At 36.1% G+C, this 72,089-nt stretch overlaps 1 long non-coding RNA gene across 1 annotated transcript; it reads right to left on the reverse strand.

Moving 5' to 3' along the window:
• Positions 1-29,950: 29,950 nt before the first annotated feature.
• Positions 29,951-49,042, reverse strand: LOC105500014 (uncharacterized). The gene is made up of 3 exons (XR_011624234.1): positions 48,838-49,042; positions 34,871-34,985; positions 29,951-30,671 (listed from the first exon to the last, which is right to left on the reverse strand). It is a non-coding gene; the product is annotated as an uncharacterized lncRNA (long non-coding RNA).
• Between the last annotated feature and the right edge of the window lie 23,047 nt (positions 49,043-72,089).

Here is a 72,089-nt window from a genome sequence, read left to right on the forward strand (position 1 = left end):
AAGTTCACTATCACCAAGGGGATGGTCCAAGCCATTCATGAGGGATCTGCCGATCCAAGTATGTCCCACTAGACCCCACCTCCAATATTGAGGATTACATTTCCGCATGAGATTTGGGTGGGGACATATATCCAAACTATATCAGTTTATTATTATTAGATCTTACCCTGTTGTTCAATCACATGTATGAACAGCTATTTATTCTTCATCAAACCTATGCATAGAAATAAACAATTTTCCCTGGGTCTTTAGGTCTTCATTTCTGAAGTTTCCTGTGTCACATAACACTATGATTAAATCAATTTCTTTCATCGTTGTACCTTTCATCTGTTAACCTGTCTTTTGTAATAGGAGTGTTGCTCTTAACGCTTATGATGGGCAAGGTGCTTGACTCATGGAATCTCTTTGTGGTGAAAAGAGAAAAAAATAAGCAAATGTATTTACAAAAGCCATCAGGGGATATAATGATCTGCAAGTAACAAGGTGACTGCTTTTACACTGGATGATCAAGGAGAGTGACCCTGAAGAATCGTCATTTAAGCTAAGATCTGAATGATAAAAAGGGATTCAGACAAGAAGTTAACAAATAAAAAACTCTGATTTTATCCTAGATGTAATAGGATTCCACTCTAGAGATTTTTAAAATAATATAATTTCCATTTTAGAACCATCATTGCAGCTATTGCATTGACACTTTGTTACATGGGGGCAGGAGTAGGATAAGAGAGACCTATCTGAAGGCTCTTGCTCTAGACTGTGTGAAATCTTGGAATAGGATAGTAACACAAGGTATGGAGAAAAGTGAGGGAAATTTATATATAATATATGAGTAAAATTTATAGTGCTTGCTAATTAATTAGATATAGGGATGAGACCAAAAAATGATTTTTTTTAAAGCTCAATAATTTTTATTTGAGCAAGTGGGAGGAAGAGTGTGATACTGACTACACAGGAAAGACCTAGAGCTCATTGTGCAGTATGAGGTATTTATTAATAAACAGTACTTCTGTTTTGACCAGTTATGTTTGACATGTCTATTTCATATCCAAGTAGGGATACCAACCAGGCAAATGCATATATTATGTTAGAGTTTCAGGAGAGGTCAGGTCTAGAGAATGAATTTTACAATCGCATAACTATTTAGAGCAAGAAACAAGAGCATGGTTACCAACAAAGCAGGGCAAGTTGAACAGAGATTATTCATAGGGCACACCGACATCAGAAATTGACCAAGGAAAGGGAAGACAAGAATCTGAGTCCTAGTTGTGCAATCTTCCACCTCTATGACTTACTCAAATTAGCGTCACCATTCCTCAATCTTCTCATTTCAAAATGGGGATAAATCGTAATAAAAACTACCAAGGCTGGTTGGAGAATTAATGGGAATAATTCCAAGTGAAACACATAACAACATCCCCAACACACAGTCAGGTTCAACAATTGTCTGCCATAGTTTATTTGCGAAAATATCCATAGTTTTAATAGAAAAAAAAGCGGAAGCAGCCAAAATTATTTTTTAAGTAATACAATAACTTTCAATAATCAGTGAAAAGAAAGCTATATGCAAGTTGAGGAAAAGAAAAGAACAAACAGAAATAATTCTAAGTTGGTATTAAATTAGTAGTTACATATAGAAAGCTATTCAAAGAAATAAAATTAGATTGCAGGTTCTAACCAAAGATTTTTTGTTTTGTTTTGTTTTGTGTTTTTAATTATAAGGGAGTAAATCCAGAAACTTTTAAGTGAGAAAGAACATCAGAATGTAACTGGATGGTATCATAAAGGCTTCTAATCTTCGGACAATTGAAATGTTAAAATCTGCCAAGAGCAGGTCTCTACATTAATTACTATACTTCCATGTAACATTTAGCCAATAGTAAGTGTTTGCCATGGAGTTCTAAAATTCAGAGAGGAGGGTTATTTTGTGATTTCTATTAAATTCTCCTTTACATTAAAGCAACTCTCCATTCATAACTTAATTTTTAATACTTTCCGGGTTATAGGAAATAAAGCACTGATTGCCTTAAATAAAGAAAGAAATCTTACTACATTTTTATTATTTCATTATTTCACTGAAGGAAGAAAAAAGTACTCATAAATAAATACATTTTTTTTCTAAATCTACATGTCTCAAGGAACTAAAAAATCAGGACTTGGGATATTCTAAATGGTCTTAATGAAGCAAGTATTATTAATTGCTTTTTGAATCAATATTTCAACAAAATAATGATAAGATAGAGTTGAATTCTCTTGCTTCTTTGCTTTGTCTAAATCTCTTAGAAAAACACTGTTTTTTCTCCCTTCATTCACAAATAAAATAATATCCCCCAGGACAGGCGCAGTGGCTCACGCCTGTAATCCCAGCACTTTGGGAGGCCAAGTCAAAAGATTGAGACCATCCTGGCCAACCTGGTGAAACCCTGTCTACCCTAAAAATACAAAAATTAGCTGGGCGTGGTGGCATGCTTCTGTGGTCTCAGCTACTTAGGAGGCTGAGGCAGGACAATCACCTGAACCCGAGAGGCACAGGTTGCTGTGGGCCAAGATCGTGACACTGCATTACATTCTCGCGACAGAGTGAGACTCCATCTCAAAAAAAGAAACAAACAAAAGTCTCCCACTGCCAAGAGTGACACAGAATTGAAGAAAAGACAAAAAAAAAAAAAAAAAAACCCTGTATCTGTATAGTCACTTATGTGCAGCTGCTGAATTCTCCAAACAACAGCTGGGCAATTATGACTATCACCCTTGTATTCTAGAACACAATCTGAAAAGCATTTGTATTTAAGTTAAAGATTCAGTGCTTCTGCTATGTGTTAGTTCTCTCTTCCCTTCATCATCCCTTCCCCCTTTTTCTCCCCACCTGACCCACTGCTTCCCTATTTCTCAATACAAAATTTTATCAAACCTGTTCAGCATATTTTTCCTGTAGGGGAAACAATGCTAAAGTTTATTGCCTGTACAGTTATTTTAGCAACTTAGAAATACCTATCAGCTCAGAATTTTCTATCAAAAGTAAATTTTGAAGGCAGTTAATTCAAATCTTAATGTGTTTCTGAAAACATTGGTGATTCAATTCTCAGTCTGTATTTTCAAGTTTCTTCCTTACATATTTCTTATAAATATTAAAGTAAGGGACATAGGATTTTGAATTTCACATCATTGCAGATAACCAGGGAAATTGCAAACTGCATTAAGAATTATTTGGAAACTCTATATGATGATCTATGAATTTATTCATATGCATTTTATACTCCTCTCATTTGAAAGAAATTTTTCGTCTGTACCATTCTATCCTTTGATCTTGAAGCTACATTCTTACAGATTAAATGGGATAGACCCCTTCTTTTGTGTTCACCTTTCTTATCGTTATACTCCATCAAAATGAGAAAGCCATAAAATGCTCCATATTCTAGTCAAAGCATAGAAAGCTTTGTGTCTGGGGTGTGGGGATTGACTCCTATAGCACAGTGATAGTCTCATTCTCCTCCTGGCACTGGCCAGTCATGTCATTCATTTACCCCTGTTTCCAAATACTTTTCCATTTCTTCTCAACAGCAAAAGGAGAGGGGAGATGAGGGGAGGAGAAGGGAAGACACGGGAGGGGAGGGGAGGAGAGGGGAGGGGAGGGGAGGGGAACAGAGGGAAAAAGGAAAGACATAGGCTGCATGCTTTTGAATAGAATGAACAAAGAGAAAGAATAAAGAAGTTACAGACATTTATCGGAATACCACATATCATTGAATCTTTATAACAACTATATGGCCTCCTTATTTCCATGTTACATATCCAGAGTTCAGGAAATTGATTGCCAGAGGGTTTGTGCAATATACCAAAAGTCACATATTCAGAAAGTAGGAAACAGAAGGACCAGGCCTTAAGGTCAGATCTGACAGATTCCAAAGACCAAACATTTTCAGTTTGTCTTCCTTGAGATGTTTTCATTGCAAATGGAACAGTAGAGAATTCTCTCTTATTTGCCCAACTGTATAGGCATGTTTGGATGACATTACTACCCACCAGGGGAGCTGCAAACAGCATTAATTTGGGGTAACATTGATCAAAAAATGCCACAGAAGTTTGTCTGGCACTGTCTCCTCAACATTTTGTCTGGCACTGTCTCCTCAACATTCTCCATCCCACTCCAACAGTCTAAGGGAATTACCGTGGTAAGAACTACTAATTGTCAGCCATTGGTGAGAGCTGAGGGGGAATGAAAGAGTTGAACTAGAGTCAAAATAAGTGTGCAGTGGGAAAATCCTGCAGACACAGTGTGAACTGTGCAGGAGTGCCCATTGGGAAAGCAAGTGCTTGAATTACTGCCACAGTGAGGTCATCAATAGTGGTCAACTGGCCTCAGCCAAAGAACTTGGGAAGACAACATAGGTAAAATGACATGTGTTCTTTGATCTAATCCTGTCTCACCCCTCGCAGACTGGATTAATAGAAATGTAGACCATTCTCCATTATTTGAAAGCCCAAACTTGTGCAGGGTGAAGGTATGATTGAAGTTTTCAACTGAACTGCACTGACATTTTGATAGCTGAAAATGATCACAAAGTATTAAAAACTCCAACAAATGTTAAGGAGACAGAAAGAAAGATTGACTATCACAGTTGGAAACAGCTAATGGAGAAAAAATTTAAACCTCATATTTGTATTCATGAAACTTCTGCTTCTACAGGAAATTATTATACTATTATTTGAATCCTCAGAACTAACCAGTGAAATGGATACCATGTTTTTGCCACTTTTCAGGCTGGGTAATTAACATCCAGAGAGGTAGAAGAATTTGCCAAATTAACAGTTAGTAAGTGACAGAACCCTGGCCCCAGAATCTGCTGCAAACAATTATTCTATGCTGCTCTAAAACAGGTTAACAACACACACCACAAACAGTTTTCCAGTTTAAACTGTGTTTAGATTAACTGTGCTCAATTATATATTCTTATACAATGACCAGACACAATATCTACAAAGACCTTTTTATCTTACTGGAAAATATGTGTGATGTAAAAAAGAAGAAATGCATAATATCACACGTATTTTTTGCATACTGTGAATATAACATACACACACACAAATGAATTCACAGAACTATATCATCTTCTCAACATTTTTGACAGTGGGAGGTAGGGCAGGAGATAGCAGTTATCAGTGACTTTTTCCGGCTCTTTTATACTATGTTTTATAATTTCCCTAAAATAATTTTGCATAATTTTATAATTGTAAAAACTAAGAGATCTGGGAAAAAAACCTATTCTGCTAGTCTGCCATACATTTTTGTGCATATTGTATAAGAAGTGTCATACTGTATTTAGCTTATTTTGAGATTGGCCCAAGTAGTCAAAAAGTTTTAAAGCTTAGATGTTTATAAAACAAGTAATTTAATCCAGTAAGAAAGATTTTTAAAAATGTCTGAGTAATTTTCAATTGTTTGAGATTTAAAACTTCCATTTCACCTCTTAAAACCTAATGCCACTTTTAGACATTGCCACGATGCCAACTTCTTACATATGTTTATCTTAATCGGTTATTTCAATTATTCATAAAATTTTCAGTGAAGAATCTTGCTCTATAGAGTTCTGTGAGAGTTAAAGGAGGTGTAAATTCTATCAGCAGCTTTTTCTAAAGTGACAAAACATGAAAGCCAAACTTACAAAATCCCCAATACTACAAGATAGAATTGTAGCCTTCAGTTGAGCATGAAGTGAACACACGTTTCACATTTCACACACTGAATTACATGAAATCCATTCACACATGTCACAACCACACAGTAAAGCTACTGGGGCCTCTTGCAGCTGTCTGGAAGCCACTGAAAAGCGATTACAAGTCAGAAAGCAGTGAGAGGCACTGAAAGTCCTTTTGTTTTAATGCCACATTCCTTTCCAGGGTCCCTCAGATTTGTTCTCCATTATACAGTATTTTCGATAAAGATCCCCCTGCATGTAATACCCCTCTGAGGTCAGAAAAGGAATACAGTAAGAACCATTTGGACAATCGTCTTATTGCAAATTCCCCATGCAATTCTGCTGACAGGTCAGAACGTCTGGCAAAATCATTTTAATTAGACCAAATCTACCCTGCAAAGCATGCTTCAGGAAGACAACAGACCTTGAGATCCGTGGGTGTTCAGACGGCACTAGGAAGGGGAGTGCTCAAAAAAAGTATTCCAAGAATAGAGAGAATTGAAACCCACCTGGCTTCAAACTACTGGGCTCAAGTGATCCACCTGCCTCAGCACCCTGAGTAGCTGGGACTACAGGCGTGGGCCTCTGTTCTCTCCTTTCCCTGAGCATGTTTGAAGGATTTGACATCATAGTATTAATGGATAGAGAAGGTTCGAAAAATTATCAAGTCCTAAATTAAGGAGGTAATAGTATTATTATATACTGTGACCTCCTCTGTCCTGGATCCGGTGTGAAACAGTAACTAGAGGTTAACTTTAAGCTTGTGCCAAGGAGTAGTTTTATTAAAACAGTAGTTTTCTGAAATATGCTTCTTCGGGGAATTTTCTCTCCACAACCTGTACTCCATTTCCTTTGACCTCTATGCAGTCTTTGCTCCTTGCAGTTTTATGGTCTCATTAATGACACTATTTATTTATTTTTCCTTCTCCTAAGGAATTCCTAATTTAATTATATGACTTTCTGCATGACCTTTGTATTTAAAGATAGGAAGTATAAAGACTAACTACAGAAATTCGCTGTGCTACATTTAAATTAATCCAATATAATTTGGTCTTAGGGAACTCAGTTACTAACAGATAACACATCATATATTTTCTCTTCTCTGTGGTGTATAGCTTTTGTTAAATTTCAGGTTGGAAAAATGATTCAGGAAAACAAAATTCAGAGAATAATGCTTATTAAGAGGAGACATCAGAAAGATTTGGGGAACAGAATATATTAAATAAGAGAAAAGAGTGAAGTAGCTCATAGTTTGTGAGTAGAGAAAATGAGAGCATTGTGAAATCCTTATTCTACAAAGTGTGAAAGCAAATGCTACCTCATCCTACATGTGATTAAGCGTAAGAATTAACTGGATTGAAATTTTGTACAGTATACTGGAATTTAGAGGAAAAATGGGAAGTAACTCACAGGATGAAAAGTTGATAGTAAAATTGTTACAACAGGGCATGTTAAGTGTATATTACTATATTTTTCAGACACTAAAACTCTAGTATTGCAAACCAAATAATAAAAATTAATGTGTGTGCATCTTACAGTCTTCAACAGTTCAATAGTCTGTCATAAGAAAGACAAAGAAAAGCTGGTTTGCCCAGTATGATGACAACTTTTTCTAGATGATTAAAGAAACAAATACCCACTAAACATAAAACATTTCTGAGAACAGCTGGCTAACTTTATAGCTCTCTGTAACTCACATCTTTTAACAACAAGATTTAGTGTCTGAAGACTTATAAAAAACGATGAATAGGCAAAATATACAACAGTGAACACGAGCTAGTCTTGTAGCAGATCAGGCCATTCATCCATAAAGCACTTTATGACCCATGTAAACAATTTAGACTCATCCAGGATCTTAGAGTTTAGCTAAATGCAACTAACTGAAATCTCTGACTCTCCAGTACTCTGACTCTGGAACTTTAAAGGTTCAGTATAATGTCTGGCTAGTATTTTAACCTTAACATTAAATCTTAAATTATTACCTGTTGAACATTCTCATCCTCCACCTATTTCCTAGTTTCTTGAAATTCTTTGTTTTCTAGCCATCTTTTCACCAGGGAAGTAAACCAAATTAAAGGTTTTCATTTCTATTTGGCCCCTGTAAAAGTAATTCTGAGATGGGGCTATATTAAATTTTCGGATGGATGACTTCTGAAAGCTTTATGTGCTCATTCCCCTCTGATTTTAGAACCAATTCCTCCCCCCACACATTTTTTTCTCTTTTCGTGTAGGACAGACAATTTGACATAGATTCTGCATAATAAGGGGCACATTCTACATCCCATGATCAATTTAACTATCAGCCCAATGTTTATCTACACTTTTTAAGAATTTCAACATTGAAAGTCCCAGAGGGAAAACAAATGTCATTATCTAGCGTTAAAAACTACATAACCAAACAAAGCAGGAATATCAATGGCAAAAGATGGCTTAGCATTTAGTTTATGAAGGATTAGATGATTTTGCCATAAAGAGATATTTTTTAATGTTCACCTGAAAAATAAGATGCTGAGGAAAAGAGTAAGGTGAGTGACGACAGAGTTATTGCCTGGACACTGGAAAGTATGGGAATAGAAATTTAAGTGCAAAATACCTCCAGACCACCCACCACCCACTCCATCCACTAACAATAAAGCAGCCTCTGAGGAGGGCACAAAGCCCATGGACAGCTAGGAGCTAAGAAGAGAATTCTGTTGCAGTGACCCAGACGTGAACTTAGAGAAGATAAAAGAAGAGCTGCAATAACTACATTCAATCACTGCAACTCCAGAGAACATTAGTTAACAGAAAGTATCATCAACATCAGGTTTTCTGAAGAGTTTTATAACCATGTCCCTATAAACATAGGATGATCTTCAGACTGAATGTTGGTCTCTGGCTGGTTAGCTGGTGAATGCCATATGATTGTATAAACTGAACAAGGAGACAAAAATGGATGAAGGAATAGATGGAAACGGAGTCTAACTGTGAAAGGAAAGTATGAAAAAAGAGTGAGAATACAAGAAATAGGAGAGAAATAAGGATGAAAGAAAATGATACAGTCTGGGTAGAAAAAATTGACAACTTTTTCACAAAGCAAGTTAAGAAAAAACGTCTTTAGTTAGCTGTAAATATTAATATAATTTAATCTCAAACATTTAGTGGAAAAATATCTAAAAACAATCTCTCTTATTTTCATCTGTTCTCATTCCTATCTTCTGCTCTCAGTCTGCAGTTCTACTGGTTGGGAAATTTCACAATTTTTATTTATATTGCTTTAATATCTTAACAAGAAACACAGTAGAAAATCAGGCTTTTTTTTTTTTTTTTTTTTTACCCAAAAGTATGTTTGAGATGAAACCACATGCATTTCCTAATGCAACAAGAACTCCATATACATTTGAAAGGAATTGCTTCAGAGCTTGTTGGTTTTCTTAGGCAAAAACAGAAGGAGGCCGTAACATGTTGGTGTTATTTTCCATAAGCTTAGCAGGTTTTAACTGATGGTTTCAACTGTCTGCATCACCAAAAGTGGTGTGAGCAGGTCTGAGCTCAGGGGCTCAGTGGTTTGTCCTGGGACCTAAAAAAGTAAGTGACTGACTGTCATCAACTGTCGACTTTCCACACTTGAATGCTGTCAACGAAAGACATGGCTGAAACTCATCCAATCAAAACATCCCTGAGCTGCTTGTTAAAGTCCAAATTCTTGGTCCCATTCAAGAATTAATGGCTCTGAATCTAGAGTGAAGGACATTTTACTTTCTAGCAAAGGTGATTCTAAATTCAGGCTTGTTTGAGAACCACTGTAAAAAGGAGCAATTCTTAGACTATAAATCATGTATGATTTTGGTTTTCCATTTTGAGTGACATATGACAAAAAAAAGAAATATTATGTATGCCTTGGGACCTGTTGCAACAGACTTATAAAACTTACACTAAGAGATGTTTTAAATTTGTGTATCAGTCATTTGATCACCTTCAAGAAATTTATACAGAAGCCAAATAGTATCCTATGGGAACAGGTAGACTTGAGAAAAAAACTGCAACACTGTTTGCTTATTGAGGGAACCAAGAATCAAATGTTCACTCTAGCCACCTGTGAACAATTCATGTTTGACACGTGACACAGAAAGTGGCTAACAGCTCTGTAGCTCTGTAGATTTATGGTGATAGAGATAGCAATTCATTTCCTTCGCTTTTTGTCCAATCGAAGTTAAATTCTCAATTATTACTTTATGACCTTTGAAATAGAAGCTAGTTGAATGCTATTAATAGAAAATGCTTTCTTTGGTGGTGTAATATGCAGACATAGGAGACGAAGAACTTAAGAAATAAGAGGTGCTTTTATTGTGATGTCTCATATGGCATAAAAAAATAAAAAATAAAATCTTGGATAATCTAAGAATTGATTAAAATGTTTTCTAAATTCTTCCAGAGCTACCAGCTACCCTCTAAAGCTTTTTAGATTGGCACCACAGGAGTTAATTGGCTTAATTCTTTTCAAAGTTCATCACTTGTAATTAATAGACTAAAAGACTGGGAATGTAAAGATTTTTAGGTCTAAAGTTTATAATCCCTTGAATTTTAAATGTACTTGACCTCTTTCGTCTCCTTCCCTATAAACATCACGTTCATGCAGATATGGAAGATAACTTGCCACTCACATTGACTAGCTCTGAATCCCAGTATATAGTTGAGATTTTTTTATCCTTAGACATTTTCAGCCTCTTTGTCCCAGAGTTTGTTAATTCCTATGTATCACTACACTACCAGCACCCTCTTCAACAAAATATTAATCCTCATCTGTTTTGCTGTGGTCTCCGAAGACAACAAAGATTGGCTAAGGCCATCTATTGTAATAGTCTCATAAAACATTTGCTACAGGTAACACTAACATAGTGACTGAGAGTCTGAGGTACAAAGATTTCTCTACATTTTTACAATATAAATAATCTGATGATATACATTCACATTTTATTAGAAAATAAAATGTAAGGCTAAGTAGTAATTTTTAAAACACAGACAATCTAACATAAATATCAGGTAAAATGTAATACATTAATATTAATATATTTCACAGTAAAATTTATATAAACTAGTTTTAGATTACCCTTTTAATAATAAGTAAAATATAATGTTAAAATAATAAATGTAATATAAAGAAGTAAGGGCATGTGCTTATCGAGCTTGTGCTATGTGCCAAACACTATTTTACAGCTTTATATCTATCAACTTATTTTATACTAAATTTGTAACAAGAACACTTGTTTAGACAGGTTAAGGAATTTACCCAAAGTTCTTATGCTTCTTGGTAGTGAAATTCAAATTTAGTTCTGCTTGACCATAAAATGTATCTTCTTAATATTATAAAAACACCTCGCTTCCTCAACTTTGAATGATTTTGGTAAACTGTATTATTGGGTTAGAACGTTGTTTACCAAGGATTAATGCTGGCTTCTATCTATCTGTGGTAAAGGGAAAAGATCCTGTATTAGTGGTCAGAAGACCTACCTTGTTCATGTCATTTGTTCTGTTTTATGATCTGAAAGTCACTTGAGGCCTCTCAGCTTTAGATTCCTGTTATAAGATGATGAAGGTGGTCAAGGGGTGGTATTATCTAGCCTCACTTGCCTTATCTATGATGCTGTTGTGAAGGTTGAATGTCCATCCAAAGACGTGTACATACAAATGCAAACTAACTTGTTATAACCACCATTATTCTACATGGCAAAACAAGCTTAGCTGCTGATTTAATATTTCATAGAAGAAGAGACAGATCTGAGTGAACTATACCTAGAAATCTGAATGTTGTCATGGCATAGAATGCTGTCTGATGCCAGAAAAACTAGCATGAAAGAAATTTTTACACTGAGAAGAAACCACCCTAAACATTTTTGAGATTTAAGATTTTTGGATTATTTAGTACTAGAACACAAAGCATTAAAAAAATATAACTTTCATTTATTATTGGGAATAAAATTAAACAGTTCTCATTCTGTTTGCAAAATTTTGTGTATATCGCTACAGATCCATTCAGCCAAGTTTGCATTCTGGTACCATGTAATTGAGGAGGTCTGTGTCTAATTTAAAATTGTGCTTTGATTATTGCTATATAAAATTTAGCCCAGGCTACCATGTTGGCCATAAAGTACACTCTCTGTACACACACATACATACACACCCTAATCTGACATCAAATGCATCCTTGAAATCTGGTGAGTTGGATTTGTTATCAAAAATGTCTCCAAGGGATGAGACCAGCATTTTTTATTAGAGCTATTAGGTTAAGCTATTTACCAGCAAATATCTCCAAAAAGTCAACTTTTCAGATTTTATATAAAAGAAAATATCTGCTTTGGCTCATCTGTGACAAGTTACCAGTCAGTATGATTACATGCTCAGAAAGAACATAGCAAAAGAATCTCCAATATTATCCTTGCTGTTCTCAGGAAACATCTTTACTTTGTCTTTGCTATTGTCAAGAATCTCCAATATCAAAATTTTTAAAGTTCCCAGATCCTCTTACATGCTACTGTTAGGAGTGTAAACTCTTAAACTCCTTGTGAAAAAACAATTGGCAGTATGTATTAGGAGCTTTTAAAAAATATTAATTCCCTTTGACCTGTTGATAAAAGACCATGAGATCCATGGAGAAAAAAGAAAGGCTTTATTTTCTATAAAAACAATCCATTGATTGGGGAGGCACAACTTCCAATACAAGTGAAAGTCTGCTTTCCTGAGAACAAAGGCTTAAATAGGAAAAGCTCCCAATCAGGTCTGTTTATGCAAATAAAGGACTCAAATTTGTTTCATTCTGATTGGTCAAAATAGCCAAGCTCTGATTGGGTGGTTTCCAAGACCCAAACCAGAAGAATCTGTCAGATGTTTATTTCAAATGGCACTGGGGTGAGATTGGGGTTCCTTGCTACAGTTAATCTTGGCAGCAACAACAGGAACTGTTTTGGCCTGTTGTAGGAAGGGACATCCTGTGATATTTTTAAAATATCTTTCCAAGAACACAGTGTGTGACCGGTCCCTCACTGAGCCATGGCTGCCTGATTCTGTTTTAACTTTGATCACCTCATTTAGCCATGGGGAGTCCATTTTGTCTGTTGGCCAGGGACATACCTTAACAGACCCAGTAATGAAACTTCTCAAAAAGTAGCTTACGAAAATAATCTATATTAAGAAAAAAGATAAAAAGGAAAAGAAAGGGAGAAAAGGAGGAAAAGCGAGAGGGAGAAATAAGGTTATACTGGTCATAGTACAAAGGGTTTAGGCGGTTTGGGGATTGTTTTGCATTATTTACAATATAAAAACTGAAAAAAAAATAAATATTCACAGGAGGAGATAACTGTGTAATCTATGGCATAGACACTCAGAAGACTTGGTAGGCAATCACTAAAATATATTTACAAAAAATTCATTATAATATGAAGAAATGTTTTCTGTAATATTAAATTTTAAAAACTAGATGTCAAATTAAATCAAATATGAAGAATCTATCCATAAAACAGGAATTAGAAAAGTATAATTAGTTCTCATTACTTTTGTGGATTAGCTGGAGTGATTTTTTTTCTAGTTCTCTTGATTGTTCAAATAATCCATAATAATGATGAATTGCTTGATTAACAATTGTGCATGAAGATTGACACCTAATTTTTTTCTAAATGCTAGAAATTTTTCAATTTCTAAATGTAGGCTACTACTTCTATCACCTTTACAGGTTTAAGAAAAAAACAGATTTTTTTTCCTAATTTTAATTCTGAAATGTAGATGTTGTCTAAAACAGTGAAGTTTATTTCTTCATCTAATAATAATTTCTTCAGTAAAGAATAAATGAAAATACAGAAAAGTAGGAGAAAGAAGAAAAAAAAATCAATGGTACCCACAGTGAGAGATAGCTATTGTTGATATATTAATGTATCCTGTTTTTTTTTTCTGTGTACTTTTCCTTTTACTTGTTTTACATAGTTATAGTATAGATGAACTTTTATATTTTGTGTTTTTCTCCATGAAATTGTTTTTAAAGTTACCTAAAATCAGTAACACAATAGACAAATAACCTAAAATTAACATAATTCCTAGAACTGAAATAGAAAAAAATACCAAGAAAAGAACTTAAGTAATACTGAATCCAATGAAAGTTGCTCCCTGAAGAATATGAAATTACTAATAGGAGGAAGATAATCTTTTAGAACACGTTTTGACACACAATGGAGTATTTCATGTCTTAACAAAGTCAACAAATTCACAAGAAAACAAGTAATTACATGATAAGAAGACTGGAATATGTTTCTACTGTCTGTGGAATCCTCAATAGACAGTTCTGGGCCTGGTATTTTTCTTATATCCACTTTATCCCAAGTTTGTGGTGTGGATATGAAAGCGTGTTGTAAGAAGTAAACCCCCACTCTCCCCGCCACAAAAAAAAAAAAAAGAAAAAGGAGAAGAGGAGGAAGAGGAAGAGGAGGAAGAGAAAGAAGAAAAGAAGAAGCAAAGGAAGAGAGGGAAGGGGAAAAGAAGAAAAGGAAGCAAACAAGTTGGTTTTCTAAATGGTGCAACAGAACAAACTTAGTTTTCTGTAACAAAGTTTGCTGAGTGAATTTCAAACTCTGCTAGACACAATAATCACCTGGAAAACTTGTTAAAATACAGATCCCTGAGCCTTGTCACCAACAATGAATGCTCAGTTGTCGTGAGGTAAGCCTAAAAATCATTTTTTAGCAAAAGAAACTACCATCAGAGTGAACAGGCAACCTACAGAATGGGAGAAAATTTTTGCAATCTACTCATCTGACAAAGGGCTAATATCCAGAACCTACAAAGAACTCAAACAAATTTACAAGAAAAAAACAAACAACCCCATCAAAAAGTGGGCAAAGGATATGAACAGACATTTCTCAAAAGAAGACATTCATACAGCCAACAGACACATGAAAAAATGCTCATCATCACTGGCCATCAGAGAAATGCAAATCAAAACCACAATGAGATACCATCTCACACCAGTTAGAATGGCGATCATTAAAAAGTCAGGAAACAACAGGTGCTGGAGAGGATGTGGAGAAATAGGAACGCTTTTACACTGTTGGTGGGATTGTAAACTAGTTCAACCATTATGGAAAACAGTATGGCGATTCCTCAAGGATCTAGAACTAGATGTACCATATGACCCAGCCATCCCATTACTGGGTATATACCCAAAGGATTATAAATTATGCTGCTATAAAGACACATGCACACGTATGTTTATTGCAGCACTATTCACAATAGCAAAGACTTGGAATCAACCCAAATGTCCATCAGTGACAGATTGGATTAAGAAAATGTGGCACATATACACCATGGAATACTATGCAGCCATCAAAAAGGATGAGTTTGTGTCCTTTGTAGGGACATGGATGCAGCTGGAAACCATCATTCTTAGCAAACTATCACAAGAACAGAAAACCAAACACCGCATGTTCTCACTCATAGGTGGGAACTGAACAATGAGATCACTTGGACTCGGGAAAGGGAACATCACACACCGGGGCCTATCATGGGGAGGGGGAGGGGGGAGGGATTGCATTGGGAGTTATACCTGATGTAAATGACGAGTTGATGGGTGCTGACGAGTTGATGGGTGCAGCACACCAACATGGCACAAGTATACATATGTAAAAAACCTGCACATTATGCACATGTACCCTAGAACTTAAAGTATAATAATAATAAATAAATTTTTTTTAAAAATCATTTTTTACGAGCACTTGGGTTGCTATCCAAGGCAGTCCATTGGTACTCTGAAAATTAATTTAACAAATTGAGGTCAATCCTTTCACACCCGACTAAATTAGAGTCCAGAGACCTAGGCAGGAAAAACAAAACAAAACAAAAGAAAACAAAACACTGAGATCACAAATGCCCACTTCAAGAATGATTTTGAGACTAATTTTACTAGTACCTGCTGCTGCTCGCCAACCCTGGCATAATGTCTCAAATGCCAATGAGATTTCTTTCAAAACAACTCATCTATCTTTTCTCTTTCCCTGTAAAACCTTTACCTTCTTCTTTGTTCTTCAGACATTTCAAAAGCCACCACAGTCTGTGCATATGTCCCGAATTACAATTTTATTTTTTGTATATTTCCAAACAAAACCTTTTGCTTGGAGATTTGCCTTTATATTTTTATTTGATATTGACATTATGAAGACTAGTTTTTGAAAAATACTCAAGATTGAAGAATAATTTCCTTTCAAATAAAATGTATCTTCTAAGGATATAAAGCATGTTTAAGGGGGGATAACCAGTCTGATCAAAGTATCTAAAATGAAAATTGAGGAAGAAGAAAAATATCTAAATGAAATGTTTAGCTAAAGTGGCATAAACAATGGCAGATATTAACCCGGAGAAGAAGGAGGAAGAATAGAAGGAAAAGAAGAGAAGGAGAAAGGGTTGATAAGTGTAGAAATTACAATAAGAATGCAAGATAGAGAACCAGAATAATTGTTACAGCTTCACATACTTACGTGCTTGCTTCTCAGAGAGTATGGATAATAAGCTCAGGACACTTAAAATTGTAACATGTTAATAATAACATACACATGTACCACCCAGATATGTTTTGAGAGGCTTAAGTCACATCATTAGAATACGGCCCCAACATTTCACACGGTGTACAAACAATAAATATTTGGTAGAAAAAGTGGAGCATTGGTATTGTGTGTCATCTATCTGTCTATCTATCTGTCTATTGGTCAGTATCTCTGAGAGAGAAAAACATGGATGAATGAAGACAGAGACAAAGAAAAAGGCAGGGACAGTGGAAGGAAAAGAGAGAGATGGAGAGACAGGGACAGAAAGGAGAGAGAGAGACAGCATCCATGCACAAAAATAATTAGTCATCAACGGTGATATAGTCAGGAAAATATAAATCACCAAATGTGACAAAAGAGATGTTAGAAAAACTTCAATATAGCAACATGTATAGGCAAAACTGAAAGGTTCATTTAAAATTGTATTCTTAATATGTTAATCACAGTTACCTATGTTGGCATTAATTGATTTGAGAGTAAGGGATGATTGTAATAAAGTGATTTTCATACTTTAATTTGTATAATTTACAATGATAATATATTTATTTCACTGGTTCTGTAGTAATAAAAAAAGCAAGTAATAATATGATAGTACAGACAAGAGTATGTAAATCACTCCTGATCTCTCATCCCAATATAAATGAACCCAATAAACATTTTGGTGCCTTTCCCTGTTTCAAGTATATCATTTGATGTAATTTTCATTCATTAGATTTTACCATATTATTTATACATTTTCATAAATCTTTTAATGCCTGCATACCATTATACCATGTATATATGCTCAATAATTAACAGATCTCTTATTCATTTTGATATTTTATAAATTATTAACTTTCTTTCCTAACAACTTGCTCTTTTACAAGGTTGAGGAAATCACCAGTGTGAATTGTACTATGGACTTAATTCTTGCAAAGGAAATGAAAAAATGACCATAATATCTTAGAATTTAAAACAGTGATGAGCCAGTACTAAATGCAATATGACTTATGTTAAGGTTTTATAAGATTTAATGTTAAAATCAAAAAGTTATTAATATGAGCCCATTTCCACAGATTCTGAAAGGAAGCATGACGTGGTAGGGACAGAAAGTTGACAAAATAAAAATAAAATAATATCAATTTAATCACGAACATCCACCAGAAAAGCAATTTGAAATACCGCAAATATTCTAAAAAATGTTTCTGGTTTTGTTTTGTTTGGCTTGGTTTGGTTCCGTGTGGTGGATGGTTATGGACGGTATAGGAAGAAATGAATCTACCCTAGAATAAATAAATACAAGAGTAGCACAAATCTTAAGACTAGTGTCAACAAAGTCAAAGACAAATAGAAAATAGTTTGTTAAAGTGAGGGATAATTAACAGAAATTTTTTTATCTACATGTTAAGATGCTGAAGATAAAAAGAAAGAAAGGTTTGGCCCCATTGCTTGGGGCAGATGGTTAAATACTAACAAAAAGCAGAATTATTTTTTTCCAGACAGGCTATCAAGGGAATAATTGTTGCAACGGAAAGTGTAGAACAGACACGGTTAAAAGGAAATTGGAGCCCAAGATACGGAAAATGATAATAGGTAAACACCCAACCTTTTAATGAGGTTGAGTCTCTAGACCCATACAAATTACTTCTTAGGATATGGAGAAAACTTTGAAAATGTGATTGCTATTCTATTTCTGGTTATCTTTGAGGAATCGAGTGAAAGAGTCCCATGGGCGAGTGTTACATAGTTCAAAGGAAAGATTTCTGGTCTACAAATTGGCTTAATATAGAATCCCTACAAAGTTCCAGAATTATTCTTGAGCATTTAGAAAAAGATGTGGTTAGGGGATTCTACGTGTGTACTAAACATAAAAAAATGAAATTGGAAAAAATAAGGTTACTGTACTGGCATAAAAAAACAATGTTCCAGACACGGCAGAATATATTTTAAAATGGGGATCTGATAGTATCTCCAACAATATCCTTGCTTTACAGGGTGAGGGAACATGGCTAAGATGAAAGCAGAATTGGTCATAGTTTCAACCTTACTCAAGAAGTCCACATATAGCAAAGCCTCTAATTATGTGCCACGTGATTCTATTATTAATCATGCCTTCATCAACATTTATATTAAGTGGCATAAAAGGAAACTTGGAAAGTAAGTTTACCAAATTCATAGGTGACAAAAATCCTGGTGGGATACCTAATTAATTTACTTATCAAAGACTAATTCAAAAAGATCAACAGGCTGGAATAATGGGACTATATTTTTCAAAGGAAATATAATATGCATAGAATCTTATACTGGATTTATAAAATTATTTGTCTAATTAATAGATGAAAGACAAAAAGTTAGAAAAACTTCATTTAAGAGCAGTTATGGTATAAAATAATCAGAGGAATTAGTTGACCATTGATTCACCATCTAAACAAGTGAAAGAAGTATTAGGAGGCCAATTTTAGCAACAGCACAAACTGTGCTCTCTAGTACAGTTTTACCTGCAATTAAGTTGATATTTTTATTCCTGGTTTATACCTGTATCAATGTATTGATTGAATCAGAAATCATCAGGGGTGGAGGGAAGGCTGGGCAGGCAAGGGCAGGCATTTTGATGAAACCCAAACAAGTGGTCTATATACATAATTACAATTTTCCTCTTATGATTCTCATTTACAGATGAGAAACGTGAGGATTAGAGAGTTTACATACCTAATGGAGTCAACTAATAAGTAAAAGGAAAATTTGAACCTGAATCTGATGGACTCTAAAACCCCATGACTATACTTCTACTCCAACCCTCCTGGATGAGGGAGGAAAGGGCCTTCTCACACCTAGTATAACTTGTTTGAAGAGAAACGTTGGCTAAGTAAAGGCTGGCCAAAGAAAGCAGGGAGGGGTGGGGCAAGTGCAATGGGCATTTGAAAACTAGGAATATGAGTAATGGCAAAAGAGAGTGAAAAAGTTGACTCTGAAAGAAGGAGGCACAGAAATGACAAAGAAACTGACATTCATTATTTCAAGTGATGGAAGAGATATTAGATGTATTCAGTGTATAAAAGGAAAGCTGACTTCTGCCGGAGAATGAACAAAAATTAGGGAAGGCAGATTTTCATAAACGTTTAAACAAACGTAACAATTAACACTGTTCAAAAATGTATCCAGCATTTTTGAATTCCTATCTCAAACAGTGGCTAGACTGTCAACTTTTGTGAATCTACAAAAGAAACATCTGTCCTAGATTTATTAATTCATTTGTTAGAATTGAATTAAATTCATCTAATTGAAGAATTGATGAAGAGGGAGTCACATTCTTCTAAGTACTAGAGATGAGAGCAAGAGATGAAAGACATTTATAAAATAAGAACAAATTCTAATTCTAATTTATTTATAAAATAAAAAAAGAAGTATTGAACAAAAGACAAGCCTCTTCTCTCATGAAGATTCCACTCTGGAAAGGGAAGAAAAGTAAACAACAAACAAATAATGAATAAGTTAATTTGTGATATTGATAAATGCTACAAAACGATGATGTGATTGATAAAGTATAATCAAAAGTGGGAAAATATTTTAGATAGTTTTTCAAGAAAGAGTTCTCTGAGATGACAGTTAACAACTAAGTTGAGTACTTAATGACAAAACAGAGCCACAAAATCTATGAAAAAAGAATTTCAGTTGGAGCAATACCAAGGACAAAGGCCCTTAGGTTTGAGTGAGCTTGTTGTATAGAATGAAATTTATGATGGATAGAGAATTAAGAGCTTTAACTGAGAGAATAAGGGCATGTCTACTCTAACATTATTGATTTTAAAATATGTCACTTCCTATTTTTTAAAAAATAGATGCAGCAGAATTCACTGTTACAGATGTAAAAATGTTCAACATCAACTGTCAATGGAAGAGTAACGCATTTTGTGTCTTTTTAATTATTATTTTTAATTGACAAAAATTGTATATATTTATGGAGTATAATGTGATATCTTTAAATATGTATATATTATGGAATAGCTATTTAATAAATCAAGTGAATTAACATATGCATTACCTCACATACTTATCTTTTTTTTTCGTGGTGAGAACACTCAAAATCTACTCTCTTACCAGTTTTCAAGAGTACAATACATTATTATTAACTATCGTCCCCATAATATCCAGTGGATCTCTTCAACTTATTACTCCTGCCTAACTAAAATTTTTTATCCTTTGACCAATATCTCCACAAACCTCCCTCCTTCCACCCAGACCTCAGTCTTTTGGTAGCAACCATTCTACTCTCTGCTTCTCGGTGTTGAACTTTTTAGGTTCCAAATGTAAGTGCGAACATGTGGCATTTTTCTTTCTGTGTATGGCAATTTTTAAGGTCTACTGAGAAATAGCTTGTCACTTATAAACCAAGATAGAATATTAGCCTCACCTTTCTGATGATTTTCCTTAAGTAAGAGAAAATCTGATATGCATGTATTGATTATGATGATAAACATTTTGTCCAAAATTTATTTTCAAAGCAGATAGAAACAGTGCTTGATTACTGCTCCCAGCCTAGGCTCACTCACTGGGGGAACACAATACAGAGAATCGGGAGCCCTCAGTTCTTGTTCTCACTCGTCACAGGGTGTGATGTTACTCAGGTTGCAATGTCTCAGAGCCCCAAGTTTCTTTATTTGTAAAAAGAGAGGATTATAACATGCATCTAACAGACTTGACGTAACTGAAGAACATAATGTGGACAATGATACAAAGATGATCTGAAAATGTTTTATTATTAGATGAGACAGATATCTTAATATAAACTTTAGTATATGCTTTATTAAATGAAAAATAAATATTTGCCATTTTCTACAATTTATAGAGGATTTGAAGCCTCAAGCATTCTTCTAACAAAGAAGAAACAGAGTCCAAAGCAAATTAGAACGTAAGTGAAATACTGAAAAGAAAGCAGTAGTGAATGACAGTTGTCTAGAGGAATAAGAAATAGAGAAAAGTGGAGCTTTGGGACAATACAGTAGCAAAGAAACTGTAATTTAGAATTTTGTAAAATATGAAAAAGGAACTGCACCACAGCAATAGATCTCTTAACAACTTTTCAATGTTTACTAAAAGGCAAAAATGATCTGGATACAGTAAACTTTGGGTATAACTCTGCCAAAGTTTCCTTTTTGTCTGTAGAGACAGAAAATTTATGAATTTCTATAGTTTACTGCATATTTATTCCTCATGAAATGATAATACATAATATTGCAGATAGAGACTGGGACCCTTTTTGTCTCACTAAGAAAAAAAAAAAGAAAAAGCCTGGGCAACATGGTGCGACCACATCACTACAAAATTAGCTAGACGTGGTGGCATGCACTTGTGGTCCCAGCTACTTGGGAGGCTGAGGCAGGGGAATCACTTAAGCCCAGGAGTTTGAGGCTGCTGTGAGCTATGATGATGTTGCTGCACTCTGCCTTGGGCAACAAGAAAGACCCTGTTTTAAAAATGAAAAATTGAAAAAGATTTACTTCAGAAAGAACAGAATGGCTATGTAGTTTATGAAGATATTGTATCATCTTCCAGGCTCTACATGTACAAAAAAGTAAAAATTATAACTTGAGAAATGCCAGGAGACAGACAAATGCATAAACCAGTAAAAGATCCATACTTTAGAGGGTAACAGAGACTTAAGAAAGTTAAAGGCAAGCAAGACTTGCAAATGCAATGAGTTCCCAAAGGCTGGTTAGTGAAGACTTATGACCTACTTTAGGTAGCTCATGTTTATCTGATACTAGAGTCTTCACACACTACGTGCCCCCTAAACATGTATCTTAAACCTTAGGTGGGAAATTAGTTCAGAAAAGACTTCTCTACCCCAAATTTTCTATCCCCCCTTCACCCTCATCACCCCTACCCATCTGAAATTGCCTTAAATTCTATCATTTGTGTGTCTTTCCTTGGCTCAAACTTTATATACTTTTAAAAATACACAAATAGGAAAAATAGCATCTTCTGGACATTCTGCCCTGCGAAATTTTTGTGAAATAAATGAAAACAAGATAGAGGGCAGTTTTGGGAGGAGGTTGGAGGAAAGTTCAGGTACTCATGGGAGACTAGTGTTGAGAGCATACGCAACCAGTACCAGGGTTGAAGAAAAAGTGAGTCTGAGTAAAGCTGCATTTAGCATTCTTTATGAGCTTTTTGAGGCTCGGACATGACAGTGAGACAGCATAAAGAAAGGATACTGTAAGGAGGTTTAGGTATGTCAAAGCATAACTTCTTCAATGTCATAATTATTCTCCAGGCAGGATCACAACAGCCTCATACCATAAAGAAATAAACAATTACAAAATTGGTATGAAATTCGCATCATTTAGCATTGACAACAGATATTTAAAAATTGAACTTGAGCAATGAAAGAATTAAACAATGGATGATAAATCATGTACCTTTAAAGGTAGGAAAAAATGATTCTATATGCTACCTCATTAATTTATAAGCTATGGTTTAGGAGCCAGAGGAGAGAGTATCAGTGCAGGTTTCTTTTCCTTCTGTTCTAAGCCAATTTTTGAAAATTATTACAGTTGACCCTTGAACGATGCAGGTGTTAGGGCCGCCAACCCCACACACAGCCAAAAATCTGAGTATAACTTTTGATTCCACCAAACGAAACCACTAATAGTCTACTGTTGACCAGAAGCCTTACCAATAACATAAACAGTCAACACATATTTTGTATGTTATATGTATTATGTATACTGTATTACTACTATAACCTATAGAAAAGAAAATATTATTAAGGAAATCACAAGAAAGAGTAAATATATTTACTATTCATTACTTGAAAGTGGAGCATCATAAAGGTCTTCATCCTTGTTGTCTTCACATTGAGTAGGCTAACAAGGAGGAAGAAGAAGAAGAGCTGGTCTTGCTGACTCAGGTGTGGCAGAGGTGGGAGAGGTGGAGGAGGTGAAGGGAGAGGCAGAAGAAGTGGGCACACTTAACATAACTTTTATTGAAACATATTTGTATATAAGTGAACCTACACAGTTCATATCCATGTTGTCTGAGGGTCAACAGTACTTTTAAAATAAAAGGAGAGGAGAAAAAGTAAGAGTAAACAAAATGTCAAGTTAGGGGTGGGTGGGTAGAGACGGGGAGGGCCTGGGAAGAGGGAAACTAAATGTAAGGTTAGAAGCAGCAGCCTCAGTGGGGAGAGGAGACATGTGCAGAAACCAGTGGAGAGAACTGTTTCACAGATTAAATGCAGGCACCAAGGGTGACAGTGATTCTAGAAACTTCCACGGTAGCATTCCAAACTTCTCCCTGAATATCTGTGCTTTTCCCTACTCCTACCTTCATTTACTGGCTCTAGGGCCTTTTTCCCTATGCAACAGAATGTGAGTTCATAATAGTGAAAGGATGAGAAAGGATTAACATAGACCGAATATTGACAAATTACACAGCAAAATAATGAACCTTGAAAATGTAAGTGGGGTGAAGGTGAGGTTTGGGGGGGCAGCCTGAGATTCCCAGTAGGGCTCTTGAAGCCTGTGAGCATTATTGTTTTATAAAAGAGATTTAAGCATGAGTAGGAAGATTGGACTCCCAACTCTACAGTTCTATGAAGAGTTTGATAAGCATGTTTTTAAGTGAATTTCCTGCTTTCTCAGACTAATTTCTTAAAACTAATTACCTCATTCTTAATTTAAATATGCAAATTCATTTTCTGTAAATCTTAAAATGTACATGTGTATAAAAATGTCTTTTCATCTCCAGATATAGCTATGGGAAACAAGTTGCTGAATTTTTTATATATTCCTCATCATATTTTAGAAACTGAAATTTGTATTAAATAATGATGTTTCTATTACTTTACACATTATCAGCATGACATTTCATGTTTCTAGTCGCATTTTCCAAGCCCACTGTAACAAACAAGACTTTAAAAAAAAAAAATAAACCATAGTTTATTGACTTTAAAAGAATACTCTTTACTGAATTCAAGTAGGGAAACAAACTTCTAATGGCATCCCTTTGCACTGTTGCTAATGACAACTACCAACCTTTTAAGGACATATAGGATTACTGTATATTTAAACAAACTTAATATGCTCCAGAGAATTTCTAAAGTATTTCTGTGTTTGGCGATCTCTACTACTTCCACACAATATATTTATAGTCTCTTTTTATTTTTTATTTATTTTTTCTTTCTCAAGTTGTTTGCCCCTAGCATTTTTATATCAGGACATCTCCGTTAGCTATAAACTTTTAGAAGTTTATTTTTAACCCTTGCATTTGTACTCTATTGCATTTATAGAACAGAAATCTGTCCCATTTAACAAACCCCTTCTTTTAATTTCCAAGCTGGCATTTCAGACTGTGACCAGTTGGACAGAAACTTCATTCAGTCACTGACAGTTCATTCTGGCCAGACGAGTGCAGCTGGGGGATTAGAATTTTTCAGCCATTGAGTATTTTTTATTGGAGAAAGATTTGTGGTGCTCAAAAACAGTCTAATTTATTCCATATACCCTTACAAGGTCATAAACAATCTTAGAATTACCTAATCAGTATATTGTTCTTACTACATAGGAAAAAAATTCATGGGAAGAGACAAAGAATATTTTTTTAAGTTGGGAAATAATATTCACAGTGATTTATGTATGCTGTATTTTTTGGAGACACACAACTCTTACTCTGAGATAACTGTTTTATGACAAGTCAAATAAGCTTTATCTGGCTAGAATTCACATGACCTCAATAATTATTTACACTGAAACTAATCAATGAAAACTCACAGTATATACAGTAGAAAGTAATGTTTCCACTCTCAATATCCTTGTAAGAAATAATTAGATAGTCACTGATAATCCAGTAATTCTGATTGTAGCTTCCACTGAGTGCTATGAAAGCATAGAAAATAATCTAACTCGGGATATGTAGAGTGGGAGGGCAGGGAACCATCTCCTGAAGTAACTTTTGAAGTGAGCACTAAAGAGGGAATAGGTTTTATTAAGGTAAAGAAAATGAAGAAAGAATATTCCAGAAAGAAAGAATAGCTGGGACAAAACACAGAGTTTGGAAACAGCATAATGTTTACAGGGAAAAATAAGTTGGTCAGAATTTCTGGAATTTATACTTGTGAGTAGAAATTCCAGGCAGGCAATGGAATGAAGTCATGAGCAATGGTCTGGTAGCAAAGGGCCAAGAATGTCATGCTAAGGAATTGAAATCTTACTCCGTAGCTTAAGGGAAATGCATACATACATACACATACATATGTCATAGTACATACAGACATGCATTTTGAATAGATTATACCAATGAGAAAGGCAAATCTTAATGAAGTAAAATTGATGCCAAAGATACTGGTGTGTAGGATATTGTAAAGAGCAGGTATAAGATGACTGAGATCTAAGTAAGGTAGTGGTTGTAGACATGAACACAAAAGGACAGCCAGGTGAAGGGACCCTTTCTTCTGCCCTCTGAAGTTTCGATGATTGAGTCTGCTGAAATAAATTCACAATAGACAGGTTAACAGGAAAAAAGGCATAAAAACTTAGCACCTGCATGGGGACATCATCGTGAGTACCCAATAACCCAATGAGATTCAAAAGCTAATAGAGCCTTCTTCACAGGGAATAGGGAAGTGGAGGGCTGCAGGCACTTTTAGAAGAAGAGCAAATGATTTTTAGTGGAGGTTAATGGGCAGAAGTAGCAGACAATGGCCTCAGAAAAAGATCCTCTGGGCTCTTTGGATGGTGTCAACTCTAGTCTTCTTTCTTGGAATTAATCTTCCTCATTTGATGAGATTATGGGAGTGGGAGGGAGCTTAAGATAACTGCATTCCTTCTGGAGAAATTTCCCTTAGTCAGATGAGGGAACTTTAGAGAAAGCCTTTCTCTGTGCTTTGGGAAAGACAGAGAGTGAGAGATAGGAGGGTGGGAGAAGGTCAGAGACACCTTGGCACTAAGGCTACTTCTTTAGTTCAAAGTGCTCAGCATGTCAAGGCACCACACTTTGCAGTATCTTTTATTTTTTTTTCTGAACCCCAACAAGAACATAGTTAATACATATTTAAAATATCAAAAATAAAATAAAATAAAAAGTCCACATAATTGTATAGACTGATTTTATAGCAAAGCAGAGAGGTTTGGTGTTTTTATATTCTCCTTAGTTGACACCACTGCCATTGCTCTAAACAAAGAAGAAGAAGAAGAAGAAGAAGAAGAAGAAGAAGAAGAAGAAGAAGAAGAAGAAGAAGAAGAAGAAGAAGAAGAAGAAGAAGAAGAAGAAGAAGAAGAAGAAGAAGAAGAAGAAGAAGAAGAAGAAGAAGAAGAAGAAGAAGAAGGAGGAGGAGGAGGAGGAGGAGGAGGAGGAGGAGGAGGAGGAGGAGGAGGAGGAGAAGAAAAAGAAGAAAAAGAAGAAGAAGAAGAAGAAGAAGAAGAAGAAGAAGAAGAAGAAGAAGAAGAAGAAGAAGAAGAAGAAGAAGAAGAAGAAGAAGAAGAAGAAGAAGAAGGAGGAGGAGGAGGAGGAGGAGGAGGAGGAGGAGGAGGAGGAGGAGGAGGAGGAGGAGAAGAAGAAGAAGAAAAAGAAGAAGAAGAAGAAGAAGAAGAAGAAGAAGAAGAAGAAGAAGAAGAAGAAGAAGAAGAAGAAGAAGAAGCAGAAGCAGCAGCAGCAGCAGCAGCAGAAGCAGCAGCAGTAGCAGCAGTGGAAAAGAAGCAGCAGCAGCAGCAGCCTTGAGGTAGATGGCTTCACCTTTAGATCAGAGATGCCCAGGAGGAAGTTAGTTGGGTTTCTTAATGTAAATCTTCTCATGGAAAGATGTCAATTCTGATTTAGGAGTCAATCGTGTAAAATGATTAAAATGGTGAGTCTGATTGAGATTGCAGAGAAGGTATTGTGTAGAACTGAAATTAGAAATGGGCACAGAACAGAGACTTAGGTGATTGCAATGTCACAGGGCAAACCCCAAAACTGGGGTTCAGCCCAGGAGGCTATATGGGTTCTTGGCGTGACACACAGGAAGAATTAGCTGACAGAGTGCAGTGAAAGCGAGTTTATTAAGAAAGCAAAGGAATAAAAGAGTGGCTACTTCATAGGCAGAGCAGCCCCAAGGGCTACTAGCTGTCTATATTTATGGTTATTTCTTGACCATATGCTGAACAAGGGGTGGATTATTCATAAGTTTTCTGGAAAATGGGTGGGGAATTCTCAGAGCTGAGGGTTCCTCTTTTAGACCATACAGTGTAGTTTCCAGAAGTTGCCATGGCACTTGTAAACTCTCATGGTGCTGGTAGGAGTGTCTTTTAGCATGTTAGTGTATTATAATTAGTGTATGATGAGCAGTGAGGAAGACCAGAGGTCACTTTCATGGCCGTCTTGGTCTGGCCAGCTTCGTTACCACCTCCTGTTCCATCAGTAGTGATTTTATGATCTGTGTCTTGTGAAACCAATCCTGCCAAACTCCTTTTTCATCAAGGTTAAAGGACACCAAGGAAGACTATCTCAGAGGTGTGGACAGAATTGAAGAGGGACTCATAAAAGCCAAAGAGATTCAAAGGGAAACTCCCACTTCAAGGAGAGAGTGGGAAAACTGTTACTGGAGCAGTTACCTCCTGTAAAGTAAGATCTGGAACATTTTCCTTTGCAGTTTAGTGATGTGGAGGTCACTGGGTATCTTTGCAGTCGGGTTTGGGGCACTTTCATTGTCGTACAATGGATAAATAGAAGTAGAGAAAAACAATAGAAACTCATTTTTAAAATACATGTAATATATAAAATACATATTCTCTAGCCGGAGAATATATAATCAGATAATTCTACTCCCACCCTATCCTTTCCTTGAAGGGACACACAATTTTGTTTTTTGAATGGGAGGAATGGGGAAAGTTCACAGGATCAGAGGAAAGAGCTTATAGAGGAAAACACTGATGAGAGAGAGAAACCAGGGAATAATTTAAGAACCAATGAGAAGAAAGGCAATCAATTCAAGAGCTAATGTAGAGAAATTTGCCTTCCACAAGAGAAAACTGCAGGAAAGGAAGGACTGATGTGTGCTTAGGTGGCTGCATTTATTGGATTAACCTATTTGAATTTAGTTTACAAGTGTTACTATGCACCTTCAGATGAATCACAGCCACAAATCTTTATTTTACTATTTTCCTGCTCTTAAGTGCTTAAGCATAGACAAGTGAAACAGCAAGGTAAGACTGTGCTAACAGGGTAGCATTGCACAAGTAAGGTAAAATTACAAACTTAAATACAGCGTTAAGATAAAGCAGTCTTGTAATAAATATTAGGTGCCTACTATATTCCAAGCATAGTGATATGCATTTTACAAGCATTAAGCAACTGTCTTCATTTATTATTCACAATAATCAATTTAATTTAGTCCTATTATTATTTCCACACCACAGATGAGGCAACTGAGTCAGAGAAAATGACTTGCCCAATGTCTCACAGCCAATGAAAGCTTTATAACCTCTCTATCACATCACCATCTAAGACTCACCAATCCCTTTGCTCTCAACATGCAACCTCTCCTTGTAGATATCAGGTGTGAACTCTTTAAAAGTGTTGACTTTCCCTCCTTAGGATGTACCTATATATGCACTTACCATCGTCTCCTTTGATCCAAAATTGGCCTCCCATCTACTTCCTGACCCAATAACATGAGGAATATTGGAAGTCAACTTGGTCTAGAGGTCACAGCAGCTTCCAGTGGCATATGAAGTCCTATTGGGGCTCAGAAACTGACACCTCAAAGTATGGCTCTTTGACATGCTGAACTAAGGAAGCAGTCTCATGATTTCCCTGACCCTCCCCCGACCCCTTCTCTCTCTCTGTCCTTCCAAAGCACAGAATGAGGCTATTTTCTGAAGTTCCATTACCTACCTAGAAATCAGAACCCCAAAGAAGAACACAAGTGTCTTCATCCCTTTCCTGAAATTTCATTAACCAGAGAAGATTAAAACTTTATATCACAGAGTAAGAAACAAGCAAACAAACAAACAAACAAACAACAACAACAAAAAACCCACCTAGGACCCAGGAGAAATTTGTCCCAAACTATTGTCTGTCCTCAGGTCCCATTCAATTCCCAAAGAGAATCATTTACAAACCATTGTCTGCTCTTTGTTTCACTTATTTACAGACCCTCCACTTCCCTTTTCCCAATGAAGAAGGTATTAATTGTCAAACATGTCTTTTTTTTTTTTTGGCTTTCATATTTTATATGACTTTCATGTGCATGTGCGCGCATAAGTTTGTTATGCTTTTCTCTTTGAAACCTTTTTATTATAGGGGTGTCAGCCATGCCTCTTTGTAATTGGGAGGAATGGGATTACTCTCTTTCCACTCCTACAGTTTTCACAATGAAAAAAGACTCAGATACGATTGAAAAGAATAAAGAGCTGTGAAGCCTATACCATGTAAAATATGAGGAGCTCAGATAAAGGGCGAAAAATATATGTTGAGACATAATCTAAACACTATCTAAATGTTAGGATACAGGAACTAGTGTCTTCTATCTAGTGCATCTTGGGTAGCGACGTCTAGAGAGAAAAAATCAGTTTAGTGACTAAAATCAAACTTTACTTTTATACTCTTTTACTGAGTTGAGAAATAGTGAATTAAGAAATAATTTTGTTTTGAAATCCACATATTCAGCTGCTAGTTAATGAAATATTATTTAATGAGATGATTTTTTTCCCATGAAATAGTAAGAAAATTTATGGCTTTAATTTCACAAACAGAGCAGATCATTTCATTGATTTTTAAAATTTCTGACATTGTTTTGTTCTTTACTGTTACTGTTTTTCTCTTTGAATTGCTGATGGGTTGATCTAATTACAAAGAGGTCAATTTCAGCATTTGGCCATATATATACATATATACAATCATACAACAAAGTTTCTTCAGTTATAAAGTAGGATAATAATGTATATCGGTTCACACCTTGAAAAATACATAGAATTAGAACTCTGAATATTAGCTGGGGATAGTGATAAAGAGGAATACTATATTTAAAATGAGTCATTCAAGTAATTCTATACATGATGAGCTTCACAGAGATGTTACTTGCCAGAGAAAGAAGAGAAATGCACCCAGGCATAGGAAACACTGTTCTGTTTCAGAACCTCTGAGCATGTATTTAAAAGAAAAATCTTCACCAGCAGTATATTTCTGTATTTGTATTCACCATTATTGTTAGAACATTTTATTTTTCTTCATTTAGCTGGTTAACCTGACCCTGATGAATTTCTAATGAGTCTATTTTAAGAGGCCTCTGTCAAAACCCCTCTCCTCTCACTTATCCACAGTAAGTGAAAGAGAATTTTGTATCAACCATACAGGGTGTTAGGGTGTTAGATGTTTCAGTTGGTTCTGAAGGACTCCATGACATCTCCTTCTCAGCCTTAATTTGAAAGAGTAGATTCTTTTCCTGCTTTAACTTGAGACGTCCCTGATAAGAAAAAAAGAAAGAGAAAAAAGAACTCTCAAGGTCTCTTGGTTCATATAAATGTAAGTAGTCACTGAAGTTGAAGAGTTTGCCATTCTCAGCATCTTGAATAATCCGCCAGGGCACATTGTGCCTCTATCACTATTAGTTGATTAATACAATATATCTTTACATGTAGACTTTTTATTCATTCTCTAAATTTAAAAAGGGAAAACAACTATGTATTTTCAAGTTGTTGAAGCTTCCTTCCTCTTCCATGTTCACCAGTAAAAATACTGTCACGATTCTGTGGAAGCACTTTTAAGAGTAGACTTTAATAAAATATTAGGTAGCTTTTGGAAGTTAAGCTTAATTCAAGTGCCTAATCCTTTTGTTTGTCATTGGGAGAGGGTAGTTCTCACAAACTGAATGATTGCAATCCCTTTTCAGATGAAGTCAACATAAAATTTTACCAGTGATGGAATTTTGTAAGCTAAACTATGTCATTCCAATAAAAGTCTTGTCTATCAATTTCAAAAAAATAGCAACTATTCATTTATTATAATTCACTATATTAACTGTGTATACTTATCTAATGCAATCTTATATATATCTCAGGACAGGATCGTACTTATCTGTGGGTAATAATCCTTCTTCGAATTAGATGCTAAATTAGCCCAATATTATCAGATTTTAGACACAATTACATTTAGTTTAGAGTCATGTATATATTTTTGCACTGCATGGACATTAAATAATAATGAGGGAAAATTGATTGGTTTCTATTAAATGTATATGAGGCAATATTGTGGTTTATGAAGGGATTTCTAAGATCACTTCACATTCAGCTCTATTTATTTTCTTGATAATTGTCCTGCATAGATTGATGTTTGCTATATATTCACTTATTTCTTTCCTTTTATGATTTTAATAAAACAGCTTCAAAAAATTTACCTCAGTTCTGAAAGACAATACCATTAAAAAAGAAATTATTAAAAGGCAGAAATTATTGATTTAGAATACCAGATTAAAAGAATGAAATTTATACCATCTGACTACATAAAAAGTAAGCTGGTCTCTGCATACAAAGTGAAATAAAGAAGTGAGACAAATTTATTTGTATAATAAAAGCCAAAGTATCACTCTTATCTATAATATTTAGATTATTAATGGTAATATATTTCTATATTGTGTTACACAAATAATTTCTCAAAGTCTGTCATTTATAATGAGTTCCTAAATTGTCTTCCAGTTCCATATCTCCATGGCTTTATTTGAAAACATTGATCCATTTTGGAGAAGTGAAACATGATAGCATCTAGTTGTCTATATATTTAGCATGAAAGTTGGTTTATAAGCTAAGATGCTGAAAAATTAGAATTAAGATTTGTAGCTAATAAAAAATTTAACTTAAATAAATTGCTTCTAAGGAGTTGGTTACAAAAGGAAGATAATCCACCCATTTTTACTGTAAATGAAATAGAGACTGCGTTGATTGCTAGAAGATGATCTACAACATCTTTTCAGGCAAATTTGAGGCAAATTCATTTGGGAGTATCTTCTGTTCTGATAAGAAACCTTAAAGGTCCCTTGCCTGGGTCAATATAAATCATGGTTCTCATTCTGCTGGTTCCTTGTCTCTACACCTAACTCCTCAACTCTTGTTGGTCTTTCGGTTCCAAAATTGTTGCTGCCTGCACTTTGGACTATTAAGATTATGCATTTTTTATGGACAAGAGTTTAGCCTTGAACCTCTTGATCTCCTCCACATTGACCACTTAACTCATATGGGCCTTCAGGAATTACTTGTCAACACATCTAGTATCATTGAACAGTAGCTCTTAAGGACTACAAACAACACTTTATGTACTGATCATCATCCAGATACACTATTATTTACAACAGGGCTTGCCAATAAGCACATTGGCATATGTTTTTCCCAATTGCCAATGTTTTCAATATTTATACCTAATTACAATGAGCTATCCTTGACAGGTTCTTATACTGATTGAAAAGCTTGATGTCCTACACCCAAAACTATTTGCAGATATTTATCAAAATTCATGAACCAGCATTTGCATGACTTTGAAGTGTTAGATGCTGAGGCCAGAGAATGCTTATGTAATGATGCTTAACAACTAAAATTGTAACTAATGGGAGTTTAAATAGGTAGTGTAGTGACTGAACACCTCATTGCACTAGTAATACTTATTGATCTCACTATGTGGAAAACAACTTGGCTTTGAATCCTTGAGCTTCTAGAAAGGTCAGGAGGGAAAAGAAAACCACCTAAGATCTGGAAAATCACTCAGTTGTACCTAAATTAGTAAAATATGAGAAAATAATGATTGTCTTGTCCTCTCATAAAATATGAAAACCAAAACAAAACAGGGGTAGCAAAGTATGCTAAAAGTTTTATAAATAAGAACTTGTTCCATCAGCAGCTCTTTACGTATTAAACGAGTTGTCCCAATTCCTGCCAGCATCAGAGGAACTTTGCACAGGGCTATGACGCTGGTATGGGCACCGAGAGATGCTACCTTAACTAGATCTCACACTTTAGAGCTAGTAGAAAATCTAACTCTAAAGCATTGTTTCTTTTAAAAATGATATTTTGAAGAACCATTACTTGCTTAATGAAGGAAGGCTGACTGATGCTAAGAATGTTTTTCTTAACTTTTACACTATAAAAACACAAGAAAGTCACAAGCATTTAACACTCTTCCTTTTTAAACGTAAGCAATGGTTTTAATAAGAACAATGTCCATATTAAAAGCTTCCTTTATTTAAAAAAATATGTTTCCTAGATCATGAGGAAATAAAAATTTGAAATTTATTATTAACAATTTAATTCAGTATACTACATAGTATATATAAAAATTTGGGAGATCATAGATATATGTACATGATTACATGTAAGTATATATACACACACACATATATATATATACACACACACATACATGAACTTTAATCCCAGTGACGTGTTACTATCTTGTCATCTTTGGTACAATATCAGCATTAGCATCTGCAGTTAACTTATAGTGAGAGTCTTATGGTCCTTCTGAGCAATGGGACTTCTGTGACAAACTTGCTATATACCTGAGGCTCCACTCTTTTCTGACATTTGCTGCTGCTCCAGTCAGTAAGGCCCGTCATTCCACACATGGAATGACCTGTTGTCATGGCCATTTGCAGACAAGATAGAAAAGCACAGGCGGAGTCATGTGTGCCCTTTTTGCACCCTATGTGTATGTGGTACTCCTTCCCTTGGCACCTACACAAAAATCATTCCTGCATAGTATAGAATTGGGTTAAGGTGAACTATTCTAAGGACAACATCCTGAAATGGAAAGGAACAGATGTAGCAGCATTTCTCAAATGACAGCATTCCACAATGATCACTTTCTAATCCAACCAGAATCTGTGTAGGCAGTTTCACTTATGTGTTTATATGTTACATGAATGAGTGATCTATTCCACACTGCTTGTTCTTTTAGTATTTCTCTTTCTCCCTGAAAATAAAGAGTTGTTTAGGCCCAAGAGTTGACCAGATGGACTGCACAATGGTGTGCTGATACCATTTGTGCAGTGAATGGAAGAGATGATTTCAGAGCTCTCCTATTCTCAAAGGATCTAGGCTTCCATCTGTTGGGAATGGCCACAGTCAATCTTAATAGTCCAGTTTAGGTGCTGAATTCATTCAGTCACTTAGAGAACTCCCTATCAGGGCCAGTCTCTCACTGTTTTCCAGTTTTATATGACAATTTAGAGCCCCATGTGTGCAAAGCAGTTTGGGTCACAATAGGAAAAATACACCAAACCTGCCCAAGTAAGATCATTTTTGTTTCCTTAGAAAAGGGAAGAAAAAGAGGCATACTGTGGTTAATGTTTTGCTTAGGTGATAAACCAAGGGCAGAGCCAGGAATAGGACACAAGTTTTCTAGTTCTCACCTACGACAATGCCAAGCAGTCACACAAAAGTTTTATGGCTTATGACAGCAGCCAAGTAAGAGAAGACAAAGCAAGAATCGGCAGCGTATGTTTTTACCATTACCAACACCCTTCCCACAATTGTTTTAAGCAATATGGTTTGATGTTAATCAACTCCATAAAAGCCACCCATCTTTTTCTATAGCAGTGATTGTCTATTATTTTCTACAAACAAGTCCTTGCACAGTCTGACCAGGCTGGAATTAAGGAGAAATAGTAGATCTTCTCACCAATGTCCTGATTGCGAAAGTCGTCATTGAGAACAGCCACAGGGAACTCACGGACCTGCCAGCTCACTTGAAAGAGAATCTTTGTGTGAGCTGATGCACTCATGAGGAAACAAGGCTAAGGATGGGGAAAAAAAAACAGCTGAAATATACATCCATGGAGGTTTGGAACCAAAGTAAAAGAGGTTTGCTCTCTGACAGCTGGGATTTATTCACCTCAATAACTAGGGCAGGGCACTTGGTCTTTTTTCCTCACTTCTCAAGTTTAAGGAAGAGTGCTGGAAAGATAGAAAATTGTACTTTAATTGGAATGGTTCTCTGGTTCTCCTAACACAGCCTCTTTAAAAAATGAAGGCATGTAGAGAATAATTATTCTAACTGGAGTCAACATCACCATGATTCATTATCTTAATATGAATGAAGCCAGCATAGTCAGGGAGAGATGAACTGTACAAAACAGAGGGATAGAATGAGTAATACTGCCTCTAAGTCTGCCTGAACTTCAGGGAATTTACTTTTGGGTCCCTCCAGGGGACACCAGCAGACTTTCTTCTATTGATAGTTCTATTTGACTACTAACTAGAGCATTTATTGGGATGATTATAGCAACCCATCTGTTGATTAGTGTCTCTTCATCAAATGTAAACATTCTTCTGAGGGTCAGGGTGCATTGGACACAGTTCAGAGCACAGATTCTAGAGCCAGGCAGCCTACATTCAGATCCCTGGTTTACCACTTAAACGCCTGGAACCTTGGCAGGCTACTTTGTTCCTTTACATCAACCACTGCATAGGACTCTTCTGAGGCATAAATTAGTTCATTTGTGCTAACAGTGAGCACTGTGACTTTGTGCCTGTCACCACCCTGCCCCTATTATCAGCAGCAAAATGTTCTGTTTAAAAGAGTTCCTCAACCTGTTACTCATACAATTCTATTTGCACTGATTGAGAACTTACTGTATTCTAAACCCTAGAAATTAGGATAGCAGAGTGGTTTTAGAGGTAGACAGCCTAGATTCAAATCTAGCCATTTGCATGTCATTTTTCTAAGTTTCATTTCTTTTATGTGTAAAATAGGATAATGATAATACCTAATTCTGTATTTTAAGTATAATATCAGCTAGCACATTTCCTCACTATCCCTCAGGAGCAAAGTAAGATTAGCTCAATAGCCCATTTCACACCCTCAGAACTTAAAAACATGAGATGACTGTAAAGTAGAAAGAGGAAAGCTTTCCTTCTTGTGGTCTCTTCCACCTCTTGAACAATTGCTTTCAAATATGAGCTGCATACATCACAGTTGCATGAAATGAAATGAGCAAAACTCTGACTGTGCCCAGTATTTGTGTCTTAGAATTTGCCAAAAAACTGCTGGTTATGGGATAGGAGCTACATGGCATATCCCACAGCAAGCGATTTCAAAATCCATATCATATATTCCTGTTCTCTGAATCTTTTGTTTGATTGGTTGGGGGGTTATTTGTTTTTACCTTCGTGGGTCCCCTCATGATCCTTTTTCCCCAGTGCAAATTTCAATCACACTCGTCATTTCGCAGACAGCAGAGTGATAATTACACAGACAAGAATCGTATTTGGATTTTAAAATTAGTGGGCAAAAGTATAAGGAAAAAAAGGATATTCTATAGTTGATGGCTATCTCCTGCCTCCCAGATTCTCCTCAGAATACTACATTTAGCAGAACAACTTTGCTCCCCACACTGTGACTCAAACTCACATACCCCAACCCTTCGAGTACTCACCCTACAAATATCCTTCCATTCCACAATATCCTCAAACATTAATTATCATTATGAGTATAATTTTCAGATCATTTTTAGTCTGATGTTAGTCTCAAACACTTATGGTAACTGTCTAAAAAAGATAAGTATAGATACAGAAAACTAAGTAAATAAAGTCTCCTGCTTACACTGAAGTCTTGTCTTGTAAGTTACACTATGTTAGTTACATTTTCAAGAGTATATGAAACTATGATTCCATGCAGATTAATGTGCAGCCATGTGTGACAAGTAATCCTCTTCAATTGTGTTAATGCTATGTGTTTCTACTTTCTTGCAGAGGTCAATGACTTAAAAGAAACAAAATGTTCTAAATTTTTGCAATGTGCATGTCTTTGATTTAGGTGTACTCAGTCTTCTAAAAATGCAATAAAAAGCACACTGAGGGTTTAACTTGACCTTGCATAGCAGAAGCAATATTGATTGATGCTATTCATTTCTTAAGCAGTTTCATGGCAGGTATGCAGTAGGTTTGCAAACAATCCCCTGTCCTTAATCAAGTTATTGTTGGTATTAGTGTTCACAAATTGAATCTAAAATGAAGTTGGCAAAAGCTGTTCACAAATACATTTACTCAAAAAATGTAGATGAGAATTGGCTCTCTTCAGTTTAATGCTCCAGCAAACATTTATCCAGATGCACTTACTCCACCCTGTCACAGGAAGGAACTAGTAATTGTGTCTGTGTACTGGTATGCTCTTATAATTAAGGCTTTGGGAATATGAGTAAAAAGCTGCCTGGTGTATTTAATTAAAATTAGTAGGAAGCTTCCAGCCAAGCAAGCATTGTCAGTAGTACTTAGTATTTAATACAAACACATCCAGATGCTTAGATATTTAGGCCAGAAGAAAGTAGAATACTGTTATATTCAGAACGGAACATTATACATTCAGTTATCAAATTCCAGGCAAAGAACCATAGAACATTGGATGTTACGTGAATAGAAATTGTGATTTCATAAATTAGTAGACTAATCGACCGACCAAGCTAGAGTAATTCAAGTACGTACTATGTGTTTAGTCCTGAGATTGTATTCTTAATTCTGAGAGTAAAGAGAATTGGAGAAATATTAGAAACCATGTCTAATCTGAGAGGTGTGACTAGAGAATGAAAAAATCAGGTAAAATTAAAAGTAAACAAAACTAATTGCTGAAAAGTGGCACTAACGATAGAGCACAATAGGAATTCAGAAAGAGATACCAAAATTAGGAGCAGAATCACCAGGGAAAATTTCATCTATCAGCACATGGCAAGATGCCAAAAATGAAAACCAACTTGCAGGAACTGGTAGTGGGCAATCTGGGACAATTTGAGCAATGTTAACAATTTGGACAATTATTGCCAATTAATAATTGCAATAATTATTATTATAATAATAGATTATAACCCATAAAATATGAATCTGTGAGTTCATACTAATGTAAATAAATAACTTTTAAAATAAGTACATGAAAAAAAGAAAAAACAAACAAAAATAAGTACATGAGAGAGAAGAGACAGTTCCTTTAATGACAGAATTCCAATTGATAAAGGTAGAAAAATCGTGGAAATCACAACTCATCATTTTGCAAACAGCAGAGTGATGATTATGCAGACAAGAATTGCATTTGGATTTTAAAATTAGTGGGCAAGAGTATAAGGAGAAAAAGGACATTTGCACAGTTTTAGTGTCACTCCCCACATGGCATTTAGTAATTAGAAAATGAGAAATAGTAACTTTACTGAGTTGGATGGCATCCTCCCCCAAAAAAATTCATACCCTTTCTGGAACCCAGAATGTGATCTTATTTGGAAATAAGGTCTTTGCAGATGTCATTGGTTAAATTAAGATGAGGTTACACTGGAGTTGGGTGGGCCCTTAATTCAATATGACTGGAGTCCTTAGAAGAAAAGAGACAAAGAGACAGACGCACAGGAAAATGTCATGTGTTCACGGAGACAGAGACTGTACTTATGCCTCCAAAAGTCCAGAAATCCCTGCAGCTGCCAGAATTGGAAAGAGACAAGGAAAAATCCTCTCCTAGAGGCTTCAGAGGGAGCATGACTCAGATTTCTAGCCTCCAGAATTGTGACAATAACTGTCTGTTGTTTTAAGCCACGCAGCCTGTAGCACTTTGTTATGGGAGCCCTTGAAATCTAATACAGTAACTTTGTAGGAGAAAGACCTGTCAGATATCTGCCTTAAACAAGTGATCAAAGTTAACATCATTCATAAAAAGGACACGAAAACATCAAAAACCTCCTCATATGATGAACCAAGAATGGCACAACTTCACTTTTGCAGTACTCTTGACAAAAATACATGACATCAATCTAGTACACAGAAAATACCAGATAATTCAAATTAAGAAACCTTCCACAGAGTGATTGACCAGTACTCTTTAAAAATGTCAAGGTTATAAAAGCCCAAAAAGGAAAAGAAAAAAGAAGACTGAGAAAGTGTCCCAAATAGGAGACTAAGGAGACATGACAACTAAATAAAATGTAGAATTCTTGATTGAATTCTGAATCAGAGAAAATTAAAAAAAAAAAAAAGATGCTAGTGGAACAACTAGCAAATTCGAATAATGCCTGTAGGTGAATTTAGTTTCTGGTTTAGGTCATTGGACTTTGGTTAGATAACATGTTATCACTGGGGAACCTGAGCAAAGGGCATTGAGGAACTCAGTATAATCTTTTTGCAAGTTGTTTAAAATTCAAAAGTATTTTAAAGTAAAATAATTATTAAGAAATTTGTGACTAAGATGCAAGGGGAAAATGATAGGATCAGGCAAGATGAGTAAGAGAACAGATCCCTTGTTACATAAAAGACAGGCTTGAACAAAGGCAAGAAAGGAAGGAGCAGAAGCCAACTGGCTGGGTCTGTATTGCCAGCAGTGGAAGGGCATGTTGACACCTGCAGAGAACTTCTGGGCAAGAAAAGTCCCCAGAAGTCAGACGGGAACCTCACAAGGCTGCAGAATGGAAGCTCTGTAGAGTTTTGAGCAAATGGGTTAGGAAGAGTTTTGAGCAAAAGCTGTTCACAAATACATTTACTCAAAAAAATTAAATAAGAGTTGACTTTCTCTGGCTAACCATGAAAGCAATGATAAATGACAATTTGTCTGTCAGGAAAAGGCAGAATGAATTCTGTTTATATTGACTCTTAGTCAATGTAATTTCTTTCTAGTTCGTGGCTAACTAAGGAGTTTGAAGGGTCAATGTTTCTGTCTCTGTTCAAGGGTGCTTTTCTTTCTTGTTTACTCATTCCATTTTCCTTAGAGGGAGAATTGAGATTTGGGATAAGGGCTGATATTAGAAATATCACTAAATATCCCTTGTCAGAATAATGGGATTATGTTCTTTCCGGGGACATGGATGGGGCTGGAGGCCATTATCTGTAGCAAACTACTGCAGGAACAGAAACCAAATATCCGTAGAAAACTAATACAGTAATTTTGCAGGAGAACGACCTGTCAGGTATCCCCCTTAACCAACTGATCAAAGTTAACATCATTCATTAAAGGACATGACAACATCAACTCCCTCCTCATATGATGAACCAACAACAGCACAACTTCACTTTTGCAGAACTCTTTAAAAAAATGCATGACATCAATCTAGTAAGGAAAAAAAAGCAGATAATTCAATTTAAGGGACGTTCCACAGAGTGACTGGACAATATGTTCTCACACATAAATGGGGGCTAAATGATAAGAACATGTGTACACATAGAGGAGAACAACACACACTGAGGCCTCTTGGTGGGTGAAAGGTGGGAGGAGGAAGAGGATCAGGAAAAATAACTAATGAGTACTAGGCTTAATACCTGGGTGAAGAAATAATCTGTACAACAAATCCCCATGACACAAGTTTACTTATGTAACAAACCTGCACATGTACCCCTGAACTTAAAATAAAAGTTAAACAACAACAACAAAAGAAATCAGAATAGCACTAATAGGAAAATATAAATAACTAGTATTCAGGAAACAAAAATGAAGAATCCAAATACAAAAATAATAGAAATTGTATGAGTTAAACCAAAGGAAGAACTCAAGGCTACAGCAGTCACACTATAGGTAGAATAATGATCCAAATTCTTAGAAAGTTAGTAGAATAATAATAAGAAATATATGACTATTCTCTCTCTGCTCAAGGTTGTTCTGATTGCTTCTAGATCATATTTCAAGGTCTAGGCCACAGAGTAAACATAAATAAAAAGAACCAAGTAAGTGTCAAAAGAAGCAAGTCACCAAGAATTCAGAGGACTCAAACATGATTGTAAAACAGATCCTAATGTAATACAGTTTGACAAGATTGGAGGAAAAAAATGATTCAAAATGGATCCTCCCACAATAAAAGTTCATTAATTCCAGTTCAACTCAGCAATTTGGCAATCATTTACCATAGATTAGACTGAAATTTACCTTTATATTATCTCAAAGAAATATTTTGCTAAGCAGATTAATAATGTAAACAAAAGGTACTGTTTTAAAAGCTTTTTGTGGGCCTAGTGTACTGAAAAGGAAAGATAATAGTGTCATAGCAACAATTGCTTAAACTTTATTGCTGTTATTAAAAGTTAAGCTTTCATTTATTTTTAAAGGGGTTTATGTTAAGGTTTAAATCGCATTGTTTAAAATCTCAACTTTTTGTTTTACAGTCCCTACTATCAATCACTGGATAAGTCAATATCGTGAAACAATAAAACTTTTGTGAAACAAATAAAAACTTTTTTGTTCTTGCTCATCTGCCTCTAGGTGTCTACTTGCAACGACTTAAACACAGTAGTCTCAACAAGCAAATATAAGTAGGGATTTTGCAGGGACTTGGGGAACATAGAGGTGTAGAAATTTGTACAAGAAACAGGTGGCCTATTCTTTCTAAATAACCAGATAAAAATATTTTTCATACACAAGTAATAACTGAGGTCTCAGTGAGGTTTTCCAGAAATGAGAGAGGCAAAGAACAAAAAAGAAAGGTTAGAACAGTAAAGATAGGTGGCTTCTATCCAAGATCCACACCAAACTAGAAAATAATTATCTCACTGTGGGGAAAAGAAAAAAAGACCAAGGTACAAAAGAGTCGTTTTGTTTTCTTCTTTCTCCTGTTTCCTAATTTAGCAAAATCCTGGTCCACTCACAAAAATGAGCCTTTACCCACAACCAGCTCTTTTGGGCATCGAGACTTCCCTGAGCCCTTCCACTTCTTAGGCGTTCTTGGAGAAGACAGTAGGTCATTCCAGCGCGGCCCAGTCTTACTGTCCTGCGGCCCAGTTCCCTAGCAGTCCCCTAACAAGAGCAAGCACTCCATGAAAATCCAAAAAGTCCACTCTCTGGCCTCATGCTCCCAAAGCTTCAGAAACACAAGGAAGTACAATTTACAAAATCAAGATGCCTTAATATAATTCAGTTATGGACTCTACACTTGCAGATTGTGTCACTTTTCCAATGATCTCTATAGGAGTAAACTTCGGAATTTGTTTAAAAATATGCTTGCTGCTCTACGAGAGTTGTGACATAGTCTTTTTCTCTTTGTTTCCTTGGATGTACGTGTTTAGAGTTCTGGGTGAGAATGAAGGCTCAAGAGAAAGCTTGAGTTATTCTTGATTTTTGCTGTTTAGGGGCAACAGACTTGCTGATATAGGGGCTTTGTAATTGGGTATTCCTAGGAATTACCTAACTACATAATTGTATAAAATACATGCTTTCCCTGAATGACTATGAATCTGAAGAGATTGTGCCTGGAAGAAATAGATACTAGTTTAAAAAAAATTACTAGTCTCTAAATAGTTAGAAAACTACTATTAGTCCACACCCTTCTCAAACTCCTAACCTAACAACCTCCAAACCTATCAGGAAAACTAGTAACCTGTGTATATTAGGAAGTCAAAGAAACTTGGACGTATTTGTAACCAATGAGTAATTTTTTGTCTAATGCCAAAGTAGGATGTGACATATGATTTATACATTTTTGGAAAATTAATATTAACGCACATACTGTCCAGGAACTTGTCAAATGACGAAAGTCAGCTCAAGCTGGTCCAGTTGCAAGGGATGAAAGGATGTATGGAGAAGAACTAGGTTAGAAATGGGGAGCAAGGTATGTTCAGGTAGATGATAAATCCGTACTTTTGCTGCAATTAGACATTGCCATATCATATTAAATGTTGTTGGCTAGAATTTTCTCTATTCCTCAGGTCTACCTTCTTTGTTGATGACTTTATTCTCATACAGATTTCCCCAAATGGTAACAAAAATAGCCTCTGGAATTTCTAGATTGACATCCTTTTATTTCAGCAATCATGAAAAAAAAAAAAAAAAAAAAAAAAAAAGCATCATTTTTCACACGCTTCCAGAAAAAAATTCTAAGTTTAAATCTCAATGGAAAATATGTGTGCACATACACTAACTTAATCACACAACACACACACACACACACACACACAAAAGCAAATGACACCGCTACCACCACTGTCAACAACAATCATTGTCCACATTTAAGTCAGATGTTAATCGCTATTGCCAATGATGGAATGCTCTAATTGGCATATATGACTCACGTGCCAAACTCTAAAATTTGGAATGTATTGTGGAAGTTCTACACCCAGAGAAGAAAGTTCAAAAGAGGCTACTCTCTGCTCCTTACACCTAGAGCATTGGCTCAAAGATGTTGCACAGGGTGAGAAGCAGTCCACAAAAACGAAGACTTCTAAAGGCATCACCAAAGAAAATGACTCATCTAAAACAGTGTGGAGAATTTCAAACCTAAGGGATCTCTCAAAAAACAATGGAGATTTTGTTGGTAACAATTAAGAAGAGGCTGATAGTTCCTTGAGAGAAACAAACTACATCATAGATTTATGGCTGAGATCATACCACTGCACTACAGCCTGGGTGACAGAGCAAGAGTCTGTCTCAAAAAAATATATTATATATTTTAAAAATCTATATAAAATAAAATTCTATATAAAATAAAAAACTATATTAAATAATATGAAAAAGTGAATTTAACAAAAAAAGTATAAAATGTATACTCAGAAAAACATAAAAACAATATTGAAAGAAATTAAAGATCTAAATAACTACAAAGATATTCCATGTTCAAGGACTAAAAGACAAAGTTGTTAAGAGTCAATGTTTATCAAATGAATGTACAAATTCAATGCAATCTTTATCAAAATCTCACCTGACTTTATTTTGTAAATATTGGCAAGCTGATCTTAAAATTCATATGGAAATATGGGACCCAGAATAACCAAACAGCCTTAAAAGGAGGGAAGTTGAAAGACTCACATTTCTCCACTTCAAAACTTACTACAAAAAGCTACGGTAAGTACACATCAAGAAAATGTGGTACTGCTATAAACATAGACATGTAGATCAATGGAATAGAATTGAGAAGTCCAAAAGTACATCTTCACATTTATAGTAAATTGATTATTGACAAGGGTGTCAAGATCATTCCATAGGGAAATAACAGTCTTTTTTATAAATGGTGCTTGGAAGACTAGACATTCAAATACAAAATAACGAATTTAGAAACCCTACCTCACACCATATACAAAATATTAACCCAAACTGAAAAGTTAACACTGAAGACTTAAATATAAAAGCTAAATTTATAAAACCCTTAGGAGAAAACATAGTCATAAATCCTTGTGACTTTGGATTAGGCAATGATTTCTTAGATATGTTGCCAACAGCATAAGCAAAAAAGAAAAAGAAACAGAGAAATTGGGCACCATCAAAGTTTAAAATTATTGTTTTTCAAAAAACAACAAGAAAATGAAGAAGTAATCCACAGAATGGGAAAAAATGAGCATATTACATGTCTTATAAAGGACCTGTATCTAGAATATGTAATTACTCAATGTATCTAGAATATGTAATTACTCAATGTAAAAGACAAATGACCTAATTAAAATATAAGCCAAGGATATGAACTGGCATTATTGCAAAAAAGAGATATAAATGTCCACTAAGCATGTGGAAAGATGCTAACAATCATAAGCCACCAGGGAAAAGCAAATCAAAACTGCAATGAGATACCACTGCAAACCTACTAGGATGGTTATTATCAAAAAGACAAACAATAAGTGTTAGAAAACAGGTAAAGAAATTGAAACCCTTATCCACTGCTGGTGGGAACATAAAACAGTGCAGTTGCCTTCAAAAATAGTCTGGCGCTTTTTTCAAGGTTAAAAGTAGAATTACCATAGATTCGGCAATTCCATTTCTAGGCATATACCTAAGAGAAATGAAAACATATGCCAAAACAAAAACTTGTACCTGAATGTTTATGGCAGTATTATTCATAATAGTCAAAAAGAGAAACTACCTAAAGATTCCTCATCTAATGAATGAATAAATAACATATGGTATATCCACTCAACAAAACATTACTCAGTATGAAATTAAATTAACAGATTTCTGATCTGGCATGTAAGAGTCACCCGCACAACAGCAAGTAAACAGCTGAACAAACTGAAAAATGAACAACTCTTCTTCAATCCATCAGAGAAATAAAATCACAGGGCAAATGACTACACAAAAAAGTGGAGAAACGGACAAAGGGATACAAAAAAATCACAGTTTACCAAAGTAGAAACTCATGAGCTCCAACCTCTGCACAAACCAGGGCTGGGGTAAAGAAATCTGAATGAACTGTAAATGACAAATTGCTAGAAGCTTAGTGTAGACAACACTCAAGAGTTTAAAACTGTAGGGGGACCCAGTCATAGAAGACACCTTAAGAGTTTGCAAGTTTTACCTCCAGGAACTCTACCACGCCCTCACAATGAATATTGAAGAAAAGTCCTCCCATGTTTCCATCAGGAGGAAGGGAAATTAAATGATTATAAACATGCCAGAGAATTTTGTTTTTCATAATATGACCTGCCTTTACCAGATCCTAACCTGCTGGGGTTTTAAGAGTGTCCAACTGACCTGGGCAAAGAGATATACTCAACTCCAGCCAGCTCTAGCCTTCCACTTTGGTGAGGGAAATACCTAACTTTAGTTCAATCTAGAATTCTGTACCTTGCAAAACTATTTTTCACAAGTAATGGAGAAGTAATGACTTTTATAGACAAATGAAAATTGGGGAAATTGACTGAGAGTAGACCTGCTTTGCAGGAAATGTTGAAAGAAGTTATTTACAGAGAAGGGAAATTATGTAGCTCAGAAAATCAGATACACAAATAGAAACAAAATGCATTGAAGAAGGAATAAGTAAAGGTAGAAAAAACACTTCTACCTTTCTAATTCTTTGTTAATCTAACATAACAGTATGCTCAAAATAATCTATTTGATTGTGTTTGCTTATGTGTGTGTGTACATGCATATATATTTAAAAACTTATGTACGAGTGAAATGTATGAAAGAAATTATACAACAAACAGGAAAAAAGAATTAGGATCATTATCTTTATTATCATAAAAAACTCATGCTACCTGTGAAGAAGTATATAGTGTTATATGAAAGTGAATTTGAAGCCCGGGTGTGGTGGCTCACACCTGTAATCCCAGCACTTTGGGAGGCCGAGGTGGGCAAATAACAAGGTCAGGAGATCAAGACCATCCTGGCTAACACAGTGAAATCCCATCCTTACTAAGCCCGGCGAGCACCTGTAGTCCCAGCTACTCACTGGGGAGGCTGAGGCAGGAGAATGGTGTGAACCCAGGAGGCAGAGCTTGCAGTGAGCCGAGATCGCACCACTGCATTCCAGCCTGGGCGACAGAGCCAGACACCGTCTCAAAAAGAAAAGAAAGAAAAAAGAAACTGAATTTGAATTACTTGTAAGTGTATATTGCAAACTCTAACGCAACCACTTTAAAAAGCAAAACAAGAAAATAAAAATGGGAGAAATTTGAATCAGTTGAAAGTGTAAAAGGCAGAAAGAATGTGGCAGACATAAATAGAAACAAAGAACAAGGGCAAAAAATAGAAAACAGTAAAGAATATGGTAGATATCAATCCAACTGTATCATAATAACTTTAAACATCAAGGGTCTAAATATCCCAATTAAAAAGCAGAGATTGTCAGACTGAATCAACAAATAGGCTCAATTATATGTTGTCTATAAGAAACACACTTTAAATATATACACACAAATTCAATGTAAAGGCATGAAGAAAGATATACTATGCTAACACTAATAAAAAGAAAGTAGGAGTAGCTATATTAGTTTCAGACATAGCAGGATGAATTTTTAAAAACTGAAAATTTTTTATGTAATACTATGATAGTGCACACTTGTTATTACACATTTGTCAAAATTCATAGAACGTACAACACCAAGAGTGAATTTCAAGGTAAATTATAATGATGTGTCAATGTAAGTTTATTAATTATATCAAAGGTACCACTGTAGTGGAGGATGCCAATAGTGAGAAGGCTGTACCTGTGTAGGAACTGGAGTTCCTCAATAGTGAGAAGGTACAGCAGAAGGCTGTACCTCTGTACCTTCTGCTCCATTTTGCTGTTAATCTAAAACTACTCTAAAATAGTTTATTAGTTAGGAAAAAGGAAAGACATTAAATATTGATTCATACTACAAAATGGAAGAACCCTGAAAACATTGTGCTATGTGAAAAGCCAGGCACAAAAGATTACTTTTGTATTATTCTATTTATATGAAATGTTCAGAATAGGCAAGTCTATGGAGACAGAACATAAACTAGTGGTCGCCTAAGGCCCTGGAAGTTGGAGAAATGGGGGAGTGATTGCTAAATGGTTGTGGTTTCTTTTTAAGGTAATGAAAATGTTCTAAAATTGCTGTGGTGAAGGTTGCATAACTGTATCAAAATATTAAAGCCCATTAAAATGTTCACTTTAAATGGACAAGTTTATGGTAGATAAATTATATCTCAGAAAACTGCTTTAAAATATTTTTGAATTCTTAACTGAGCTCCCAGACAAGGAAAGGAAATTCATACAGGTCAAAACAAAACAAAAATAGAATAGTAAATGTATAAGGCTGCAGCTTTCCTATGCAGAATTATTGGTATCATCTGAATGATAGTATCTAAAAATTAAGGAGAAAATACTTGGCACTAGAAAAAGCAAGGATTTGAAACTGAGTCTTCCTGCACTAAATTAGACCCCATAGTAAGATTCTGAGTGAAGGTACAGACTAGAACAAACCATTTGCCTGCACAGGGTGCCATCAGCAAATCTTATCTAGAACTGAGGTAAGACTCATAACAATGTCCTATACCTCTTGTCAGTTTGGAATTCCAATTTATGCTGTTTATGAGGTTCATAAATCTCCAAACTGAAAATTAAATAAAAATGTATCCCAGGATATTGAGAACGCTGGGGCTTCTGGAAAAATCAAGTGCAAAACCATGCTAGAGGCATCACAGTTTTTCCTACCTCGAAATCACAACTGAGCATAAGATCATATCTGAAAATTTCAAAATACAGTAAGACAATCTCCTGAGCAAGAATCAAAAGCTAGAACAAATATTAGCATAGACACCCTTAGAAAGTCAAGTTGTGACGGAAACTATAAAATGAGTATGTTTAAAATGTTAACATGAGTCAAACTAGAGAAATTTGAAAAGAAATCAAATAGAAATTCGGAAAAGAAAAAACATTCATTACAATTTAAAATGCAGTGGTTGGAGTAAATAGCAGATTAAACAAAGTTAAAGTAAAGATGAGTGAAGTGGAAGGTAGATTTGAGGAAATTATCTAAAATGAAAGAAAAAATATGGAAAATATGGCTAAAATATGGAAAAACTGCTATTTGCATGATAGATACCCTAAAACCCTGACTTGACCACTACACAATTTATGCATATAACAACATTGAATGTGTGCCTCATAAGTTTTTATATATATAAAAAATTTAAGAGTGAAGAAGAATAAATGAGAAGTTCCAAACTATTTATAAAATTATTCCCAAAAGGAAAGAATTAAAAAAAGGAGGGAAAAAAAGAAAGAAATGCAATATTGAAAGAGAAAATACCTGGAATTTTTCTAGATATCAAAAGATTTGAGTGCTGAGTTTAGGAGGTAAGATGAATCCTAAACAAGATAACTAAAATAGAAATCTATACCTAGATATATCAGAGCGAACCCGTAAAACACCAAAGATAAGGAAATACCTTAAAAGAAACCAGAATAAAAGATAATTTACCTTTAAAGGGCAAATAGCTAAATTTATAGACAGCAGAATTCTTACCAGAAACGGTTGAAACCAGAAGACAGTATAATATTTTCCAAGTGCTGAGAGAAAATAACTGCCAACCCTCAGCTCTATACTGTATAATTTTAAAATTCAACATACTTAGAAAAGTAAAATTCCTTTTAGTGATGACATTTGGTAAACAAATACTGAATCTCATTCTCCTCCTTCCCTCCAAATGCCTATGGGCACTCCTCATGGGCCAACCCCATCTAGAAACGGTTGGACAAAAGAACCTATGGATGCAGTTCATATAGTTTAGGCTCCAGGGATAGTCAGCAAGGTGAACGAGGATGGAAATACATTTAGAGTTGTAAATAAAAGAGATTGAACTACTTTTCCAGTTTATGCGCTATCTATCTTGTAGTAAAGTATACATTACTGAATTTTGGAGCAATCATAATATTAAAAATATTTTATCAATACTTCGACACTTAAACACCAAAATAAATAATGATAGTAATGAATTATAATCTATTAAATAAGAATCAGTATATACTGATATACATAAATAAGGAAGAATAAAGAAAGTGAGTAGAAGGTTAACTAATAAACATAGGAAAAAATGGCACAGTTAGAAAAATCATTATTTTGCAACCATTACAATTGATTGTAATAATTGATTCAGGCAAGAATCATCAATGGACACTAAGCCTGGTAAGTGAAAGTTTAATCAGAAACAGGGTATTTACAAAGCCAAAAAGTATCTCTTCTTGAATTACTTTTAAGGTATGAAAGGAAAACAGTAATTTAGAGTGGAGAAATTTGGTGTAAACTAAGTGATCTGGTATTAACCGAGTGATCAAAATTAAGAGAAAAAATGACTTCATGAGCCTTCTAAAATAACACACTGAGAAGGACACATCATTTATTCAGTAAAGGCATAATTTGGACATAATTATGAGGAAACTTCAGACAAACTATGAAATGAATGACTTGTATTCTTCAAAAATGTCAGTATCACAGAACAGCAGTCCCCAACATTTTTGGCAGGAGGGACCAGTTTCGTGGAAGACAATTTTTCCACTGTCAGGGTTGGGGGTGTGGAATGGTCTTGGGATGAAACTGTTCTACCTCACATCATCAGGCATTAGTTAGATTCCAATAAAAAGCACAAAACCTAGATCCCTCACAGGTCCTGTTCACAGTAGGGTTTGCAGCTCTTATGAGAATCGATTGCCACCGCTTATCTGACTTGAGGCGGAACTCAGGTGGTAATGCTAGCTCACCAGCTGCTCACATCCACTACTGGGCAGCCTGGTTCCTAACAGGTCACAGACCCATACAGGTTCCGGACCTGGGGGTTGGGGACCCCTGTAAAGAACAACAAAAATGCTGGAGAATTGCTCCAGGTTAAAGGAGACTAAAATGACATGACAAAGAAAATACAATGCATGATCATAAATTAGATTCTGGGCTGGGAAAAAAAAAAATTCTAAAGGACCTTAACTGTACAATTAGCAAATTTGAATATGTACTATAGATTAGATATATGTATTATATTAAGTGTTTAACTTTAAGTTTTCTGATTGTGATAATTATATTGAGCTTATTATATATGATATTGTTTTTATTCTTAGTAAATAAAGACTGAGACTGAAATTTTCTTTCTTTCTTTCTTTCTTTTTTTTTTTTTTGAGACGGAGTCTTGCTCTGTCGCCCAGGCTGGAGTGCAGTGGCGTGATCTCGGCTCACTGCAAGCTCCGCCTCCCGGGTTTATGCCCTTCTCCTGCCTCAGCCTCCAGAGTAGCTGGGAATATAGGCGCCCGCCACCATGCCAGGCTAAGCTGTTTTTCGTTTTTTGGTGTTTTTTTTTTTTTTTTTTTTTTTTTTTGGTATTTTTAGTAGAGTCTACAGTCTCGACTTCCTCACCTCGTAAACCGCCTGCCTTGGCCTCCCAAAGTGCTGGGATTACAAGCGTGAGCCACCGCGCCCAGCCCAAGACTGAAGTATTTAAGGGAAGATGAATGTGATATCTACAACTTAATTTCAAATGAATTTAAAAAGAAATAATATATATATTTCTCATATATTATTAGTAGTATATATAATAAATGGGGTGAGAGAAAGAAATGTCAAATAGAGTAAAATGTTGACGATTAATCTGAATAAAAGATATATGGGAATTCTTAGAGTATTTTTCCAAATTTGTTTGAAATTATTTCAAAATAAAAAGATAAATAAGGAAACAAATCTACTTAGTGGTATAAAACTCTACAGACCTATGTATATCTTAGAAATTTTTACCATTATTCAAAATAAAGTTATTGACATGAGGCAAATTTTTCCATTTGTAATGCATATTATATATGGAATGAACTGTGAATGATCCAAAAAGCTAGTTGGAAAATCAAATATAAACTAACCAAGCCAATAGGCAATTTCCTTTTATGAAATAAATGCCTTTATTTCTGAAAATACATAATGAAGCATTGAATTCAATTGTCTTAAGTCTAGTTGCTGTACAAATATTTTTAATAAACTTGTTCACTTCTTAGATATTAAACAGAAAATGTGTCACTCTTTCAGCTGGTGAATGAAATACCCGCCCCTTGTTAGTACAGTAGGCTCCCCAGGACTAACGGCATTCTAGGAGAGGAGGGAACCAAAAACCAGGAGATCCTGTGGCCTAAGAGAGCTCTCTAGACACCTGTCTTCCTGGGCCCTGTTCCTTGGCTGAGGTGTCATGATGCCCACTCATTTGCACACTATCCAAGGTCAGTCTCCTTCTTCTGGAAACTTCCTCCTATCCCCACTTCCCAGAATTCATAGATTATATAGGCACAGCCATAAACTAAAAGCTTACAGACAAAATTTTGCCCCACAGACTTAGGCCCCACCTTACTGCTTTCAGTACTTTTATTTTTTTTAATGTGCCAAAATTTAAATCTGGAAATTTTGGCATAAAAAATCTAGATTTTTAACTTAAAAGACAGTCTAAAGATCTGGCAACCCTGTGCTTGATTCTCAAATGAAAGTATGTAGCTGGAGTTGAGCTACAGCAAAACCTTTCAGACTGCGGAACTTGCCGCTTAGCTGCAATGGTCTCTGCCCTTCCTTATTATCTTACCCCAGGCTACTTCTTTGCTTACATCACTTACCCGGCCCCAGTCAGCATTTATGTTTGGGCCCCAATTCTGGGATAGGCAAACAAGTTTCCACATGCACATTATTTCTATTATCCATATTTAACTTTGTATGAATCAGTTCATGTGATAAGTACAAGAGACTCTGGTAGCTAGTAATTTTAACCCTATCAACATAGTGAAACTCTATGGTAGTTGTCATCTAGGCTACAGTTGAGTCATCAGCCATGAAAGGACTGTCACAACTAGAATAATAAGGAATCTTACATATCTCTGGATAAAAGGCTATTTTTAGAAGTAAATTTAAGCACAGTCTACTACAGGTCAGTGGGTCCCAAAAGATCTGGGGATTAGCCATAGGGAGGCTTTTAAAAATATTACAGATATTTCAAATCCCTTGTTTCTGGTTTGCTCCAACAGAGATTCTGCTACAACAGGCCTGCAGCTTCTGTATTTATATAAAGCTCTAAGATCTCTCCTAGTAATCCTAGGAAGTGAGAGTGTGTTCGGAAAAAAAAAAAAAAAAAAAATCTTTCTGCAATGTTTTAACTCTCTAACTCAAGGTTAAACATAATCTTATTGTTTACCCTTGGATTTGGAGAAAGAATTATGTTAGAAGAGCTGAGAAGTTTATCTCCTTCACCAACAAGTGGAAGCTAAAAGATAGTGGACAACTTTCAAAGTCAGCTAAGCATTGTGTATGTAGCTAAAAAGTAAGTAGGCAAATAAATAAATAAACTAAATTAAATTAAAAATGGAGCAGCTACAATTATATATTCATTTCCCTCATTCCATATAGTTTAGTTATAGCCAACAAGAAATTATGAATAAAAACATTTCTAGGATATAGAGGACATTAAAGGTGCATACTTATTTCTAAAACAATAAAAAAATGAAAGAATGAAAAGGAAGGAAATAGAGAAATAATTCTGATAAAAGGGCAGACATTGATAAATTTCAAGTATTATAAAGATTCATAGTAATTTGTAAGTTAGCAAAACTTTAGGAAGCACATAATCTAACTCTTTTGTTTTACAGTTAAAAATACTAAAACAGGGAAATTGACTTATGTCACACAGTGATATGGTTTGGCTGTGTCCTCTCCCAAATATCATCTTGAATTATAGCTCCCACGATCCCCATGTGTTGTGGGAGGGACCTGGTGGGAGGTGACTGAATCATAATCATGAAGGCAGGTATTTCCAGTGCTATTCTCATGATACTGAGTGAGTCACATGAAATCTGATGGTTTTATAAAGGGGAGTTCCCCTGCACACATTCTCTTGCCTGCTGCCATGTAAGACATGCCTTTGCTCCTCCTTTGCCTTCCATCTCCCCAGCCATGCTAAACTGTGAGTCAATTAAACCTCATTCCTTTATAAATTATCCAGTCTTGGGTGTGTCTTTATTAGCAGCATGAGAGCAAACTAATACACATGACTTACTTATGGGTGGAACGGGGACTTGAACCCCGTTCTTTTAACATGATATCTAGGGCTCTTTGTTCTGAATTTTTGTGGTTTTAAAAGACTTCTGTTTACATTACAAATTGAATTTTCATGAAGCAGGAAATCTTTTCACCCTCTCCTTTTGCATATTCATATTTTCTCCATGTGAAAGAAGTTTTATTCTCAAGGGCTAGAAACCAGATGATTTTTTTTTCTAGAATGTAGAATATGAAAAGTGAAAAGACAACCACTCAAAATTTGAGGCCTACATCAGTGATATTTGTGGGTCTCATGTTGAAGTGTACAAGGCGCTGCTTGTGTACAAAAAAGTGAGTCAACTCCTAAAAGAACAAAAAGTACAAAGGTAACTATTTTAACTTTGTTTGGGTCTTGAGTAAAAGAAAATCTAGCCCAAAATGCAATCAATGCATTTATTGAAACATACAATAAGAGTATCCAGGAGAAAGGCGAGTTTTAGACAGAGATTAATCTGGGTTCCTGACATCCATACCTTCCTCTGTAAATCTTTGTCTTCGTGCTAGCACTCCCTGTGGTCACCAGATGACCATCAGCAATACCTAAGACAACAGGCCCTAGTTCACAGTGGATTGGAGAGACAGTCATTTCCTGCGGTTAGCAAGTGCTTTGTTCTCATTAGACCATCCTTCAACTAGTCACTGAAGCTAAAAGAAATGCCATGCCCTAACTGGTTTAATCCTGGGTCACTTGATTATCACCAAAGCAATGTCTTTTTTTTTTTTTTTTTTTGAGACAGTGTCTCGCTCTGTCGCCCAGGCTGGACTGCAGTGGCCGGATATCGGCTCACTGCAAGCTCCCCCTCCCGGGTTTACGCCATTCTCCTGCCTCAGCCTCCCGAGTAGCTGGGACTACAGGCGCCCGCGACCTCGCCTGGCTAGGTTTTTTGTTTGTTTTTTGTTTTTCGTTTTTTTTTTTAAGTAGAGACGGGGTTTCACCGTGTTAGCCAGGATGGTCTCAATCTCCTGACCTCGTGATCCACCGGTCTCGGCCTCCCAAAGTGCTGGGATTACAGGCTTGAGCCACCGCGCCTGGCCTACTGAAGCAATCTCAAAGTAAGAAAACGTTGAATTACTATTACCCTAATTGTAGTTTTATATTGTGTATAGATAAATAAAAATTCATTGAGCCATACACCTAATATTTATGCTTTTTATTATATCTATTTGTGCCTAAAATAATTTTTAAGTGTTTTAAAGGTGATCCTGAATGGTTTATAAAACTAATCAGGGAGGAATCCTGGAACTGGGGATGGATTGGGTAAACCTCACACAAACGACATGGTAGCAACACAAAGTAAGAGAAGTGTAATTAATGTTTTGGATTCAATCACAAAGCCCTCTACAGTAAATATTTACAAGGTGGACAGCAATTTGCAACTAAATCTAAATCTCACTGAAAGGCTACGTAAGTCCACCACCAGCTCCCTTTACCTCGTGAAGAACAGAGACTAAATGCTCTCCTTTGAGTTAACCTTGCAAAGTATCTTGAAGGAGATTTTTTACTTCTTCCTAGTCCAAACACACACAGTAGCTAACTTTGAATAACACAGTTGGCAGCAAAAAATAAACTAAAATTTAGTTCCTCCTATCCTAATGTTAATTATTTCCTCAGTCTCTACAACAGCTTGAAACCTTACAGATTACATAGAGTGGTTTTATTACCTAGAAAAGTGCCTTTCTCAAGGTTGGTACCTAACATATATTAGGAAGAATTAAATGGCATGGGATGGGGTAGGATGGAATGAAATAGGAATGGATTAAAAGCAAATGTAACTGAATGAAAATGACTGAAATGGAATGGAATTTATGGCTTGGGGCAGTACAAAAAGGGGCTATACTCAGTCAATTAAGCATGATGGCATGTATGACCTCAAGCTCTATAGTATTTCTGTTAAATCATAAACCTCATCATTGTTAAGAAATACCAATTGCCAGTTTATATCCTATAATCACAACTGAATTTCCCTAAAAGCTTGTATTTAGCAAATACAATGGTTTTAGAAAGGTTAATTTTGGGTTTGAGTGGCAGGCAAATTGAAATTTGTGGGATGATGGGGGGTCAGAGAGAGCATTCATAATCTTTTTTTTTTTTTAAAGGTGCTGTATAAAAAAAGTGGATCCAAAAACTAGTTTATTCTAGCAGAAAATAAATGATCATGGGAAGAAAAGAAAGAAAGAACCCTGGAATAGGGAGTTTAATTAAAGCAATGCTATATGCAGTTCATAAAATGACAAACACTGGCTTAGAGTCATCTGTCTGCAAAAGAGTGAAATTTTTACCTGAAATCACGCACAGGGTTACATGTGGAACACAGAGAGAAAAGGGTAAGATTCCACAGAGCTGGAAGATACTGCAGATAATGAATGGAAGGAACCAGACTAATATATGAAGATTTATGAAATCAGATTCAGTGGAGACTCTCTGAACCTGTATATTGTCTATCTGGACATATTGGAAGATCCAGTTTTCCCACATTTTAAAGTGATACTTTTGCTTTCTAAATGGCTTATTAGGGGTGTAATGTACTTAAGGTCTGTGGTAAAGAAGAGAGATAATCTTAGGGTAAAAAAACGGTAATGTCATTTCTAAATCTCAATTTGACAAAACGAAAGAAGAAATGGCTGCTATACTACTAGGTTAAGCATAGAATACCAAAAATGCTTATATTCATACATCACCTTATAACACAGAAGTTTCATTAATAGGGTTGAGGCTTACAAAAATCTCTTGGGTAGACAGGGCAAATAACCACAGATTTTGATGCTATTTGTTTGCTTGTTTTTAACAAATGTAGAAAGTACGTGACTTGGGCTATTCAGGACTAGAGAGTAAGTTTTCTGACACCAATCGGGAGGACAAGTCCATAATCATGTGTATCGTGGCCAAGAGACCAAAAATAAACCCCTAAGCCCTGTTTATTGCTATTATTATCTTAATCATTCTTCGTTACTCTATTGAGCACTGAGGACCTAAAAGTTACTGTGGCAAGACCTTGACATATTCTCACACAATCCAATGAGAAAAACCAGTATTACTGTGTGGTTTTTTTTTTTTTTTTTTTTTTTGGTTTTTTGTTGTTGTTGTTGTTGTTGTTGTTTTTGAGACGGAGTCTTGCTCTGTCGCCCGCATCTCAGCTCACTGCAAGCTCCGCCTCCCGGGTTTACGCCATTCTCCTGCCTCAGCCTCCCAAGTAGCTGGGACTATAGGCCCCCGCCACCTCGCCCGGCTAGTTTTTTGTATTTTTTTAGTAGAGATGGGGTTTCACCGTGTTAGCCAGAATGGTCTCGATCTCCTGACCTCGTGATCCGCCCGTCTTGGCCTCCCAAAGTTACTGTCTTTTCTTTATAAGAAAATTCAGAGAATGTCTTGTTCAAGTTTCCACAGTTAATAAGCATCAAATCTAAAATTTGAATCCAGGTCGGTTTTGTTTCATGGTTTCAAAGCCGATATCCTCTTAACTATTGTGTTATACTATGGTTAATCAGTTTATTCCATTTTACTCTACATTCAATATGGCTTATGGCCTATATTTCCATTCATAACAATATAGGTACTTATTGTGCTTTCCATTGAAAGCATTTTACTATGGTACAATAACTATTAAAATTGTGTTTTTTGACTAACCACTAAGAATGGACATTTACCAGTAAGGCTCAATTAAGACTTAAAAAAAAAAAAGAAGGAAAGAGAGCACAATCACAAAGTTAAGGAGTAACAACACAGAATTAATCCTGAAAAAATGTTGAGATAATGTCTCACTCATATTACCTCTGTATTCATCACTGTTTCTAGTGCAATCATCTGGTGTTCCTTGTGACCACAGACTATGTGCACACTGACAAAAGTCAAACCAAAAAAACTCCTAGGGGAGTTCATGGCCCCAGGAGTGCCCCACAACAGATGAGATGGAAGTTTGTGTCTAGATACCTAGCTTCCTGGTCCCTGGCGTGAGATAACTGAGGCATTCTCTGAGCTGTCTCCCTAAAGATCCCCCTGGAAAAAAACTCCAGCTGCGAACAGCAGATCCTCTCATCAACAGTTTCTGAATTGGCTTCTTTCTCCTTTTCTCCATCTCCTTACTGGCACTTCCTGAGATCACCTCCCTCCAAAAAAAGTACTCAGGTTTAGTTGACACACAAAATGAAGTCATTTATTTTGGATTCGGTCATGATTTTACACATAAGAATCAACTGTTTTTTCATATTCCAAAAAAATATATATATTACTTGTTTTCCTTCCTTGTAATACATATGACCCTAAAAGATAATAAAGTAAACCAGATCAATGTGACTTACTCAAATTCAATTCTTTGGGCTGAATTTTGTCCCCTCCAAAATTCATATATTGAAGTCCTAAGTTTGGATACTTCTGACTATGATCATTTTTGGAGATAGGATGATTAAAGTGGCAGTTAAGCTAAAATGAGGTCATAAGGATGGGTCCTAATCTGACTGGTGTCCTTATAAGAAGAGGAAATCAGGACAAAAATATATACAGAAGGAAAACCATGCAAAGACATGGGAAGAAGATTGCCATCTACAAGCCAAAGAGAAGGACTAAGGCAAGTAACCAACCCTCCTGATACCTGATCTTGAACTTCTAGCCTCCAAGAAGAATTGTGAGAAAATAAATCTCTGTAGTTTAAGTCAGCCAGTCTGTAGTACTTCGTTATGTCATCCCTGGCATACTTACATAGTCAGAAACTGATTATCATCACTATATTGGAAACACTAGCTAAGTGTATGCAATTAAATAATAATAATAAAATAACAATAGGTCTGGTGCAGTGGCTCATGCCTGTAATCCCAGCACTGTGGGAGGCCAATGTGGGCGGATCACCTGACGTTGGGAGTTCAAAACCAGCCTGACCAACATGGAGAAACCCCATCTCTACTAAAAACACAAAATTAGCCAGGCGTGGTGGCGCATGCCTATAATCCCAGTTACTCGGGAGGCTGAGGCAGGAGAATCGCTTGAACCTGGGAGACAAAGGTTGCGGTGAGTGGAGATCGTGCCATTGCACTCTAGCCCGAGCAACAAGAGCAAAACTCCATCTCAAAAAACAAACAAATGAACAAACAAACAAACAAAAACAAGTTTTATATATAAAATGGTTATTGTGTGTCAGCAACAAGGCTAGGCAATTTATATGTATTATTTATAGCCATGGCAACAAATTTATATTTCAAATCAGTGTTATTGTCTGCATTTATCTGATGAGAAAACTAGAATTGAAGGAAAATGGAGAACTTACTGTGCAACCATTTACTGTAGTTCCACAGGTTCTATAAAAGCAGGGGAAGAGACTGCATCTTAGATTTGTGATATAAGCCACTTAAAACAAATCAGAATATCTGATTCTAATCCTTATACTATTATAGATGTACAGTCAAGGATTAGTAATTTAATTTCTCTGTGATTCAGTTTTTCCACTTATACAAATGAAAAATCATACTATGGGGACAGTAATATACCATAGGGATATGAACGAGTAAATTTCAGAACAGCTTTAAAAGACACTTTGATACCTCTTTAAAAAAAAAATTAGGCAAACTGAAAGAACTATTTTTATTCAAGGCACTGTGAAAATTACATGCCAATGACAAAGCAGCCTTTACATTTGCAGCTTCATCAGGGTTCTCAGAATTACATTTTCCTCTTTCACCATGAGCAATAAACCATCCATGCTCAATCTCTCCATGCATAGTCAACCTAATCAGCCAACAACAGGGAGTTCACAAATGTACAGGAGCTCATTATTCATCGCTTCTGAGGAGCAGATACTGCAGCCCTAGTTAGTAATTAAATATTTAGTGTCACTGATATTGACAACAGAGAAAAGAAAATACCGCACTTCTTAAATTCCCTGGAAAACATATTGAAGGCAGCCAGTCAATCACACGAGTGACAGGCTCTGACTACCTCATTAAAGGTGATAAAATAGAAAATATGCTCCAAATTCAACCCACTTGCATGCTTTCTCTCTCTATTAGGCAATATTGGGACATTCTTGTTGAATTTTAGAACTAGCTTGAAGCAAAACTCACCACCAAGGACAAAGAAGTAGAGATATTATAAATAATTTGCTTTACCACACATTCCAGGTGGACTTTATATACCACCTGAGGCGTTACAATGCTAGGGAAACTGGAAACGGTCCCTATTTCAGAGCATAGGGCAGCAGACTCCGCATGACAAAATAGTATAACAAGCCTCTACTCCACTCCCCACCCCAACCCCCCCAACAAAATGAATATGTGAATGCACTGGTCTCTGAATGTGTATAAATTGGGCACAGCGTAACTGTAACCAAGAAATAATACTTGCATCTTACAATTTTATTTCTTGAAGTAAGTGCCAGCCATTCCAAACTTGGGTATGAAAAGGTAGATATCCAGATTAGATATCCTCAGATTCCAACAAGGGCAGACCTGACCCAGACACTCAGAAATCACATTATGATAAATCTTGTGATTTTAAATCACATGCATATGCTCAAGCTGGCTCACTGGACTTTGGTCAGATCCTCTATACTTGAGGTTTAGGCCTCATTAGGTGGACTGGGTCTTTAATTGTGAGGGTACGTTGATTGCACCACACTCTAGAACTCTATTTCTGCTCAGTCTGTACGAGGATTTCAGCTTTACTTTGCATCTATCCTGATGCTCTTTCTTACACCTTTGCTTTGAACTTGGCAAGGCTTCGTCTCTTCGCAGGGACATGTTAGTCCAAGAGTTAGTAGCCACTGGAGAACTCCATTCTATGCCTGGGTAGAGTGCACTGCACTCATCGGTTCTGGGCTTTGTCCCTCTGCGGCACTAGGAAAGCAACTGTCTGTGCTCCTCTCTTAGCTATCAAAGTTGTCCTTCACCTTTTACTGATTGTTCCTACAAATCTCAGGCATTCTGATTCAACAAAAGGACCCTATAGAAGTGCAAGGTCATGATCGTGGGACCTCAGGCCAAAGATCCTCATTCACTGATTCCTAGCATACATCCCCCTTCAGCAGCTACATTGGGTTGATCCCCACTACCAGCACTGTCTTCATCTCTACCGTCCCACTTTCTATACTATTCTGATGGTCAGGTTCTAATGATTCCTTCAGATTTCATTTATTAACTAATGTTGATGAAAGGATTACTTCTTTTTGTTCTGACTTCAACAACCACCCCATTTTTTAAACACAAAAGAACAGTTTCTAGTCAGCTAAAGAAACTATACCCTTAAAATAAATGGATTTCTCTTCTACAACCTTTTATAAGACTTTGAACCATTGTTCCATCATCTCCCTGAGGGTTCATGAAGGTTACATAGGGTAACAGTCCTGAGTTCACAAGCCTGTCATCTGGGCCTAGAAGTCCTTGTCACTGCACAAACAAGGTTCCGGTGGAGGAGGCAGTGATTTGAAATGTGCTTCCACTAACAGTGTAGCCATCTTTATTTTAAATTACAGTTTATTCTGAAATAAAAACTCTAGGCTTGCACATTGACTGAGATAAATAAGTAATAATCATCAAGCAAGCAATATTTTCTAATCTATGTGTATATAAAAAAGATAGTTGAATGAAATGGTTTGTGGCAGCACCATTAATATGCTTTTGCTAAATATTGCTTAGAAATTTACCTTCAAAAAAACTTAAGGGAAAACCTTTTTCATTGAAGGATTATTAGTACATTTACATTTTAAAATTACATCCCTAAGGGAGCCTGGGGAAACCAGTTATTTTTTATTATAAGTGTCACTTTTTATTCCCTTTATTGCTGTATCTTTGTAGGTCAGGACACTGTAAAGAACTTGAAATGAAAGGCACCTGATGACAAAGATGAAAGTCAAAAAGTTATAGTAAGGTCACAGATATTTAACATGTATTGGCTTAAAAGGAAAATAGAGTGGCAAATGGTCATTTACTTTGAGAATTAAACAAATTACCCACAAGCCAGTCTCAGATTTTTTTTTTCCATGCTGTGGAACAAAGGTGTTTAAGCACAAATGATATCCTGCAGTTAAAATCAAAATCCCTCACCCCTTCAAGGAAGGAGTTTCTCTAATGGTTTTTTAAATTGTGCTGAGTTGCTTTTGCAAATGGAGCCTGCATTGTCCCACTGAAACAGAAGCCCTGTTTCAGAAACAGACTGTAAAAAAAAGTATTTAATATGACCACTGCTTGGGTTGACTTGCTTTAGCCCCAGGGTCCTGCTTTGGACTTGAATAGAGTCTGTGTGGCTGCTTTCCATGGTCTGCTGCATCATCATATAGCAAAACTGAATTGTTTTGACGAGAGCTGGTGAATAGGCTATGTTTGGACAGACTGGGTCTGTTTTTAGCCATTAGAAAGGGCTATTAAAACTGCTGAGCTGTCATTAAAGCACATTGTGAGGTACCCAAGACAAAGCAGCAAGAAGTAAATTGGCTTTCTGCATCCAGAGGCCCTGAGTCTGAGAGGACATTGCCCTGTCAGGCAAACTCCACTTAACAGTGCAGAGCTGGAACCAACACTTATACCAGGTGTGACTGAAAGGAGCTCAGCTTGAATTAGACTCTGGAAAAGTGCTTTCAGTTAAAAGAAAGAAAGAAAAAGAGAGAGAAAGAAAGACAGACAGACAGATAGTTTAAAGTTTCAAGAACTGGTGAGGAAATTGGACAATATTCTCTGGGTTCATTCTCTGCATTGCAGCAAAACCTCATTAATTTGAAATAATTGGGAAAAGGAAAAGTGTTAGGCTTTTCCAGTTAAAACAAGGAATTATACAATATATTTGGAATGCTGCCATTATATTATGTTATAGCCCCAGGGTAACAATTATTATTAAACGAAGATTCCACTTAATGTCTGCAGTCCAAAAGAATAATTTGTAATTCACACATTATTGATATGCAAATATAAGGCCTGATTTTGTTTTTAAGATTTTTTCCATGGGATAAACATTCTTCTCAAATTCTCTTTACCTATTAATTTCATTGGTAAAGCCAATTAAAATATAATAAAACGCATATCACAAAGATCAACTGTAGCTCTGCCCCCATTTGAATAATCCCAAATTCTGAAGTAATTAGATTTATAAATTAGTGAGTGCAAGTAAGCAAAATATTATTGTGTACTGAAATAGAAGAGATTTTTACGACTCTAAAAAATCAGAAAAATATGTTTCTCCTCCAGGGCTCCTTTTCCTCCCTCCTTTTCAGTGATTTAAGCATTAAAATTGGACCCTCTGCCCTTTGTCTTTAACTTCTCCTCTTCTACCGGTTCTTTCTTCACATTTGAACATATTTCAGTCTTTCCTGCCTTCATGTTAAAATCTCCCTAAACTTCATGTCCATCTCAAGGCATCACCTTATCATTTTCCTCTTCTTCAGAGCCAGATGTATTGAAACACTGTCTACACTCTTGGCTTTCTGCTCTCACACTCCATACTCATTCATTTTCAGCTCACTGAAATTTCCCCTTTTTTACCCATCACTCTGCTAAACTGCCCTCTCTCTCTCTCTCTCTCTCTCTCTCAGGCGTTCTCTCTCTTTCTCTCTCTCTCTCTGGTTTCTGACATTCAGTCTTTATCTTATTTAACCTTTCTTGTGTTGGAGTGGACCTCTAAGACAATGTTGAGTAGGAGTTGGAATAGCAGGCATTCTTAGAGTGTTTTTGAATGAAAAGGGAATACTGCTACTTTTTCATCCAAATGATGTTAACTAGACGTTCTTTAACCTCAGCTTAAAGAAGCTCTGTTTTGTTTTCAGTTAGTCAAGACTTAAAAAAAAAATGACTAGTGATTGCATTTTATTAAATAATTTTTCCTGCAACTACTAAGATGGCAGGTTCAATGAATACACAAATTCCATAAAGACAGGGCCTCACCCCCGAGACTGTTATTCCTCAACTAGCACCTTAGAGAAGACTTTAATAAGTCATTCTATTAGCCTGGCTGTTGATGGGACATGGAGTACATGTAACACCAGTGTATCTCATGGTTATTCTTAGACCTCCGTTGCTATAAAATGAGTTCACTGATCCAAGACAATATTGTGTGAAATATTTGTTGATAAATCAGGTATTCTGTAAACACTCTGAATGGGAAAATCCAAAACTCATATTCATGATGGGTACTGATTATAGTAAAGACAATCTCCATCCCCTCACCCCACCGCCCTGTGGAAAATTGATTGGTCTAAAGGTTGGGATTATCGGATAAAATAGAAGACATACAATTTAAATTTCAGATAAACAATTAAGAGGTTTTTTTGTTTTGTTTTGTTTTGTTTGTAAAAGTATGTCCCAAATATTACATGGGACACCCCTATACTAAAGACATTCATTGTTTATCTGAAACTCAAATTTAACTGAGCATCTTGTAGTTTTATTTGCGATATCTGGCAATCCAAGTCCTGGTAGCTGTCTGGTCTACCACAGGCATGTTGCCAGATCGAGGACTTAGCATATCACACTGTTGTTGACCAGAGGGACATTCAGCAGAGGCAGTAGCCACATCTACCTTGGTGAGGCCCATATTGTTGGGTCTAAGAATAGCTTCCATCCCTTACATCATGGACACTCTGTCTATGAACGACTGTGGTACAGGAGTGGCTGAAGAGTGAAGCTGGATGACGTTCATAGAATGAGTCATCCTATCCACTTAGTTTCTGAGAGCATCCTTTAAGGTTAAACACAAAGATTCATATAATTTGTGCTATGCCAATTAGCCTATTGTCATGCCACATATTCAGAATATTTACCTTTCATTATTGATCCAAGCCCTTAACCTACTAGACAAACTTTTTGCCACTGCCCAGAATTTTAGTAGATGTTCCCATCTCCAGGCACTTCTCTCTCCCAACAAAGTAAACAGTCAAGTGTATTGTTCAGCGCTTTTTCTAATGCGAGGACTTTCCATTACACTGTTCCATAATGCTAGCTCTGAGTGGGGCTGTAATGCAGTAGTGGTTCATTACACGTAGCTGTAATAAACCTGTACCTCTATTGGAACAGTACCCCTGTTGCATCCACCCGTATGTGAACTAGGTTTTTCCATCCATGAGTTGCTCATAGAGAACCCCTTATGAAGCCATACTACTAGCTTACAAAGAGGGACTGATGTCATGGTAGTAGGGAACGCAAGGGTCTGGCCTGTCTGTTTATGAAATATATTAGTGTCTTCTGATTCTCTCCAGGCCTGATCCCAAATATGGCATTTTTATCATACAATGCATTACTGTTGCCTTGCCTCAATTCATGACTTGGTGCAACTGATAACACATGGTTCATGATGGGTAGTTCTAGTTGCATAGACAAAGGGTGGACTTTAGTGAGGCCCTCAGTCACTAGGGTTAAGCATACCAGGAACTGTGGCGGGTTTTTTGTTTTTTGTTTTTGTTTTTGTTTTTGTTTGAGATGGAGTTTTGCTCTTGTTGCCCAGGCTGGAGTGCAATGGTACAATCTCGGTTCACTGCAAACTCTGCCTCCCAGGTTCAATTGATTCTCCTGTCTTAGCCTCCTGAGTAGCTGGGATTACAGGGGCCTGCCACTATGCCCGGCTAAATTTTGGTATTTTTAGTAGACACAGGGTTTCATCATGTTGGCCAGGCTGGACTTGAACTCCTGACCTCAGGTGATCCGCCCACCTCGGCCTCCCAAAGTGCTAGGATTACAGGGATGAGCCACCGTGCCTGGCCAGGAACTGTGTTTTTAACAAAGGATAGTTTTTTCCTGCAGAAAGCAGGACCTTCCTTCAGAACTCTACGAGTCAGCCCTGCAATTTTCCTATGGGAATCTGCCAAAAATGCCTTTATAGCATCTTTATCCATAATGGATACCTTTAATGCCTTCAAATCTGCTGGGTAATAGAGACTGAGCAGCAGAACAACAGACTGCCTCAGCTGCAGAGGCCTCTTGATCTGGGCATTACTCAAATCTGGTATCCTGCAGAGTCACTCAAAAATGGGTCAAAGCTATAATCTCAAATACACTATATGATGACTCCAATATCCAAAGTGGCCCAAGAAGCAGATGATATAACAAACTATCCTTAACTTTAAAGGGAATGTCCCAGGGTGCCCATGCCATTAACATCAACATTATCAATGTGTATGTATTGGTTTGCCATTGCTGCATAACACATTGCCACAAACTTAATAGCTTAAAACAACGTATTTTTATTATCTCATAGTTTCCACAGTTCGTGGAGGAACCTAAGCTAAGCCTGGATTACCTGGACTCTCTGCTTCGAGGTCTTACAAGGCTATAACCTACATGTGACTAAAGCTGAAGTCTCATCAAAGGTTTGAGGTCTCATCAAAGGCTTGGTAAGATCCACTCCCAAGCTTCCTCAGTTTGTTGACAGAATTTCTCTCCATGCAGCTATATGGCTGAGTTTCCATTTTCTTGCTGGCCATGGGCTAGGGGTCACCCACAGGTCCCAGAAGCTTCTGACAGTTTCCTGTCAAATATGAGTTCACAACATGGCCATTTGCTTCTGCAGGACCAGTAGAAGAACACCTTTCTTAAGAAAGGGCCCAGTCCCTCTTTTATGGGCTTTCACCTGATTAAGCCTGTTTTAACTAGAATAAACCCCTCTTGACTAACTCAAAAGCAACTTATATGAGACTTTAATTACATCTTCAAAGGCCTCCACCTTTGCCATAGAACTGAATCTAATCACGGGAGTGAAGTCGTTTCTTAGCCCCAGGTCCCACCCTCACAGGTGGAGATTATATGGCAGGTGTACATCAGGGACTGGGAGTCTTGGGGTCCAGTTGAAAATTCTGCCTACCACTGTGTATTCTGCTGATCTGAGCATGATGCCATTCATCTATTTTGAAAATGCTCAGCCATTATCTCTTGAATTTATGCTTCTCACCCACATCCTCTACTTTCTTCTTCTGGAGTTCTCACTGGAGAAGGCTGGATATTCTCAGTGAACTCACCTTCATGTCTCTTAACATCGATTTCACATGTTTAATTTTTTTGTGTTCCTGTGCTTCATTCTGGGTCACATATTTCAGTTTCTATTCCAAACCTGTATCTAGTATTCTCTTTGGCAATAAAGTGACTATAGAATGAAAAGGAGAAGGTCAATATGACAAATGGTTAAAGAAAAGAAAAAGGCACAGCTACAAAATAAATGCTGATAAAGAGGTAAAAATTTGAGAAGCACATTTTAGAGAAATTAAGTTTTTAAAAATTTGTAGTGTAAAAGAACATAAAATAAACTAAGAATATTAAATTTTAAAATAGGAAATATCGATGTGAACTCATGACCTAAAATAAATATATTTTCCAGCTCAGTCTATAGCCACATCATCTTCCCACCCGTTGTTTTCAGGAGGAACGTCAGATGGGTATCCTTAAATTTTTGTTTTCTAAATACTATTCTCTATTAGATGGAAATAAATTTTCTTGCAGAATAGGAGAGCCCTGGTCTCAGAACAGGAAGCAATGTAATATGGGCCTTTTTGTTGCCAGAAAAGGTGAAAATTTCCCAAGTGTCTGAAGTAGTGGTGAAAAAAAGCCTGTTTAGAGCATGCAACATTTGGCCAGGTTGTGACAAAGTAACAGGAAAAAAGAAATTCACTACAGCTAAGTAAAAGAGATTGAGTAGATAAAAAGTAGAGTATTTAAAGAAAAATAAAATACAAAGTCAAAATAGTGTACAAAAAGATAAAAGTTTGCAGAAAGGGACATATAATACAAATAAAGAATGAATAGGATATGTTTAGTAAATTTTTTATTATTTTTAATTACCAGAGAGTATTATCCTCATGGGCGTTAATTTTTTTACAATTAAAATTTATTTTATAATGAAGATAAGTATTTTTCTTCTACATGTGTAAGAGGAAAACGTGGGTACAGAAAACAATTTGCTGAAGGAAGAAGGACCTATTTCCATGCAATGTCCTTATAGAAAGAAAGACTCAAAGAGAAAGATAATAGATTAGTTAAATACCTCAAAGGAGAGGCTGTACAGATTCAACATCTCACCTCCTGGGTGATAAAATTCTATATGACCTTAATAAAACATTATGAAATATATTATAAACCAAGGCCAAACATCGTGTGACTATGAATATTGGCCAAAGGAAGGAGTGCCTTATTAGAAAATATAACTGGGAAAATCCCATTGATGGAGCAAGTGACCCCATGCTTGAAGAGGAAACCTAATGTGGCAAGTCCTGGCTTGGGGTTATAGTGCTGAAAAATTTGAATGACACATAATCTGCAGCCTTTCTGATGTGAAATGATTTTACTCCCTTTGGTAGGATGAAAAAGATTACTATAATCCCAGGAAAGCACAAAATACAACTTAAAACACTAACAAAATAAATCAAACTAAGAATACTAAAACTTTTGTGCTTGGTACAGAGTAGTACCACTATGGTTTGCAACACAGTCAAGTATATATATATTTACATGTTGTTTATAAAACCTCTAAAGCCCTGAAAAAAATAGACATATTTGAATTGTAAATTCTTTTGAAGTTTGAAAAATTTGGCTGAAACCAATATTTGCATATCTAAGAATGCAAATGTCTACATGCAATTTCAAATGTCTACATTTTGTTCATTAGTAGAAATTAAATATTTAAAGGTTTGTGGGCTAAGTAGATTTAAAAGCTTAATATTTTTAACATTAAATGAGAGTAAGTGATAGTGAATACCCCATTCAACAAAGGAAAACCACTGGAACATTAAAGATCACAGCAACAAATTCAACATTTTAAAAATTGTTACTATGTTACTATACTTACTATGATCTGTAATCTCTTAAAATTTTAAAAATAATCTACTAATTTCTAAAATTGTAATGTCTCGTTTTTGTTTTCAGAAGTTCTTTAAAAATGTGACAGCCTCCCTTTCATAAGATTCCAGATCTTTTATTATGGTATCTATTCCTACTTTTATGTCTTGAATCAGTTTTAACTTATTTTACAGTGTTAGATTGTTTATCAAGTGTTTAGAATGTTTTTGCGTCTTCCGCATGGTTTGCATTTCTTCACATGATCTGTGAGTGCATACGTCACCTGCCCTCCCATTCGCCTTGTGAGCTCATCTTCACTGTTGCCTGTGCAGTAGTACTTCTACTCCCCAGGGGATTCCTACATGCCCTGTGTTGTAAAAGTGTCCTTACACTAGGGGTATGCCTTTGCTTCCCTTGTGTCCCACATTTCATGAGTATAGGACCAGATTTTACACAAAGGTTTCTATTTTAATTTCTCATACCTTGCAAGTAACGTGTATTTGAATTCTGTGTCTATGTATAATAAAAAGTTGGAGTTATGATTTCTCATGGGAGTTTTTTTTTTTTCCCATCTTTTTTTGCTGCTGCCTTCTTGTTCGTTTTCTTCACCAGCTTGAGAATTCTTTCTTTTTTTTTTCACCGAAGGGGCAGCTTTTCTAGGAGCCACAGATTCAAAGCCACATCTGCTGTCCCTCTAAGGGTGACAAATCTCTTGAAATCTCTGAAGAATGAGAAATTTTGTCTGTGGAGTGCAGCTTCAGTTCATACCTGAGAGTTTCATTCTGCCCTTTCTGATGTCCTGCCCTATGGATTTTAGACTCGCCAGCACCTATAATTACATAAGCAGTATAAGCAATTCCTTCTTACATGCATATATATGCGCACGCGCGTGTGTGTGTGTGTGTGTGTCTCCTATTGGCTCTGTTTCTCAGGTTGATCCCTAACTAATATATGTGACATTTTGTATTGGGTTTTATTTTATATATGCACAAGTAAACTATCTGCAAATATTGAAACCTGCGTTTGCTTACTTCATCATTCAAAATAGGCTGAAAGAGATTTTGAGATCCTAAAGAATCTTAAAGAAGTAGTCCCTTAAAATAAATATCTTTATGTACAAGAAATCCACTATATGCTTTCTGGGAATATGGGCAATCAATGTGAATAGCACTCAGGGACTGGGCTGCAAGAGGACAGGGCTCTATCCCCTCAATTACTGCTGGATTTCCTGCTGTGTCTCAGCTCCCTGGGAAATACTCCTTTTAAGGACTAAAGCGGCACAGTCTCTCAATTACACACAACCTTCTCTTCACTCTTTTCACCCCCGATTTAGGGAGGAAACAGGGAACCATTATAAAAATACAAAGAGGACTGAAAACATGTAACAAGGGCCGCGAGTATAAAGCCTGAGAGGAGATTGTGACTAAATCTTTATGGCCTAGAAAAAAGGAGACTCAGCAGGGAACATGATTATAGTCCATAAGTGTCTTCAGGTAACCATATACATGACACAAGGGACTTGCTTACTGTGGGAGAAAATGCTAAGACAACACAAAATTGCATAGAGTTTTGGAATGAGCTGTTTCAACAACAACAACAGAAAGGTTTTTGAACGTGTGAAATTAGCGAATGCGAGACACATGCTATGCAAGGCACTCACAGAAATGGTGAGAGAAGCCGTCAGCTGATTTGGCATATAACAAGCCTCGTCTAAGGAATTCAAACACATTTTGATTGAAGCTACACATTATTACAACAAAACATGCAATGAAAACAAAATAAAAAGTGAAGGTCTAGAAAGGACTTCATTTTCAGCCATTTACTTAAAATAGATTGTAAGTTTCCACATGTAATGTGGGAAAGGCTGGTTTATAAATTAGTAGTTTTTCTACCCCCAGGAACTCGTGTCATTCCCAGCAGGGTCCTTCCAGCAAAGCAATAGCAGCAGCAGCATCACCCAGAGGCTGATGAGAAATGAGGACTCTCAATGAGATCACTTGGACTCGGGGAAGGAGAACATCACACACCGGGGCCTCTTATGGGGAGGGGGGAAGGGGGAGGGATGGCACTGGGAGTTATACCTGATGTAAAGGACGAGTTGATGGGTGCTGACGAGTTGATGGGTGCAGCACACCAGCATGGCACAAGTATACATATGTAACAAACCTGCACATTATGCACATGTACCCTAGAACTTAAAGTATAATAATTAAAAAAATAAACAAATAAAAAAGAAAAGGTTTTAAAAAAATTAATAAATAAATAAAAATAACTAAATTATAAACGTAAAAAAAAAAAAAGCTACAATAAGTAAGGTAGTATGGTACTGGCCTAAAGATAGACAAATAGATTAATGTAACAGTATATAAAGTCCAGAAATAGACTTTTTAACAAAGCAAACTCAACATATATGGGGGGAAAGAATATACTATTCTTACAATTACCTACATAATCTCATCTTCTTCTCCCTCTCATTAACTCTCTAATGCCACATGAGCCCCCTTGCTGTTCCTCAAACATTTGAGACATGATCTTGCCTCAGGACCTTTGTAGAAGCTGTTTCCTGTGCTTTGAATAACCAATAACCTTCTCAATAAGGCCTAATCTAAGCAACCCCAATCTTACCAACTCCAGCATTCCAATTTCCCTTTACCCACTGTACTTTTTTCTTTTGACCTTAGCACTCACCATTTTCTAATATACTATATAATTAAGCTATTTGTTAAGTTTAATTATTTTCCCTTCTTCTGTTGGAATATTTGCTCCCTGGGGATACGAATGTTTGTTTTGTGACTACTCTACCACCAGTACCTAGACAAGTGCTTGGCACACAGTAGGCACTCAATAAAAATCTCTTGAATGAAAAAAAAAAAAAAAAGAACTGAGGAATCTCAGGCCCCACCGCAAACCTACTCATTAGAATCTGCATTTTAACAAGATCCCCTGATGATATACATGCAGATCAAGGTTTTGAAAAACACTAGAAGAAAACAGTAATGCCTTTTATATGCCTTTGTGACCCTGAAACAATTTAAGGCCTGAAACAATTTAAGGCCCTGAAACGATGTAAGGCCATATAAGGAACTGAAACAACTCAACAGCATACAAACCAATAATCTAATTAAAGAAGGGACAAAAGATCTGAACAGACATTTCTCAAAAGAAGACATGCAAATGGCCAACAGGTATATGAAAAAAATGCTTAACATCACTAATCATCACAGAAGTGCAAATCAAAACCACAATTAGATATTATCTCACGCCAGTTAGAATGGATATTATCAAAAAGACAAACAAGGATGTGAAGGGGAACGCTTATACAGTTGGTGGGAATGTAAATTAGTACAGTCATTATGAAAAACAATGTGGAGGTCCCTGAAAAGATTAAAAATAGAACTACCATGTGATCCAGCAATCCCACCAAAAGAGCACTTGGCTACATGTGTGGCCCTGTAGGAAGAGGTAGGATGATTTTATGAAAAGCGCCCTGGGCTGAGAGCCACAACTCCTAAATCATTGGTTATCAGTCATGTATACTTGTTTGATCAATTCACTTTTGTGAGCCTCGGTTTACTTATTTGTAATAGAGAAATAATATTTACCCTTCAGAATGAGAAGCTAATGATATAATGTGCATGGAAGGGTTTTGTGAATTATTAAAGCCATGAAAGCACAGGGAGTTCCTTGGCATCTCAGTAGAAGACTAGCAATATATGATCACCTGTAATCTGTTAAACTATGATCCTGGCAGTTGTTGGCTTTATTGCAGAACACTTTTGTCCCTAATTTCTTAGAGATTAAAAAGACTTCTTGGCCGGGTGCGGTGGCTCACGCCTGTAATCCCAGCACTTTGGGAGGCAGAGGCGGGTGGATCACAAAGTCAAGAGATCAAGACCATCCTGGCCAACATGGTGAAACCCCGTCTCTACTAAAAATACAAAAGTTAGCCGGGC

Source organism: Macaca nemestrina, chromosome 6 (genome assembly GCF_043159975.1).
Source record: "Macaca nemestrina isolate mMacNem1 chromosome 6, mMacNem.hap1, whole genome shotgun sequence".
NCBI classification, from domain to species: Eukaryota; Metazoa; Chordata; class Mammalia; order Primates; family Cercopithecidae; genus Macaca; species Macaca nemestrina.